At 45.4% G+C, this 71,210-nt stretch overlaps 1 protein-coding gene, 1 non-coding gene and 3 pseudogenes across 4 annotated transcripts; 1 reads left to right on the plus strand and 4 right to left on the minus strand.

The window, feature by feature from the left end:
• Positions 1–3,193: 3,193 nt before the first annotated feature.
• PSAT1 (phosphoserine aminotransferase 1) lies at positions 3,194–23,185 on the plus strand. Of its 3 annotated transcripts, XR_008558348.1 has the most exons (10): positions 3,195–3,354; positions 6,644–6,704; positions 7,475–7,544; positions 9,553–9,758; positions 10,561–10,733; positions 13,121–13,290; positions 19,330–19,458; positions 21,329–21,466; positions 22,080–22,268; positions 22,894–23,185. XR_008558348.1 is itself a non-coding variant. In XM_008142058.3 (9 exons), exons 1-9 carry the CDS (start codon positions 3,295–3,297, stop codon positions 22,183–22,185), a joined length of 1,113 nt encoding a protein of 370 aa, XP_008140280.1. In that variant the 5' UTR covers positions 3,195–3,294; the 3' UTR covers positions 22,186–23,185. The 3 variants fall into 3 exon arrangements, 2 of the variants coding, with proteins under 2 accessions (XP_054583486.1, XP_008140280.1); XM_008142058.3 differs by having other exon boundaries at positions 22,080–23,185; XM_054727511.1 differs by lacking the exon at positions 21,329–21,466 and having other exon boundaries at positions 3,194–3,354; positions 22,080–23,185.
• A 10,971-nt stretch (positions 23,186–34,156) lies between these two features.
• LOC114231756 (U11 spliceosomal RNA) lies at positions 34,157–34,289 on the minus strand. The gene has a single exon (XR_003617752.2). It is a non-coding gene; the product is annotated as a U11 spliceosomal RNA (small nuclear RNA).
• A 12,208-nt stretch (positions 34,290–46,497) lies between these two features.
• Positions 46,498–47,119, minus strand: LOC103286648 (protein C19orf12 homolog; annotated as a pseudogene).
• Positions 47,120–47,282: 163 nt separating this feature from the next.
• LOC129147094 (upstream stimulatory factor 2-like) lies at positions 47,283–48,252 on the minus strand (annotated as a pseudogene).
• A 6,156-nt stretch (positions 48,253–54,408) lies between these two features.
• Positions 54,409–55,690, minus strand: LOC103286647 (tubulin beta chain-like; annotated as a pseudogene).
• Positions 55,691–71,210: the final 15,520 nt, after the last annotated feature.

Below are 71,210 nucleotides of genomic sequence, written 5' to 3' on the forward strand. Positions count from 1 at the left end.
ACTATGGAAGAAATTGAAGCAGTCATCAAAAAGCTTCCGGCAAACAAAAGCCCGGGGCCAGATGGCTTCACAGGAGAGTTTTATCAAACTTTCAAGGAAGAACTAAAACCTATCCTCCTCAGACTATTCCAAAAAATTCAAGAGGAAGGAACACTTCCAGGCTCCTTCTATGAAGCCAGCATCACCCTAATACCAAAACCAGATAAAGACAACTCAATGAAAGAGAATTACAGGCCAATATCCCTCATGAACATTGATGCCAAAATCCTCAACAAAATTCTAGCAAATCGGCTCCAGCAGTACATCAGAAAGATCATACACCATGACCAAGTAGGATTTATTCCAGGAATGCAAGGATGGTACAATATCCGCAAATCAATAAACGTGATACATCACATAAACAAATTGAGAGATAAAAATCACATAGTCATATCAATAGATGCAGAAAAAGCATTTGACAAAATCCAACACCCTTTCTTGATAAAAACTCTCAACAAGGTGGGAATAGAAGGCTCGTACCTCAACATAATAAAAGCTATTTATGATAAACCCACAGCAAACATCATACTCAATGGGCAAAAACTAAAACCATTTCCCCTAAGAACAGGAACAAGACAGGGATGCCCACTCTCACCACTCCTGTTTGACATAGTACTGGAAGTATTAGCTATCGCAATTAGGCAAGAAGAAGAAATAAGAGGCATCCAAATTGGTAAAGAAGAAGTGAAGCTGTCCTTATTTGCAGATGACATGATATTGTACATAAAAAACCCAAAAGATTCCATCAAAAAACTAATAGACTTAATAAATGAATTCGGCAATGTAGCGGGATACAAAATTAACGCCAAGAAATCTATGGCTTTTCTATACACCAATAATGAACTTACAGAAAGAGAGACTAAAAAAGCAATCCCATTTACCATCGCACCAAAAAAATTAAGATACCTAGGAATAAACTTAACTAAGGAGGTAAAAGACCTATACGCAGAAAACTACAGGACACTGAAAAAAGAGATAGAGGAAGACGTAAACAGATGGAAGAACATACCATGTTCCTGGATTGGTAGAATCAACATCATTAAAATGTCCATACTACCCAAAGCAATCTACAGATTCAATGCACTCCCCATCAAAATACCAACAGCATACTTCACAGACCTAGAAAGAACTCTCCAAAAATTCATCTGGAATAAAAAAAGACCCCGACTAGCCTCAGCAATCCTCAGAAAGAAGAATAAAGTAGGTGGGATCTCAATACCAGATTTCAAGCTGTATTACAAAGCCACTGTTCTCAAAACAGCCTGGTACTGGCACAAGAACAGACATATTGATCAATGGAACAGAATAGAGAACCCAGATATCGAACCAAACCACTATGCTCAATTAATATTTGACAAAGGAGGCATGAACATACAATGGAGTCAAGACAGTCTCTTCAATAAATGGTGTTGGGTAAACTGGACAGATACATGCAAAAAAATGAAACTAGATCACCAACTTACACCATACACAAAAATAATCTCAAAATGGATACAGGACTTAAACATAAGACGGGAAACCATAAAAATACTAGAGGACTCCACAGGCAACAAAATCTCAGACATATGCCAAAAGAACTTCTTCACTGACACTGCCCCTAGGGCAATGGAAGCTAAAGAGAAAATTAACAAATGGGACTACATCAAAATAAAAAGCTTTTTTACAGCAAAAGAAACCATCAACAAAACAACAAGAAAGCCCACCGCATGGGAAAACATATTTGCAAATGCTATCACTGATAAAGGTTTAATCTCCAACATCTACAGGCAGCTTATGCAACTTAATAAGAGGAAGATAAATGATCCAATAAAAAAATGGGCAACAGACCTAAACAGAATATTTTCAAAAGAAGACAGAAGGAAGGCCAAGAGACACATGAAAACATGTTCAAAGTCACTTATTATCCGAGAGATGCAAATCAAAACAACAATGAGGTACCATCTCACACCTGTCAGAATGGCTATCATCAACAAATCAACAAACAACAAGTGTTGGCGAGGATGCGGAGAAAAAGGAACCCTCGTGCACTGCTGGTGGGAATGCAGACTGGTGCAGCCACTGTGGAGAACAGTATGGAGTTTCCTCAAAAAACTGAAAATGGAACTCCCATTTGACCCAGTAATCCCACTCCTGGGAATATATCCGAAGAAACTAGAAACACCAATCAGAAAGGATATATGCACCACTATGTTCATAGCAGCACAATTTACAATAGCTAAGATTTGGAAACAGCCTAGGTGCCCATCAGCAGATGACTGGATCGGAAAACTGTGGTACATCTACACAATGGAATACTATGCTGCCATAAAAAAGAAGGAATTCTCATCATTTGCAGCAACCTGGATGGAATTGGAGAACATTATGCTAAGTGAAATAAGCCAGTCAATGAAAGAAAAATACCACATGATCTCACTCATTTAGGGATAGTAAAGAACATTATAAAGTGGTGAACAAAAAGATAGATACAGAGACAGTAAAGCATCAAACAGACTTTCAAAGTACAGGGGGAAAGTTTGGGAAAGGTGGGGGAGTTATGAAATCAAACGAAGGACTTGTATGCATGCATATAAGCATAAACAATGGACGCAAAACTCTGGGGGGGGAGGGCATGTGTGGGTGTGGGGTGGGGGGTAATAGTAAGATATGTACACATATAATACCTCAATAAAAATATTTAAAAAAAAAAAAAAAAAAAAAAAAAAAAAAAAAAAAAAAAAAAAAAAAAAAGAAAGTTTGGGGAATGAATGGCTGCTGGTTGCGAAACTAATGCATCAGCGCCCAGGGGCTGGTGGAGGAGAGATGGTTGGATGCGAGGAGGGGTTGAGACTTGCTCCGCATCTCCCCCTGCGGGCAAGAGAGAGAGTCTGGGATCAGGGTCGGAGGACTGGAACCAGTCGGATTCACGGCGCAGAAGCCTGAACGCACGTTCTTCCCTCCGCCCACGATCCTCCGGCGGGGGCGCTCGGGAGCCGGCAGGCTGGTGCAATCTCCTGCACGCCTTGCATAGATCAAAGAAAAGGTTGAAACAGTAAACCCAAGGGGGGAGCTACTGTTTCCGCCCGGGCTAGCGTGCGCGACCAATGGGATGCAAGTCTCATTAAGAGGACCAATCAGAGCAGGGCCTGTTACGGCGCAGGCCAATCGGGGACGCCGGCTAGGCACTGGAAGAAGGCCGAGGGTCCGCACCAGCGACAGACTCGCGCAGCCCGTGCAGCCGGTTCCCTTCTGCTGACTTGCCACGCGTGCCGCAGCACCATGGACGCCCCGAGACAAGTGGTCAATTTCGGGCCCGGACCCGCCAAGCTGCCGCGCTCGGTAAGTCCTAGCGATCGTGCACGGAAAGTGCCGTCCGGGCGTGAGCACGCGTGCGAGTGGCTGAGCATCCTGCGCGGGGAGCTGTGCATCTCCTCGTGGGGCGCTGGGATCCCCATTCCCTCTTTGAGTCCCGCGAACGCTCTGCACCAGCGGACACCCAGTTCAGGGTCTTTCGCAGGTGGGCTTCTGGAAAAATTCACTTGGGGGAAGAAGCTCGGGAGGCATGCCCGTGCAGCTGCTCCGAGGCGTGCACGATTTGCCCCGCCGGAGCGTTGCTGGCACGTCGTTGTGCACACCTGGAGACTCCTGCAGACTCTCAGGCCCGGCGTGGGCACGGCGAAAAAGAGAAACCCCTGGTTCTGCGTTAGCCTAGCGGGGCAGTGCAGCGAGCCCGGCAGTGCTGAGTGAATGCATGAATGGGCACTGTGTGAATGAATGGCGCACGGGGATCGCGTTAACCGGGAGGGGATTGCAAAACTAGAGGACCACGCACGGCTGTCCGTAAACAGTGTTTGGCTTAGCCAGCACTCGGGAACATTGCTTTTCAAAATGTAAATTTGAAAGTCTCCCAGTGCTCCCTTCTCACCCTCAGAGCTACCCTAAATCCCTTTTGTCCGCTCTTTTTTATTTATTTTTTTTTGCGTGTAGATTTTTAAAAATGGTATTGACCCCCTCCGCCCCCCAAAGCCCAAAGGCATTAGCGTATTCATGCTCTGGTAGGCCTCTGGCTGCTAGCCCAGTCCGCTTCATTTTGTTCTGCAGCAAATGATGAATGATTAAATTCCCCCCGGGCCACAGCAGACTTTTCAAATGCAAGTGGCTCTCTCTCTCTCTCCTCTCTCTCTCTCTCTCTCTCTCTCTCTCTCTCTCTCTCCCCCCTTCCTCCCTCCCTGCCCAACCCCCAGCCAGGTGCCAGGTGGCTGCCGCAATACCCGCCCCCCCCTCCGCCCCCCGCCCCGTCCCAACCCGTAGCAGCTGTGAAGCAGGCGAAGTCTCTGTTGTGACTTGAACGCGTGGACAATCTGTACCGCTACTGTTAGATTTTTATTTTTCAACCAAAATGACTGATAATATGTTGTAGCAACATGGGGTGCCGCCAAGTACTTTACAATTATCTTTTGTTGAACAGGGTAGAAATCTCCCTGGGACAGAGCCGCCTCTGTATTGTAAGAACAGAGAATCTTACAATTTTCGGTGGGAAAGGACATCTTAACTTTTCTATGGGCAGCGCTCACAGTAGCTAGAGGACAGGACTTACTTTTTTTTTTTTCTCTCTCAGCTATTATAGTCAGTTTTAGGTGAGATTCTTTGCTAGAGCTGTGGAAATGTATCCTGTAGGAGGCCTCCTCACCGTTTTCCCTTCTTCGTCTTTTGGATTCAGTATTGCTCCCTGTGAAATTTGTTATGCATTTATTATAATGGCAGTTGTCATCATTAATACAATTACTTGTTTATTATTTATTTTCTGGGGAGGATTTTTGCCTTCAGATGAGCCCTCTAACCTGGGGTGGTGGAGTGGGGGCAGATGTTGGCTTTGTATGTGACTTGATTTATTTGAATTAAAAGGATTAGAAACTTTGACTGTAATCACAATGGAAAACATTTTATAAAATGACCAAGCACATGTATGTACTATAACTAAAACAAAAGCCTTAAGAAATAGCCTAATTAGCTATGACATACACAATTTGTATTCTATTCCACTCTAGTCTGTTCAATTTCATTAAAAAAACTCGTTGTGACCCACAAAAGCATTCTGCAGTTTGAAAAAAATAAACTCCACTGGATTAAAGGTGCTGTGCTTTATGGGTGGAAGTCTTAAAACTCTTTTGCAGTGATTTTCGATATAAACTTACAGGTGTCTTCAAAGAATACTATCTATAAGAGAAATAGTTTCAAACAGAAGTTCAAAGATGATTCTATCTCAGATGGGTGTTTCTGTTTAATAGAGGGAAGGAGCCACTGACATTTATTTGATCAGCCAGTGCTAATAAAGCACCCAACAGTTTGCGAGACAATGACAAATTCTTGAACCTCCTTTTCAATGGAATCTTTTTTTGTCTGATTCATTATTGTTCAAATCTTGTTTCTTCAGACAAGTTGAAATCCAGTTCATATGGTTTTATGTCCTCCTTAGCCTGTATCTTGAAAAGAAACCATCTCTGAAGGCTGGACGCTTCTACAGAGGTCTTACCTCACCTGTTCTGCACCTGCTTTTTGAACTTTTCTTGACTTTGTGGTAGTTCTCACATATACAAAAGTAGAGAAGCCATTGGTCCATCTCTGATATTGAACAACTATGGACATTTTTCCAATCTCGTTTCAGCCACCCCCTTCTCCCCCCCACCCCCCCCCTCCTGCCCCGCTCTTACACACCACCTTTCTCCCCTCCAGCCCCAGGATTATGTTAAAGCCAATGGAGATATCAGTTATTTAATTCATAAACATATCAGCATGCATCTCTGATAAGGGCTTACTGTCTTTAAAAAAAATAAGTATTTTCCTTATCAGTTATTAGTTATTTTCATTTTACTTGCCTTTAGGAAACAAAAGACAATGGGTCTCCTCCCCAGCTAGGAGCTGCCTTTCCAGAGGAGAGGTTTAGGAGAGATTTAGTTCAGCCCTCATACTCCCCTCCTTCCCATTTCCTGGCACTGGGATGGGCCTAATCTGGGTCCTGCTTGCCCTGTTGCCCCTGTGAGACTGACGGTGGTGGTGATGCAACTGCAGTGATCCTACAACATAGTCAAGAGGCTTGCCAGGGCATACAGAGTTGTCATCAGAAAAATTGTATACTTGGTCCTTTTCTTTTAAATCCAATTTTTAAAAAATGTTTTTATTGACTTCAGAGAGGAAGGAAAAGGGGGAGTTAGATAGAAACATCAGTGATGAGAGAGAATCCCCTGCTGGGGATCGAGCTTGCAACCCGTGCATGTGCCCTTGACCGGAATCGACCCCTGGACCCTTTGGTCCACAGGCTCTATCCACTGAGTCAAACCAGCCAGGGCTCCAGTTTATTTTTTATATCTAAGTTAGTTCAAACCTTTGGGAAAACTATCATAGCATCAATCACATTTGGTAATTTCACACTCAATTTTTGTGAAAATTGTGTCTTCTGGGCTCTGTGGGAAGAAGGGAATTGGCTGTGCGTGACAGAAGCCTCCAGATCTCACAGGCCTATGGGCAGCTCCCCTTCCATGCCCCTCCCCACCTCCAGGTTTGTATGTCCAGAGGGAGAGCTGTGCACAGAATATTTAAATCACCTACTTTCTTTTATTTTTTTTTCTAGGTATTGTTAGAGATACAAAAAGAATTATTAGACTACAAAGGCGTTGGAATTAGTGTTCTTGGTAAGATTTACTTAACTTTAGTTACATGTTTGATGGAAGCAATTTTGAAAACAACATAAACAAATGCTGGTGAGATCTCCTACATCTTACCTATGCTTTTGCTAGTCATAGAGTCTGACACCTGGAGTACATTTGCATACCCATGTCCCAAATATTTATAATATTACTTCACGTTCATTTTGTTTTTCCTACACTTAAAAATGAACTTAATTAAAAGTTTAAAAGTACACAAGGTTCTTATGAAGATCTTTCCTGTTAATAATTTCATTAAGATTCTCTTCTTTATATTATTGGAGAAGACAACCTTTGAGTTCTAAAATTTACCTTATTTTTAGTTCTTTATTTTCTTTGTAGTTCCAAATGCTACACAGTATTAAGAGACCGTAGGGTTATCAGTATGCTCATTGCTATTAAATATTGTTCCTGTGGGTTTTGGGACATGTAGTTAGTATCTGTGAGGTGAGAGTATAGTGTAGAATTTTGTGCTATTGTCCCAGAGGGCAAACATTGCACACAGGTTCATGTTCATGATAAAGGTGAGAAATCACAGACTGAAACTGCCACTTGAAAATCATTCTGCTGTGATATGAGGCTACAGTGCTTGCAATATGAAAATCATTTAGGTTTTCCCCTAAATGAAGTTGAATGCAAAATAACTGAAATTCCTACTTTTTCTTTTACTTGCCAATCTTGCCCTTCTTTCTGAAGTTACTTGTGTTCATTTGGTTTTGAACTGGAACTTATTTTGTTGTTTATCTTTCCTTCCACAGAAATGAGCCACAGGTCAGCAGATTTCGCTAAGATTCTTAACAACACAGAGAATCTTGTGCGGGAATTGCTGTAAGTTTAAAGTTTTAAGACCAAACTGCATTACTTTTGTTTGATAACATATGTACCTGGGTGTCTGTTACATTATTTTCTATACTCTGCTGTTTAGTATATAAAACTAGTCTTATTAAGATGTTCCCAAAGCCACTAAATTGTTCCCCATCTTGCACTTGTGTGTGTTTATTTTATGTAGTTATTTCCAAAGATTTGAAATGGTCATATCTGGGAAAGATTTTTCCAGAAGTTCAGCTGGCCTAAAAGGGATTTAAATGACAAAGAGATATCTGGTCGTCTTATCAGCATTACTAACTTGTAGGTCACTGAGTCTGGAAGTCTGGTCCTCATACTGCCTATCAGAATTACCCGGTGGGGGGAGGGGGGGCGGGTATTAAAAATTTAAATGCTGGGCCCCATCCAAGACTGCTGTCAAAATCTCTGTAGAAACTTCATTTTAACAGGCTCTTTGGGTCAACTCCAGAAACTGCCATGCTAGTGAAACCTCCTAGGTTATCTGTACTGCTTTTCTTTTTTTGTTTTGGTAATCCTCACCTGAGGATATTCTTTCCATTGCTTTCAGAGAGAGTGGAAGGGAGCGGGGAGTGGGAGATAAAAAAACACACATGGATGTGAGAGAGACACATCGACCGAATGGTTGCCTTCTGAAAGCGCCCGACTAGGAGGGGGTAGGGAGTGAACCTGCAATCCAGGTACATGCCCTTGACCAGGAATCAAACCTGAGACCCTTCTTTCCACGGGCTGACACTCTAACCACTGAGCAACCAGCCAGGGCTGTGCTGCTTTTCTTATCCAGAGGAAACTTTTATTCTTAAACACATTTCTGTTTAAAGGAGAGGTTTTATAATATTAACACATGCACATAAAAGAATATGGTAACCTTGGAAACGCACATTTTTTCCCCCTGCTCACAAAACTAGTGCATGTTCAAGATAGAAACTTTAGAAAAAATAAACTCACAAATTAAACTGGACTTGTCTATAACCCCACTAGTCAGGAATAATCATTGTTAATGTTTTAGGGTCCATTCTTGCATTCTTTCATTAACAAAATTGGAATTGTACTGACTGTTTCATTACTTTCTTTCTAAATTGCCTTGATAAATGCTTCAGAAGGATTTCCAGTGTCCACTTGGTTCATAGCATGGACCAGCACATCAATATTTTTTAGGACTTTTGGTTGCAAAGGACAGAAACCCAACTCCTGGCTTAACAACAACAAAAAAAGGAATATACTGGTTCTCTCCCTCTCTCCCTTTCTCCCTCTCCCACGCCCTTTCCCCCCTCACGTTCCCCCAAGCAGGTTACCTTTGCTTTCTTTCTCCTAAGCTTCAAGGGCCCTCCTTTTGCCTCTGTAACTTGTTTCCTGAGCCCACGCAGCCCCGCTGGCTCACTCTTTCTACCTCTGTGACATTCTAAATAAACTCCTGCTTGCATTTGAAAAACAAGCAAACAAAAAAGAATGCATTATCTCAGTGATTTAGGAGGTCGGTTGATATCAGGAAGCTCTTTTTCTCCATCTCCTGGCCTTGCTATTTATGTGCTAGCTTCATCAGATGGCCACCATTGACTGCAGGGTTAGTTCCTACACATTCATTCTTCCTCTCAGTAGGAATAGCTCTTCTTTCCCAAAAGTTTGATCAAAGCTCTCAGAACCAAAACCCATTGGCCAGCTTGGGTCACATGCTCATCCCCTGGAGCTGGGGTTGTTTACCCTTTAACCATGGGGACTGAGAATGGCAGTGGGATGATATCCCAAAGGAGCAGCAGGGTGTTAACTAGTTTCTGTCTGAGCAGTGACCGTAGGCTGCCACCACAGGGCCAACCAATAGTTGTCCAAGGAGTGAACAGATAGTGGCTGGATTGGGGAGGGCAAAGTGGTGGTGGGGCTTTGCCATATTTCTTGTGGTATAACCACCCAAGGACCAGTGTTGATAGAGCATCACGCATGGCTCCATCTTTAACCCTGTGAGTCTCTACTTACTGTCTCCTGTGCTTTTGCCCAGAGCTGTTCCAGACAACTACAAGGTGATTTTTGTGCAAGGAGGTGGGTCTGGCCAGTTCAGTGCTGTCCCCTTAAACCTGATTGGACTGAAAGCAGGAAGGTGTGCCGACTACGTGGTGACAGGAGCTTGGTCAGCTAAAGCTGCGGAAGAAGCCAAAAAGTTCGGGACTGTGAACATCGTCCACCCTAAACTTGGGAGTTATACAAGTAAGTGCTGGGAGCTGAGGTGGACTGTAATGTCGACTGGCGGGTGGTCCCTCCTTAGGACAATCTGCAGTTGGGTGGGGTTTTGTTGTTGTTGTTGTTCCTTGTCAGTAGTTAGTATTTAGATAGTGGGGTGGCTGTACTAGGTGAGGCTACTAAGTGCTCCTGCAGAAAGAGCATCCCTAAGCTTATTTGGCCAAGAAGCCCAGGGTCTGGTTTGGCTTAGATATGGTTGGATCAAGGGCCCGGTATGGCCAGGTCCTGGTATCTCACTGTGTCCTCCGTGGTGGCCCCACATTCAGGAAAGCTGTCCCCTTGAGCTCAGATGATGGCTGCAGCCTCTGCTGACCTTACGTTCTCCCAAGTTTCAGTGCCTGTGCTCAGGCATTCCAGTAACAGCCTCGTGTCTCCTGGGTCCCATTCCAAATCAGTCGTGTGACAGCATCTGGGTCCCATGCTACTTTTGAGGCTTCCGGTGGAACTGGTTCCACTGGAATCATATGGACTGAGAATGGGGGAGGCTGGAGCCCCACGGGGGAACTGTTGGACCACCAAATAGGATGACAAGCAAAAACCCCAAATACTCACTCCGCCATAACTGGAGATTTAACCGTCAGCAGGGTGAGACTGATCATCCTTTTAGGATGGGGGTGGTGATTATAATAATGCGAGATGGATCGGGTGCTTTCACTCGGGAATACTATGGAATCAGTCTCATTGCTATGGGAGGGCTGTTACTCCTGTTGGGCTCCATCTACATAAGGAAAGGGCAGTTCAAGTGTCTCCAACTTGTCTTCTGTGATAGAAATCGCAGACCCAAGCACCTGGACCCTCAGCCCGGAAGCCTCTTATGTGTATTACTGCGCCAACGAGACTGTGCATGGCGTGGAGTTTGACTTTGTCCCCGACGTCAAGGGAGCAGTGCTGGTTTGCGACATGTCCTCAAACTTCTTATCCAGGCCAGTGGACGTTTCCAAGGTAGAGTGTCAAAGAGGGGACCCCAGCGTCTTGGTTTCTTTAAGGGCGTTTTAATATATACTAGAACGGGGAGAGGGTGGGGAGCCGTGGCCTGCAGAGACCCTGGAGCCAGGGTAGCTCAGTGAGCAGGCCAGTATCACTTGTTCATTATAGACTGTCAGATGTTTAAGTCCTGACATTCCCAGCCCCGTGTGAATGAAGGCCTCACAGGGTCACACTCAAGTCCATGGGGAATTTGTCTGCCTTTGAGAGTGGCTCTTAGAAACCTTTTCGGTCAACACATTGGGAGTGGCTTGCTGTCTTCAAGGAAAGATGCAGATTATCCCAGCTCAGGGTGCCTGTGAAGGAGCCCCGCCCCGCCTTGTACCCACCTCAACTCCAAGAGCATCAGGACACAAAGACTTTCGGTGCCACACAAAGGTGGGCAGTGGGAGTAGTGTACCCAGGTGCCTATAACAAGGTGGTATAATATCTGTGAAGAATGGAAAACACACTGACTAAAAAAAAATCTGCCTTTAAAAAAAAAATTGTGGTAAAATATGCTTAACATAAAATTTGTCATTTTAACCGTTTTAAGTGCAGTTCAGTGGCAGTAAGTATATTCACACTGTTGTGTAATCATCACCACCATCCATCTTCAGAGCTTGTCCTCTTCCTGTACTGAAACTCAGTGCCCATTAAACATTAACTCCCCAGTACTTGCTCCTCTAGCCCCTGGTAACCACCATTTGTACTTTCTGTCTATGAATATGACCACTCTAGTTAACCTCACATAAGCGGAGTTACGCAATATTTGGCCTTTTGTATCTGGCTTATTTCACTTAGCAGAATGCCCTTGAGGTTCATCCTTGTGGTAGCACTTGTCAACTTCATTCCTTTTTAAGGCTGCATAATATTCCATTGTATGGCTATACCACATTTTGGTTATAGCCTGGTATGTATTACCAGTCACTGTGCACTGACAATTCTAAACTATCTACACCAGTGATGGCGAACCTATGACACGCGTGTCAGCACTGACACGTGTAGCCATTTCTGATGACATGCAGCCGCTGAGGTGGCCACATGCCGAGGATGAAACATTTGCTGCTCCTGAGGATGAAACATTTGCGAAATAATGTTTTTTCCTCAAAGTGACACACTACCTGAGTGATGCTCAGTTTTTTGGCAAAGTTTGACACACCAAGCTCAAAAGGTTGCCCATCACTGATCTACACTAATAAAAGAGAAAGATGCAAATTGACCGTACCTTCATGACGCCCACCAGACAATCAGAAGTGAGTATGCAAATTAACCCAACAAAGATCAGGGGCTGAACAGGACGCGGATGTCATTGCCCCAGCTGCTCAGGGCCTCGTGGGAAGGCGGGGCAGAGCAGAAAGGCGGTGCTGGCAGTCAGGGAAAGGAAGGCCCATTCTATTTATTTTTTTAAAATATATTTTATTGATTTTTTACAGATAGAAAGGGAGAGGGATAGCTATGAGAGAGAAACATCGATCAGCTGCCTCCTGCACACTCCCCACTGGGTATGTGCCCGCAACCAAGGTACATGCCCTTGACCGGAACCGAACCTGGGACCCTTGAGTCCGCAGGCCAATGCTCCATCCACTGAGCCAAACCGGTTAGGGCAGGAAGGCCCATTCTTACACGAATCTTCGTGCATTGGGCTTCTAGTGTCAAGTATAAAATACTCCACCTGCTGGGCCAGTCTGCTCCCTCTTCCCACCTGGGACACCACCACGGGGACACATGGGAGAGGGTTCTGTATCTTATTCTATAGAATAAAGAGCTAATATGCTAATTAAACCGAACAGCAGAATGACCATCTGGACAACCTTCCGGGAGGGCCCGAGGCAGCCGTGTGGCTGCAAGGGCCGAGCCCCTTGATCGAATTTCGTGCATCGGGCCTCTAGTATGACAAAATTTCCTGAAGAAACTTTAAAGATTTGTTTTCTAAAATTTCTTCTCTCTCAGGCAGCTTCTCTCATTTATCAGCATTCTTCTGATTGTCCCTTTATACAAATATAAATGGGTAAAAATTCTGGTGTTTTTGGTTACCAAGGACAGTTAGCCTCCCTGTTTTAAAGACTAGCGTGGGTGTAGATAGAAAGGATGCAGGGTGAAGATGAGTATGTGTAAGGTCTTTATCGTGAGGGCCTTGGGCTAGCCCCTTACTGGGGGAGAAGGACCAGGCAGGACATACTGTAGGCCTCAGAACTCGAAAGTGTCTGAGGTGGAGATGCCTTTAGAGAAGAGAATACACTGAATAGGAATACAACAGTCACCTCCTCATAGAAATCATGCTTTGCAAAGAGGTTGGGAAGTTTAAATACATTTCAGAAAAATGACCACGTGCGTCTACAGTGGTGTGTGTTTCTCGTTTTCAGTTTGGGGTGATTTTTGCTGGTGCGCAGAAGAACGTTGGCTCTGCGGGGGTCACGGTGGTGATCATCCGCGATGACCTGCTGGGGTTCGCCCTCAGAGAGTGCCCCTCGGTCCTGGAGTACAAAGTGCAGGCCGGAAACAACTCCTTGTACAACACTCCTCCCTGCTTCAGGTAACCCCGCTGTGCTACTTGGGGACCGATTGAGGGGTCTCTGTCCCATCAAAGCAGAGATGACTTTGAAGTAGAATGTTTACATGAACCAGTGACCTGATAGCCTAGACATCTTATCAGGAGTCTCTGTCCGGCTTATGCATCCCTCTGTGCACTGTTTAGTCAGTCTTCCTTCTAGCCCCTTTTTTTTTTTTTTTTTGGAGTGGGACGGGTGTTTTTGTTTGATTTTGTTAGCCTTGGTGGTTCACCTTTAACCCCAAAGCTCTGTGCAGGTGAAGTGCTGTGACTGCCTCTCAAACAACCAGTGCAAGTTGGGAGGAGGACTTTTAAATGTGGGGCCTCCCCTTTTTGCTTTTCTCTCCCTGCTGTGCCTGCACGAAGGAAGCTTGGAGCTTGGCAGCAGACACACTGGCTTGGCACAAACACCTTCCTGGTTTTTCACCCAACCTGCAGGGGTCCTGTTAGCTGCATTGCACGCCTCTCAGGCCAGCCCACAATCTTTCAACTCCCAGCTTCAGGGGGTTTGGGAAAACCTTTGGGACACCTGGGATTTAACAGTTTCCTGAGAGATCTTACTACGAACCATCTGTGTGACCTTAGGCAAGTCGCTTAACCTCTCTGTGCAGCGGGTCCCTTCAGAAGTAATAACTGTGAGGATTAAAGGAGTTGATATATGTATATTGAATGCACTTAGTGGGGGCCCGGCACTGGGTGTGCTATAGATGTTAGCTGCTCCCTTATTACTGTTTCCATTGCTGTTAGTTCCCAGAGCCTGAGCAGGGGAGGGAAGGGCCACAGTTGGATTTATTTTTCTGGGGCAGCGATGATGGAAAATAGTAATATGTTATGTGTAGGACTCTTTAATCTCCCAAGTAGCTTAGGCAGATCCTCTTATTATTATTACTAGTGTTCCCATTGCAGGAAGAATCCTGCAATAGGGTTTCCTGCTGCACTCTACCCCACCCCGCCTGCTCTCCTCCCTTATCCCCCACCCCGCCTTCTCCGCCAGCCCACCTGCTTTTCTCCCTTCTCCCCCAGCCCCGCCTGGGCTCCTCCCTTCCCCCCCGCCCCGACTCAGCTCCTCCCTTCTGTTCCCCCCTGGCTGGCTTGCTTCTCTGAAGCTTTGCTCCCTTCTGCAGCTCTTCGCTTCTTTCTACGCTGTCTTGATATGCAAATTAACCACCATCTTGGTTGGGGTAATTTGCATACGCATCCTGATTGGCTGTTGGGCATGGCTTGGCTGTTGGGCGTGGCTTGGGCGTAGGGAAGGTGTGGTCAATTTGCATATTTGTCTAGTATTAGGTAGGATTCTCATTTTGCAAGTGAAGAAGCTGAGGCCGTATGTCTAGGAAGTGGTATAGCTGGGATTTGAGCCCAGGCAGCCTGGCTCCAGAGCCTGAACCTCAGTGTGCTCTTCGCCAGCAGAATCATCAGGGTGGGTTTGTTTGTGTTGGAAGGATACCATCTGTGAGGGGCGGGAGTTTTCTTAAAAGAGTGTGTATAAAAGGGGGACTTCGTTAGAGGTCTCCCCACTAGATGCTGCCTGTAGGAAATTTCCCCCACATAATCTGCCCTAGGAAAGAAAGGAGTTGTTTTCAAAGTCAGGATTCTGATGGAGTCCCTGCCAGTTTTCCACCCGCTCACGTGGGGCAGAGCAGCTCCTCTTGTTGTGTCCCCTGTGGTCCTTAGGGAAGGGGGTTTTCTGGTGCTAGCTCTCCTGGTGGCCTGGGGACCACTCTGTTTCCCCCTGGTTGAAAGTGTTTCTAAAATACCTATTGGGGATGGGGAGGTGTTCGGTGGGGGATGCTGAATCTATCGCTCACCTCTGGGGTTCTAGGCCGAGGAAAAAGAGTGCTCCCTGGCCAACCTGGAAGTGAGAACTGGGCGTGCTGAGTGGGAGGCACAACTGGGGACCCTCAAGGGCAGGGCTCCCAGAGAAGGGGCTTAGGTGCCAGGTTCCACGATGGCAGGAGGTAGCTCTTACCTGTTAGAAGGTGGGGCCAGAGCCTGGCTCTCAGTCAGGTGAGCCTTCAGGGCCACCACTGGCTGTGTGGGAGGTGGAGGGAGACGGGGAGAGCACCCCCCTGAAATTGGCCTGAAAGCAGCCAAGTTCTGATCAGAGCACAGCCTGGAGGAGCAGGGGAGCTGTCGCTCAGCTGGCATCTTCTCCACGAGTTATCGTGTGAAATAAATTTTTAAAATGTGATGAATACTTTAATATGCTGTTTGTTAATATTAGGGGGGAATCAGCAGGAATAGTGAGAAAGTGGGCCAGTCTGCCTGATGGGAGGTGAAAGTGTCTGGAATCAGACCTGGAGATACAGAGGAAGTCTTAGAGCAGGAGCTTTGTCATAGGGTCCCCTCCAGCCGTGGCCCCAGGCCTTGACCTCTGATGGGGTGGGGAGGACAGGAAGGTGGAGAACAGGAAGGTGGCCGCAGGAACTACCTCCCAGAACTTTCCTGCCTGGGGAGACTGCTGAGCCAGAGACAAGGGCAGAGAAGGGGCTACATTTTCCCCCAGACAGATCCGAACAGTGATAATTGAGCAGCTCGGGGCAGGAGAGTTAATGTTTGATTAGAGTCATGTAAAGGTAGAAGATGAAAGAGACTGGCTTAAATGTATTCTGCCCGAAGACAACTCTTGGAGGTTGCTTTGCTTTTCCTTATCCCAAAAGAAGAGGAAGAGAACAAAGTAAAAGTCTGTATAATTGAGTAATTACTCTCAGTCTCTAACTTGGGAAATGTAGAGTTCATTTGCAATGCTTAAACATTCAATGTTAGAAAATCATCACTCACCCCATGAGAACAAACTCCTTAGACAGACACATGAAGATTTGTGCAAAACTTCCTCCCCTGTCTTTGAATGTAAGGTGATAAGACACTCAGAACACTTCAGAACCTTCTGTCACATAGAAGTCCTTGAAAAGGTCCGAGTTTGAAAAGAAGCCTTATTTTTTTCTTATAAAATCAGAGCCAAATGACCACAGCCCCTGGGAAGTTTGTTTGAACTGTGCTGGGTAACTGGCCTTCAGATACTTGCCAGTAGCCCTGGGCGATGAATTGGGGTGGAATAAAGAACACTTGGTCATTCTGTTTAACCCTTTAGTAGAACACATGAAGCCCAGTTAGTGAATAAGCATAAAGATGCCTACACTTTTCTTTTTCTAACTCTGTAAAAATTTTTCCTTACTGTGACTAACTGAACCCATAAGTACACATTGGTTTTACTTGTACTGGAAGGTAGAATAGCTAATAAGAAACAAACTGAACCCCTTCCGGCCACCACCTCAGAATGGGCTTAGCCTTGTCCACCATCAACTCCAGAAGCTCATCCGCAGAGTTCGAATCTTTAGAACAGCTAGGGAGAGTTTTCTGGGGACTTTCTGGTGTGCTTTTCTAAGCCCTGGTGCACAGAATAGTTAGTATTGCTTTAAACAATTTTATAAGAGTAACACGTGCTATTAGCAGAGGTTTCTGAATAATCAGAACCTGCCAGGGTAACGACTGGTAATTGCTTGCCGTGTATCCTAACAGATCCTTAACTGTCCAGCCCACGTCCTCATGCAAACCTTATGGGCATATGCACATATACAGAGCTGTATATATAATTATACGAATGGAACTTTCCTATGCACACTGTTCTGATAATTCTTTTTTCCCCCACCCAACAAAATACTATGAACATTGCCATATCCGCTCACCTGCCTGCCTTTTTTTCTTTGAATTGCTGTGTGGTATGTCATAGAACAGATGTCCTGTGATTTACTGAGTCATTTAACAGGCAGTCTTAGGTGGTAAACCGAGGCTCTGTGTTTGCAGGTGGCATTTTAGATGTATAAGTATAAATCAGGTGAAAGTGTTGCACTGACAGTGGGGAGACTGGAGACCCAAGTTGCAAAGCTGTGTAAGCATTCGAGGGCCCTGTATTTTGAAGATTTGGATTGCATGGGGCTAGAAGCATAACTTAATGCTTCTAGAAGCCACAGTAGAGTCACAGGGACCAGACATCCTTCCACTGCAGGGATGTGGTCCCTAGGACAGCCCTCTGCCTCTTGGTGAGGCTCAGACACCTAGGCTAAGGGTGCTGTCTCCGGACTATGTGTACAATGGGTGGGCTTTCTGCTGACTCTCTCTGCTCAGATTGCATTAGGACTAGCCAGAGAGCGAGGGCAGTGAGTCTGAGCAGGTCAGCCACCTGGAAGGTAGTGTGTTGGTGCCGAGGTCTTGCTGGGCCTTGCTGCAGTGTTGGATGTGATTATCCAAATAGCAGCGTGGGGACCCTGGGAGAACAGAGCTGCAGGTGACAGTGAACTGTGCCCTCCGAAAAGTACTGTTGGTGAACGGGCCTGAGGGTGGCTTTGCTTGGATCTTGTGGCGGGGTGTGTTTTTGTGCTTGGTGGAGAGAGCAGTTTTTGGGGATGTCACATCAGTCCCTACCTGTCCAGCCCAAGCCCTTATGCAAACTTCACAACACTTGGGACACAGACAAGATGAAAGGGGGCCATGTGTAGACCAAGGACAAGATCACCCCAATTCTAGGCCCCAGAAAGCCATTCAGAAAGAGGTTTCATTAGACTCCTCACCAGATGTCACATCAGTCCCTACCCGTCCAGCCCACGTCCTCATGCAAACCTTATAACACTGGATGTCAGCAGGTGGAGGTAGGCAAGTGACGGACAGGCAGCCTTAGTAGAGGACACACTTCCCTACCTCCACTTGCTGACATTCAGTTCCCACCTCAAGCATCCTCAGACCCTCTGGCCCCAGCCCACCCAGTTAACCCTTCACTTGCTGAACTACCAGAGTTCTCTGTACAGCTTTTACCATTTGCTCTTTTATTTTATACTAGAGGACCAGTGCACGAATTCCTGCACAGGTGGGGTTCCTCAGCCTGGCCGGCAGTCGGGGCCTATTGGGGCCATCTTGCCCAGTCCCTATGGGGGCCAATGGGAGCCAGCAGCTGCGGGGAGGGACCCTGGGAAGTTGGCTGACGGTGGGAGGTTGGCTGTGGGAGCGCACTCCTGAGTTGAGCGTCTGCCCTCTGGTGGTCAGGGTGCGTCATAGCTATCGTCCGGTTGTAACAGTCACTTAGGCTTTTATATATATAGGTTTCTTTGTGCAAAAGGTGTTCAGCTTTTTCACCCCAGAGCCGACCCAGGGCCCTCCACCAGGCAGGAGGCAGTGCGGCTTAGTGCTAAGCGCATGGGCTGTGAGTCACAGTCCTGACTCTAGACCAGTGATGGGCAACCTTTTGAGCTTGGTGTGTCAAACTTCGCCAAAAAACTGAGCATAACTCGGGTAGTGTGTCACTTTGAGGAAAAAACATTATTTCGCAAATGTTTCATCCTCAGGAGCAGCAAATGTCTCATCCTTGGCATGCGGCCGCCTGAGTGGCCGCGTGTCATCGGAAATGGCTACGCGTGTCAGTGCTGACACGCGTGTCATAGGTTTGCCATCACTGCTCCAGACCCAGTGCTGCCACTTACTAACAGATTCCCCAGGATTAGTCATCTCGGGACCAGGGAGACCAACCAAGTTCTGGTGGACACATGCGACATTTTAACTGCCCTGCTCTTCCCAACTCCACCTTCCCAGCCAACAGGCAGATCCAGCAGGGTCCCTTGCTCCCCTGGTCTCATAGTTGGGCAGGGCACCTAATGGACCAATCCAAGCCTTTCCCGGGATCCTCTGAATTGGGAGTGAGGAGAAAGAGGCAGGCGTGTGTTGGTGAAACTGAGATACGAGGTCAAGAGCCCAGGGAACATTAGAAGGATGCTCCTCTGAAAATAGGAAGCCACCATTCCAGCAGAGAGAAGCAAGGGTCAGAAATAGCAGATGGGGTGGGATTTGTGTCCCTGGTGCCAGGAGGACCCAAGGAACCTCCATCCTTCATGGGGCTTGGAGCCACCTCTTTCTGTGCCAAGTGACCAGTGACATCTTAAAGACCCTTTTGGTGCAACTTAACAGTTTGCTGGAATGTCTTCCCACTTTTGCAGACCAGAACTGAATGCATGTTTTTTGTTTTAATCTTTATTTTAGCATCTATGTCATGGGCTTGGTCCTGGAGTGGATTAAGAACAACGGCGGTGCAGCAGCCATGGAGAAGCTCAGCTCCATCAAATCGCGGATGATTTATGATATCATTGATAATTCTGAAGGATTTTATGTGTAAGTCGATGGATTTTGTCTCACATTTTGTCTCTTTGTGACTTTAGAAATGTGTATATCCCAAGGAGTTTTGGCAAATGGGTACATTCATCTTTCTCTGGAAGTGCTAGTGATTTGGGTGAGGGAACCCTAAATACAGTCTTCATTCTTCCACCTGTTAGGTCTTTTTTTCCCCCTTAAATTAGCTATGCTTTTTATAATTGTTCCCTCATGGTGGGAGCCTGAGGCAGCAGAATATCAAAAGAGGGTATCCACTGAATTTTTAATTTAAATGTCAACTGTGACACCTACCACTTCCTGAGAAAGGTGTGTGTGTTGGGGGGGAGAGAGCTGAGGGGGGCGGGAATTCAAGGCTCAAAGCCTGTTACCAGATACCTAGTTTCCCTCCTTGAGTCTCTTCTGCATTTAGGTGTCCACATGACTCCTATTAACTAATAGGGATTGTGGATGTGCCCTCAGGGGAGAGTGTGACTTTAATGGGGGCTTTCTCACACGACTTTTATTTGCTAATTTTCATGAATCCCACTCTGAGAAGTGAAAGACTAAGAGAGGAAGTATTTGAAAATGGAGAAAGAGGGTTATTACATATTTTATTTTTCCTTTATTCCAGAGGAGTATGTCAGTTCCTCTGACATTTGCCACTTTGGGTTGTCAATGGGAAATAATTTTGGCTGCTTATTTTCCAAATCAGAAACTGAAGTCCTAGATAAAAAATTCACTCATCAGTTTTGAGAGTCTGTACAAGCCCTGTCTGTGCAAGGTGCTGGGAATGAAAAGATGAATTGATTGAATTTAACTGTTCTAAATTGTTTCCGTTTTCTATTTTTGCATCACAAAACACCCCAAGATAGTGGCTTAAAATGACAACCATTTTCTTTCCTCGTGATTCCTTGGGTCAGCAGGTGGGGCCGGGCTCAGCTGGGGAGTTGTTCTGCTGCCCCCACCTGGGACCCCTTATTCAACCGAAGTCCTCTGGTGATTCATCTGGAGCCAGGGATCAAAACTGGCCTCAGTCACCTGTCTGGGAGTTGGTGCTGGCTGTTGGCTGGGCCTCTTCTTTCCAGCAGGCTAGCTCTGCTTACGTACATGGAAGCAATGTTTTAAGAGGGCAGGGCAGGTGTAGCAGCTGCATGCCCCATGAGGCCTGCAAGTTGTACAGCATCGCTTCTGTTGCAGTCTCTTGGTCAAAACAAGTCACAGGCCAGCCCAGATTTGAAAGGAATGAAGAACTAGATGCCACCTTTGCTCGGCGGGCGGCAGCGAATCTGTGGCTGTTTAAAAATATGCCACAAAAATGTTCTGCAAATATACTTAATCCCCACATCATCCTTATGTGAGGTTCCATTACTCTTTCCACTGTTCAACGAGGAAAGTGAGGTACAACAGAGAGGTTAGTAACTTGCTCTAGGTCACACAGCTTGAGACAATGCAGTGTGACAAGTGCTTTGAGAAAACCATATATTTTGAAGTCTTTCAAACACTGTGAGGGCCAACTTTTCTTTCTCTGCAGCCTTGTAGAGAAAGCCACACATTGCTGTGTGGCTGCCATGTGTTGGGAGCTTCATACATGTTGTAACACTCAACTGTCACAACTAGTCTGAAATGGAGGTGTTATTATTCCCAATATTCAGATGAGGCAATGGAGGCTCATGGAAGTTAGGCACCAGTCATACAGGAGAATGCTAAGTCACTGGTCCTTATGCTAGAGGCGTCTCCCTAAGTAGATTACAAATGTCCTGGGGCACAGCTTTTTCCTTAAATCCCCTGTTTGCATCTAGAAAATGTTTAAACGTGTTTTTTTTTCCGTTCATTTGTTAATGGCAGTTGCACATTTTAGAAAAGTTGCTGGACTAATAAACGTGTTTCTCAGGTGTCCAGTAGAGCCCCAGAATAGAAGCAAGATGAATATTCCATTCCGCATTGGCAACGCCAAAGGAGACGATGCTTTAGAGAAAAGATTTCTCGATAAGTCCCTTGAGCTCAATATGATCTCCTTGAAAGGGCACAGGTGAGTACACATCCAGTCCAGAAGCCCGGCAGAGAATGGGTTTAGTTTTTCAAATGCAGAATAAAAAATACCTGCCCAGCTTGGAGTAGCAGTTACTGTAACTTGGGAAAACCAGTTGTCACAGGGATAACCCTTTTTCCTGTTGCTTCTAGAGCTCTTTGCACGATTCCCATGCTGAGAGCATGGTGGAGGCACATATTCCAAGGACTTCTGTTAAAATTCCCCTTGAAAACCCCTTTATTGGATCTCATAGCACGGGGGTTGCCGCCCCATCTCTGATGAGGCTGGAACAGCCCCGTTTGGTGTAAGAGCAGATCACTGGTGCTCCCGCTGAATGTCAGATGGAGCAGTCAGTCTTGCAGGCTCTAGGAAAAATGCACGTCCTCACCACATGGGAGGCAGGACGCGTACCTTGCAGTGGTCCTGCTCCCTGTTCCCGTTGAGCTAGGTTATGTGTGAGTCGATAGACCTTCGCTGCATCGGGGAGAATTTTCCAATGACTAGATGTCCGAAGCTCCCGCCACCTGTGGGGGTGACTGGAAAGAGGGTTTGTCTCGATGCTAAATTAGATGCTCTTGATGCTAAATGGTGGCGGTGTCTTTGGTTCTTCTAGGTCTGTGGGAGGCATCCGGGCCTCTCTGTACAATGCCGTCACGATCGAGGATGCTCAGGAGCTGGCAGCCTTCATGAAGAAATTTTTGGAGATGCACCAGCTGTGAACACATCCTAACCAATCTATATTCTACCCTTGAACAATGTCCCACATTTAAAGTAACTTAACGGCTTCAAAAACTTAACCATGGTATTTTTCTCAAAGCAACATGCTTATTATAGATTCTTCCCCATCCCCCACCCCCAAAAAACAAAACAGCACGGTATCCACAGTTCTTCAAAGCTGGTGGGATGTAACAGACACCTTAATTTTGACTTGAACTGGAAGCATTTAAAAAAAAAATCTTTCTTTAGCTTTTCTAACAATTCCACTTTCATGTTGTCTTTGCTGCTACGTTTTCTAGCTAGATCTCAGTGTTCAGACTTACACAAAGTGCAGTTAATGTTCCTGGAGACACACGAACACGTAGCATTGAGGGTGGGTGGGGTCTGCTAGGTGCTGAATCTTGATCCTTCCCCAGATGGCAGCAGTAGGGGCTCCTGGGTGCCACAGAGGTTAATTTGGGTCAACCTTGACCACGTGGTGAGTGTTTAGGAGTTCTAGGCTAAAGGGCCAATTGAAGATCTTAATACTGTATTCTCATAAAGAGATAAAAGTGACATACCATACGTTTATATAGCAAAGTCTGTTTTTAATACCAAATAGTTTATATCTCTATGCATTTATAATTCTGATAATGCGGTTCTTAGTGATCTATGTAGAGTCTTTGGGAATTTGTTAGCGTCCTTGACATTGTGCATTGTGTTTTCAACAGTTGTGTCTTCTCCCTCCCCTCCTACCTTTGGAAGCTGCCTCACAAGATTTAGAAGCTCCCCGATTCACTTTTATTTAGGTGGAAGAGAAGGTTGGTTGGTTATTTTTCAGTTATGCCGTGAAACTAAAAAATCTTAAACGCCCTCAGCGTTGGTTCACTTGACTATTGTCGTTAATTGTGTTTGACCAGAGTGATGCTGTGAGTTCTGGAAGATCCTTGCCCCTGTTGTTTATCCATTGTCAGTATTTGATGTTGAGTACGTGAAGGACATTAAAGTCCTAAAACACCTAAACCTTTGTCAGTGAATTTCTTTACCTGCTTTTAAGATGGTTCTTTTTTAAAACTTTATGATGGGAAAACTTGAGTTTAAAAATAGCATCTGACAGGGTATTTAATTTAGTTCAACCAAAGGTGTAAGACTTGAGTTCAGTGCATCCATTTTTTAAAAATATCTATTTCTTAAATGGATTTTAGAGTGAGAGGAAGGGAGAGGAGAAAGAAACATCAACTGGCTGCCTCCTGCACACCCCCTACTGGGGATTGAGCCTGCAACCTGTGACCTTTTGGTGTGTGGGACGACATTCAACCAATTGAGCCACACCGGCCAGGGCTTTTTTTTTTTTTTTATGATTCAGCACACTATGTTAGCTTTCCATTGGCTTTTGCAATGGACATTATCAGCAAAACCACCTTCCAACATAGCTCATGGTGTAAAGTCCCATGAACTCTGTTCTGCTCAGGCCACAAACATGCTAGTAGGATGGTGTTGAGCTATCTGTGTGCTTCGTTGTACTGTGTAATGAGGACTGGACTGATCTCTCATCCCTCTAGTCAGGGCTAAGCCTCCCAGTCTTGGTTTTCTCATCTATAAAAGGAGGGTTGAAATAATTCCCCCCACTTATCTCAGGGATGTTTAAAAATTTACAAGGGTCCAATGCAGGATGAGAATAATAACCACAATAAATGTTTAGCAAAAGCCAGCCAGCCCATGGGATCCAACTAAGTGTTCCCATAGAATAGAGTCAACCTCTTCCTCAACCTTCCATCTGATGGGTGCAAGCCCTTGTGGTCTGTACCAGCCCCGAGTTCCTTAAAACTCCACTTGTTTCCATTCCCATTGCCATGGCCAGCTCTGCTGTTGGTTCTCAGCAGAATGTTTCACCAGCCAGTTGGACAATTAATTCCCGTCGTCCTCCTCCTTGATATCAATTCCAGGCTTCTTAGCCCGGCAATCGCAGCTTCTTTTGTTTACGGTTCTTAGAATGTGGCATGAATTTGCCCATGTGACACATTAGCCTGGAGGTCCTGCCCCCACTCATCAAGACCAATCTTCAAGACACCTGTCCACCTCCCGACTGCGTCTCCTCCCTCAGAACGATGCTCTTTTCCCTTTTATCTCACTGCAGCACCTTCATTCTGTTCTTTACTGGACTGGGTGTCTGCTTATCTGCTTTCTCCACCAGAGCGGCAAGGAAGGAGCCATGTTTCTCTTTTGCCATCTGGCATCCTGCCTTGCCCTGAGGAGGTGCTCAACGACTGTTTAGTGAGTGAAAAGTCTTACACCCGGTCATGTTGGTCTTCCTGAGTTTTGCAAACAGCCTGGAGTAAAAGGCAGAGTTCTAAATCTCATGTATGGATTTTTTTAATTTTCAAAAGCTTAAATGTACAATTTAATTTTCCACTGAAATGATTAGATATGACTGGTTGAATGAGTAAATTTCAAGTCGTGGAGGGCTTCCAGACTCATAAATCTGTGAAAGCCTTTGGAAAATGGTCGGCAACTGCATCCCTCCAAATACAAAGGGTAGTCCCTGTTTGGATACAGATGGCTGGAAGGCACTCATTGAGTGAAAACCTTGACCTTTGTACGTCTCAAGTGAATGAACTGATGCCAGCCAGTCTGCTGACACGTGGAGAGAGGTAGAAGGGGAGGTAAGGGGGCTCCTGGTTCAGCAAGGCTGCGATGGGAGCCAGAACCAGCTAGTCTTCCCCTAAGATTACAAATGGTAGATAAACTTGTGCCTTGGGGAACTGTGTAAGGGTGATGGCCTTGTGTTCCTTTCAGATCCTCCAATTTGTACTTCTTCCCCTAAACTGGATTTGAAGTGTGATTTTCCTCTCAAAGTTCTTGACAACTCATAATCATACTAATGTCATCCAAGTGAGAAAAAGAATTGTTCCCATGTTCCTTAGGTTTATTTCCAGGTACTGCTTCGCCTCTAACATGGAGGTTCTGTTCTTTGCACAAGAAATGAAATTGTGTTATGTGCCTTAGTCTTCATTCTCCCACGAGTCTATCTCAATATCTAATGCCCTCTCATCACAACTTAGCTGAAGCTGGAAGGTTTGCCAAGCCCTTAGGTGAACTACCGTATGTGATGTAACAAATAATTATTTCCTTCCTTTAGAGCTGAAGGAGCCACTAAGGCCCATAAAATGGACAAGACCCATTGCTAGATGTCCAATTCTGCCCAAGGCATTAGCAGGTCTGGCCTTGTATCACTCCATGATTAATGTTGGTTGTATCATGTTCTTTGGAAGGAAAATAAATGAAGAATTTTCTCACATTTGATCGGAATGAACATAATTAAAAATGAAATGCAACTGGGTCTGCAAAGAAATCAGTCACTTTAATTGGAAAGAAGATTCCTTGCCTCTATCGGTAATTGTGCTCTGGGTAATTTAAAATCAGAATCCATGACAATTTGTGATAAATTGGCTCCTTTTGGGCTAAAAAAGGTAAGAGGTTTTAATTACCTCTGGATTATTCCAGAATAGATGGCAAAGCTTGATCAGAGAGATATTGAGAGAGAGAGAAGCTAGTAGTGAGTAAAGAGTTATTGAATTTCTTTTTAAGTAAAATAGTTCATTTGATGTGACAAAAACAAGAGCTTGTGGTATTTGAAGTTCCAAGGATGTAAATTGGATTTTCTAAGAAAATAGGGAACTTGCATATAAGAAAAACTTTACGTACACAAAAGTCCTATAGTTAGGTTATAGAAGTTAGCCTTAGTTATTAGTGCATGAGAACATGGACAACGTTGGGCCTCCCTTGGGGGAAAGGATAGATTTTGTACTTTGAGTGTTAAACATATAAGTAATAGGCACTAAGTTTAAGAAAGTCTGAAGGTCATTGCTGGTGTTTTAGCCTTTGTTTCTATAGCTTGCCTAGGAAAACCTGAGGAACAGGCTGGATTTTAGGTTGATGCCCTCGGTTATAAACTTTGAATTGTGTGTGTTTATTTTCTACTAAGAGACCCAGTGCATGAATTCGTGCACCAGTGGGGTCCCTCAGCCTGGCCTGTGGGATCAGGCCGAAACCGGCTCTCCAACATCCCTCAAGGGGTCCCAGATTGCAAGAGGGCACAGGCCAGGCCGAGGGATCCCACCGGTGCATGATTGGGGCTGGGGAGGGACTTGGAGGTTAGCCAGCTGGGGAGGGACCACGGGAGGGTTCCAGGGTGCGTCTGGGTCCTGATCGGCCGGACCCCAGCAGCAAGCTAACCTACCGGTTGGAGAGTCTGCCCCCTGGTGGTCAGTGTATGTCATAGTGAGTGGTTGAGTGGCCTTAGCATATCATTAGCACATTACGTTTTGATTGGTTGAACGGCCGACCGGTTGACAGGAACAGCATATTAGGCTTTTATTATATAAGATATCTGTATAGGTGTAGATATAGGTATAGCTAGATACAATTTCAATTTCAAACAGAAAAGTTGCAGGATTAGTATAAAGAACTCACATATGTTTTATCTAGATTCATCAATTATTAACATTTAGCTTCATTTTCTTTGGTATTCACTTTCTTTCTATTATACCTTTTTTCCCCCCGAACCACTTAAGGATAAGTTGGAGACATTGTGCCCCTTCTAAACAGTGATGGTTTCCTAAGAGCAATGGCATTCCCTGACATAACCACAGCCTAGTGAGCTAAGTCAGAACTTTAACATCGATGCTGTTGACTCATCTACAGTCCATATTCACATTTTGCCACTGTTCCAGGAATAGCTTTTATAGCTTTTCTTTCCTTTTTATTTTTTAGCCCAGGAACCAGCCCACAATCATGCATTGCATTTAGTTCTCATGTCTCTTTTAGTCTAAATCTGAAACAGTTCTTCAACTTCTTTGTTCTTCAGGTCCTTGGCAGTTTGTGAAGAATATGGACCGGCTGGTGTATAGAATGATCCCCAATTTTGGGTTTGTCCTGTTTTACTTGTGATTGTTTCAGGTCATGCATTTTTTGCAAGGGTGCCATTGTGTCCTCAGTGCATCCTAACAGGTGTCTCATTGGTGTCTTGACTAAGGTGGTATCCCTGAGGTTTCTCCATTGTCAAGTTATTATTTGTCCCTTTGTCGTTAATAAAAAAAAAATTATGGAGAGATATTTTGAGACTCGATCCTGTTCTTCATCAAACTTTTCCCTAAAAAGGATAATACAGGTAGATTTATGTGATGTAGAAGGTGAAGTGATTTGCATATTTTCCACCAATGCAAAAAAAAAAACGCACACACAAAAAAACCCACCCTAAAATATAAGCAAAAGTATGCAAAAAAGTATATTGGGAAGTCAAAAGCTGGAGGATATATAGTCCAGGAGCCCTGAGAGTCACAAGCATGTTTTGAGAATGTGAATAGTGTGGCCCAGTGTGCTTTTGGTGAACCAGGAAAGAGGGGAAGGCATCTCTTGGTCAGGATTTAAGGACCAACTTGTAGAATTTTCAAGTCGAATGTGTTGTCTGTTTTCTCTCTCAATATTTTTAGAAGCACAACCCTTTGGCAATGCAGACCTCTAATGGGTAGATCATGAACCACACAGCCTGATTATACTTTGAAAGATGTCATATAACAACCTAAAGTTAAATTTGTTCCTGATTATTTTAGCCTGACAAAATAGCCCCTAAGAGAAATATAACATCTTGGCTTCCATCAAGCCAGATAAAAAGCCAAAGGCATCTTAAATGCCTGAGAAATGAAACTTGAGTTTGAAATATGAGAAATGTAAGAAGTTACAGGTCATTCTTGGGGGTGGTGTTTGGCGGGGAGGGATAGTTATCTTATCCAGCAAAGTGAAAGGTACCTTCCTGCTCCTGCCCCCACTTTAAAACCATAGTTTCTTTAGGTTGAAGGCAGAATCTTCAGGAGTTCTTGGGAAATGACAGCTGAGCAGGTTAGTAACCTCAGATAGCAAGCATCCTACCTAATAATAGACAAATATGCAAATTGACCACACCTTTGCTACGCCCAAGCCACACCCACCAGCCAAGCCATGCCCACCAGCCAATCAGGACGAGTATGCAAATTACCCCAACAAATATGGCGGCTAATTTGTATATCAAGACAGCGTAGAAAGAAGCCAAGAGCTGCAGAAGGGAGCAAAGCTGCGGAGAAGCAAGCAAGCCGGGGGGAGGAGAAGGGAGGAGCGAAGGCGGGGCGGGGGAGAAGGAAGGAGAGCAGGCGGGGTGGGGGAGAAGGGAGGAGCGGAGGCGGGGCTGGGGGAGAAGGGAGGAGCGGAGGTGGGACTGGAGAAGGGAAAAGCAGGCGGGCTGGCAGAGAAGGCGGGGCGGGGGAGAAGGGAGGAGAGCAGGCAGGTTGGTGGAGAAGGCAGGGCGGGGGAGAAGGGAGGAGCGGAGGCGGGGCCAGGGGAGAAGGAAGAAGAGCGGGCAGGCTGGAGGAGAATGGAGAAAAGCAGGGGGGCTGGCGGAGAAGACGGGGCGGGGGACAAGGGAGGAGAGCAGGCAGGGCAGGGTAGAGTGCAGCAGGAAACCCTATTGCAGGATTTTTCCTGCAACGGGAACACTAGTTCTATTATAAAATACATTGGGGAAAATACTTTCAATTCTCTTCCCCTCCACACCCCCCACCTCCCCCCCAACCCCGACTTTCAAATTTCTGATGCATTTAAAGCTAGGGTAGTCTTACACATTTTCTAAAGAAATGTATTGGGTTTTTGTTTTTTTTAATTGATTTCAGAGAGGAAGGGAGAGGGAGAGAGAGAGAGAGAAACATCAATGATGAGAGATCATTGATAGGCTGCCTCCTGCACACCCCACTCTGGGAATCAAGCCCACAACTCAGGCATGCACCCTGACCAGGAATCAAACAGTGACCTGATTGATGCTCAACCACTGAGCCACGCTGGCTGGGCTAAAGAAATATGTTCAAATTAAGGCTCTAGCTGACTGTCTCCCAGTCCCTTCCCCCAGTAAGCAATGCCCAATTCTTCCAGCAGCACATTGTTCAAGGCTATTCAGTGTTTTCCATGGGCAAGGTTCTTGTGGATCCAGGGGCAAGCAAAAATAACCAAGGTATTAATATCAATTAGGATTTTGTTGGTTATAATAGAAAACATGATCCAAAGTGGTTAAAGGAAAATAAAAGGAATTTATTGAATGATATAACGGAAAAGTCTGAAGGCAGGGCCAGGCCAGGTCTGGTTTGCAGAGACCCATGATATCTCACCTTTGGGTCTCCCTCATGTCATGCTTCGTGATAACCACTGTGGCGACATTGTCTATGTCTGTGTCTCTTACTTCTCAGCCACAGTGCCCAGGCTTGCCTTGCCTGAGTTGCCCTAGGTCAGGCTCTCATTCCTGAACCAATTAGTAGGGTCTGGAGGAAGCATGTACTTCCTCCAGATGGCTGGAATTCATCAGGGCCCATCCTTGGAGCTGAATTGGCGGCCAACTCCACCTAAACCATATGGAAGCCTGGTCCGTTTGCCAAATAAATTCTGCTTTCTGTTGCCTTCATTGGAACTCAGCCTAGGTGGAGAGGCAGACAATAAACAAACGGATACAAGATGTGAAGTAGAGGAACGGAGCTGTGAGACTGGGGGATACAGTCCAGGAAGTCGGAAGTGACATTTGAGTTGAGATCCCAATGGTAGAGCAGGAGTTAATCAAGAAAAGAGATTAGAGAGAGATGAGCAATTTGTGCATTTTTTTTTTGGGGGGGGGCGCTTCATTTTATTTTCTCTTTGGAGGGTTGGTAGTGTAATACTCTACTGAGCACCCACGTGGTACCCTGTAGAGGCCGCAGTTCCTAAGGGTGACTGCAGGAAAGCACCAGCTGGCTGCAGGTGGCCACAACCTCCGGATCAGATGAGCACCTTGGCCCACCAGTGCCTGGGGCACCCTCTTGCTGGAGTCTGAGGCCAGCAGGGCTGGGGCTTGGACAGTGACTATTAACCAACCAGTATGGAAGTAGAGAAACATGTAAGTAACTGGTGTGGCTGCAGGAGTGTGTTCCTGCTGGATTTCAGCCCCGAGTGTACCTCATTCTGGGCCGCTTCTCACTGTATACCAACCATCAAGCCTTCCTTATGTGATATTCGGTAAACATATAGGTGACTGTGTCTCTGGCTGGGTAGCTCAGTTGGTTAGAGCGTTGTCCCCATATGCCAAGGCTGCAGGTTTGACCCCCGGTCAGGGCACACAAAAAGCTACCGTTGAATGCATAAATACATGGAACAACAAATCAATGTTTCTCTCTCTCATCCCCCTTCTTCTCTTTAAAAATCAATCAATTGCCCTAACCAGTTTGGCTGAGTAGATAGAGCATTGGCCTTCGGACTCAAGGGTCCCAGGTTTGATTCCGGTCAAGGGCATGTACCTTGGTTGCAGGCACATCCCCAGTGAGCGGTGTGCAGGAGGCTGCTGATTGATGTATCTCTCTCATCAATGTTTCTAACTCTCTCTCCCTCTCCCTTCCTCTCTATAAAAAAATCAATAAAATATATTTTAAAAAATAAAATAAAAATAAAAATCAATCAATCAAAAATACTTTGAATAGGTAGATGACTATATTGATAGCATGGGGAAGTAATCTACATTGATGCTTGATCGATATTGATATTTCACCCCAGAGCAAATTAGCAAATCCCTCCCTGGGTTCTGCAGAGCATCTTTGGCACTGATTTCAACTAAAGGCTCTGGAAGTTGAATCAACAACTGCCTGAGGTTTGTGAGGTGAAGGGTCTCTGCCTCGAGTCACATGTTCATTCCATTGTAGATTTGGAAGCTCACATGGAAAAACTAAAGCCAGTGTTGTGTTTTGTTTGAACTATCCAGTACTTATGGACACATTAACAATCATGAGATTAAGTACTAACATCTTCCACCTTGCCCGAATCTTTAGTATTTGTTACCTACCTGGCCCTTGGGTAATGGGTCTGCAAATAGCAAAATTTAAGGTAAAGAGAAGAAGACATTTGGTCATCCCTGGCACCACCCTCTGGCCTTTTCCACTGTTTTAACTCCTGGAGCAGGAGCGCCAACTTTACAGCTGTGGGAAGGACTCTGAAAACGGAGCCAGAGCAGCCCCCAGACCAGTTGATGTTAGTCTGTTAGCTTTGTGCAGGCTGAAAGCATTAACTAATCATTTCCAGCCTTAGCGGGTTTGGCTCAGTGGATAGAGTGTCAGCCTGCGGACTGAAAGAGTCATGGGTTCGATTCCGGTCAAGGGCACATGCCCGGGTGGCAGGCTCAATCCCTCGTAGTGGGTGTGCAGGAGGCAGCCGATCAATAATTCTCTCTCATCATTGATGTTTCTTTTTTTTTTTAGCAAGAGAAAATAACCAAATTTAATACACACTTATATGGGAACCCTGCATATAGGAGAGAGTCAGAGACCCCACATGCAGGAGAGCCTCAGAGATAGGAAGGGGCTGAGGTACATAAGACATCCGGTGCTAGGGATGAGGCAATGCACCTTGGGGGCTTCAAAGGGTCATTGCAGAGTAATAAGAACAGACATTCAGTGCAGGGGGCCTCGAGGTGCAGCTCCAAACCGTCAGGGCGTCGTTTCTGCTGGCCGAGGCAAGTCCCATGTGAACCCAGTTTCAAGGAGAAAGGGACTCTACCTCCTGGTAGGAGAAGCTACGAAGTCACAGTGCAAGAGGTGAGGGAGGCTACAAGGCGACTATCTGGAGCCACATTTGTGATTCTTTGGGAAGAAAGACGATTGCCACCTTCTTCAAGGAGGTGCTTACAAACCGTTTTTCAAACATCCTAGGTAGCCTATAAATCTCCATGTCTGGTCTGGTGGTCCCCCAAAATTCCCAATCGATTTTGGTGAAGGGACAAGTTGTGGCAAGTGTTATCTCTAAATGGGTGGTTTTATTACTGACATCACACTGCCCTCATACATTATTTATAAGGTTTCCCTGTACGTATGTGCAATTATATTTCTGTGTACATTTTGAGAAATAAATCGTACAGGTCTCTTTTCTTCCACACTCCCTAGAGAGGTTATAGAGGCAGTAAAAGTGTCCAAATTTGTGAGAAATTGGAATAATCAAGAGTTACCTGTATGGAATGCTATTAACGATAGCAATTCACGCTGGAGTGCCTTTCATCTGAGACACTCAGGCTCTGTTAACAGATTAAAAGTTGTAAAAGACACCGATCTAGAGAATTTTCATTATCTTGTGCTTTGAAAACTCAGATTTTCATTGGTTTGAATGGGCCTGAACATACATTTTTTATTACTAGGGGCATAGAAGCCTCTAGCAGTCTTCTTAATAAAGCAAGACGAGTTGTAAGGGATCATCGGATGGAGGGTAAATGTACCATACTCCATTTTAAGAAAAATACAATATAAAAGTCTTACCATGGAAGAAAATCTTGATATGATCTTTTAAGAAAACCTCAAGAAATATAAAGACATGACACTATATTAAATTTAAAGCCAGTGTCTTATAGGCAAAGAAAAGCAAAGGCGGTCTGATTAAGGCTGCTGCGTTGTTCTGCTGTTTTTTTTGTGTTTTTTTAACCCCTCACCCATTTCCGGGGCCTTTTTAGATCATAAGCTTTTAGGGCCCAGAGAACAATCCCATCTTGATGTAGCACTGAGCAAATGCACCGAGAGGTTCTCTATGAACAGGCACTAAATTCTAAGTCCAGAAGGGGCCTGGAGAAGCCCTCTCTTTACTCCCTGGGAGGACTCTTTTAACCAGATTTTTTTTTTTCTTTAAATTTAACCAGATTTTTTTTTTCTTTAAATTTAACCAGATTTTTTTTTTTTCTTTAAATCTCAAAATGGAGAGACTCCACAATCAGAATTCATTTCTTGCCTTGGGCTCTGCTGTGGGTGTCTGTAGAGCAGACCCTCGCCCACCCTCCTGACCCACGGTTTGAGTTGCTGTGGTCTGTCCTGTGTCCAGGGGCCTTCTTGAGGGGGCTCTGGGCTCGAATGCGCCTTGATCAGGTTTTACAGAAGCTTGGGTGCTTGCCCCCTCCGACCCTCCGTCTCCTTGGCAGGTTCTAGGGAGGATTAAATGAGCTTGTGTGATATCCAGGTGGCTGAGGCCGAGCAGGTATAGACTGAGTCTTTGCTTCCTTTTAACTAGTTACAGAGAAGAGCATGACCCAAAGGATGGGACACCAGAACCCCAGCGTGGTGTTTCTCAGACGTTAATGTGCCTACGCCTCCCCTGCAGATCTTGTGAAAAGGCAGGTTCTGATTCATAGTTCTGGGGTGGGGCCTGGATTCCGTATTTTGAACAAGCTCTCAGGTGACAGTACAGTGCTGCTGGGTTGTGGGCCACACTTGGAATAGCAAGGCTCCACCTTCTGCCTTTCTCCGGGCCTCCTGGAAAAGCAAGACATCTGCCCCGGTGGGGAGAAAACATCTGCAATGTAAATACTCTAACCTACTTCCCTCTGGGACAAGAGGCCTGTCCCACCAGGTCAAGGTGAGCAGGAGAGACCTGTAGGCTGTGAGTCCAGTTCCAGGCTCCTGGAATTGGAGATAGACATCTGGTTTTAAAAAACTGACTCTCCCACCCTCTAGATGTGTGATCTGGGAAAAATTATTGGACCTCTCTGTGACTGTTTCTCCATCAGCAGCGTGGGAATAACCAGGGTACCTCCCATTGCTTGAGATAATAGATGCATGCCCACAACAGCACTGGAGCTTAGCTCTTGTTTTTATTAGGAGACAGGTATAGTTAGAAGACAAGTGTCGGTTTCTAAAACAAAAGCTCCAACAAAAATGTGAGCTTCCTTCCCTCCTGCAGCCTAGACGCACAGGGAAGAAATGGGTAAATAACTCCCCAGCTAGGGGCCTCATGCCTCCAGCAAACAGGGTGAAGGACTGCTCCCTCCGAAGGTGTGTCCATCTGTCACCTGTCATGCCAGTCCTTCCCTTTGATCCCTCCCCTTTCTCTGTGGGCGGATTCACCTTCTATTGGAAGAAGAGGGATGGAACACACACTAAAACAAACCTCTGCTTACTTGGAAACATCACAATTTTTTATTTCTTAGTGGGCATCAGGACCAATGGTCACCAGCTGCTCAGACACAGAAAATCACGCTTCGGAAATCTCTTGATGTCGATTCTGCACACAGAGCAATCAAGCTGCCCTACGTGTGCCACTCACGACAGAAGCCCTTTTACACAACTCCAGGTTCTTAAATGGAAGGAACTCCCGGCCAGGAGACAGGGGCCATTCAGGATGGACTTTAATTGGCTATTAGTGCGCTTACCGGGCGGTGGAAATCGCTTGGCCTTTAGCTCCAGGCCGTGCTGGGCACCCACTGCAGGCATTAATAGCTCATTCACGCGCGCCCTGTCACTGCTTTATTTTCTAATTAATACTGCCTGCTTAGGGATAGGGGAACAGACTATAAAATTGTTTTATCGCTTTAGCAATGAGGGAGGAAAAAAATAGTATTAGCCCCTCATGCCTGCCACATTCATGATTGGACCAGAAAAATCAGAAAAATCAGCATGGGTCTTATTTTCTTAATCTTCACCTCAGGGGGGAGAGAGGTGAGTTTCAAGCCTCACACCCAGCTGAGATCTGAAGCTTGAACATGGATGGTGTAGTCAGCCCTCGGGTTCCTTATAGTATCTCAGAGTGAGACAGGCTATCGAGCCAGGACAAGTGGAATAGAGAAACTGAGGCAGATAGTTAAATGACCAAGCAGTTTATAGATATCTGGTAAATCGCAAAATCCTATTTTCCCTAACCAGGGACACTTAGGAGTAAATGGCTTACACTTCTCCCCAACCAGAGGGTAAATAGCTTAAATCACCCTACTCAGAGATAGATAGCAGAAATCCAATTAGTGCCATTTGACAACCACACCCTAGGACAGATGAGGTTAAAGGAATAAATCTCATTTTGGTGCATCAGTATAAAGCTGATGAATATTCTATTGATTATCTTTCTCTAAGACCTCCTCTAAACTCCCAGCCTTTGAAAACCCTCAAAACAGTTCTGGCCGGGTAGCTCAGTTGGTTGGAACATTGTCCCATATACCAAAAGGTTGTCGGTTTGATCCCCAGTCAGGGTGCATACATCACATCGATGTTTCTTTCTCTCTCTTTCTCTCTCCCTTCCTCTCTCTCTAGAATCAATGAATAATTAAACAAACTAATAAATACACAAATAAATAAGCCAGGTGGATCTGGAGGGCATTATACTAGTGAAATAAGTCAGAAAAAGACTAGCATTGTATGATCTCACTTATATGTGGAATCTAAAAAAAAAAAAAAACTTGAATAGAAACAGAACAGATTAGTGGTTACCAGAGGCAGGAGTAGAGTGGGGAATGGGTGAAGGGGGTCAAAAGGTACAAATTCCCAGTTATGAGATACATAAGTCCTGGGGATATAATGTAGAGTGTGGTGACTCTAGTTAACAGTGCTGTACTGTATATTCTTGAAAGTTTTGTGAAGAGAGTAGATCTTCAAAGTTCTCATCACAAGGAAATATATTGTCACTATGTGAAGGATAGATGTTAACTAAATTTATTGTGGCAAGCATTTAACAATATACACATACATAAAATTATTTTTTTTACATATTGAACTAATACAATGTTGTGTGTCAACTATATCTCAATAAAACTGGGGAGGGGGCGGGGAGAAAGCCAACCTCGCAGGTATAAAGCCTCCTTCCTCCCCCCTCACATTCAAGGTGAGACCATAAGCCAAGACCCTATACCTGTGTTAGTTACATTTCTATTAACTGTGTCAATAAATGGTAGCTAATTCCCTCCCCACACCTTCCTTTGTTAGCCATCTGTGGATATGGTAGAACCACACTATTGGAGGGATCATATATCTCAGATTCTTCTAGAAAATCATGGTTTCAAAATTCGATCCTTTTTTCCACCTAAGAACACTTGTATTTTTCATAAAACAGGTTTCAAAATTTAGTTTAGAAACATTATGGCCACGGTGCCTGCTATGCCAAGATGGTAAGTTGGAGGAGTGGCGAGGCAGTGGCGGGTGACAGGTGAGCAAAGCCAGCAGCCAAAAGGAGGAAAGAAAGAAAGAAAAAAAGACCCAGAAAATCCATGACTCGAGAACAAATCCCCAAATAATAATAGTATGTAGTAGCAGCAAGTACTAGCCTCTAGTTTACTGCCAAATCTATTCCTCAAATAGCATGCTAGTAGGAATATTGAACACAAAACATCCTAGCTGTAAAATAAAAATACTAATATCTGTTTGTGTTCCAAGGTTATTTCAAGGAGTAATGCTAATATCAATAAAGACTTTTTTTAAAAAAATGAACCAACGTAACTCGGAAAGTATTCCTTTATCTTAACTGAATCCTGGAAATTGTCTCTGAATCCTGGAGGTACTACAATGACCGTCTTCCTACCTGTCAAATATTCCCGTACAGTGTGTGCAGACGGTTATGGCTGAGCCCTCAGCCCGTTTAGGAACTACTGCACAAGAGGATCTAATCGATACACATTACGGCATCCTCAAGAGTCTTTGGCAAAGGCCTATAGATTAGTTTGCTAACGGCATTTGTTAATTGGACAGCAGGCCGGGTGGCAAGAAAAATGCGCTTGTCAGTTGGGAAAAGCCCCTCTAAAAATCAACAGATACAAGCAAAGCAATCTCAGGGCAAAGGTTGATTAGAACGTGGCTTGTATTTTGGACAATAAACTCTATTTATGATAGTCTCCCGGCCATTAAGTATCTCTGCCATGAGAGAAAACTGGGGCTATTAACTTCCTCAGACAGAACCAGGGGGGAGAGTGATCATTCCTTTTATAAGCAGAAGGGAAGGTTCTGCTCAATAAAGATCAATTAAACATCTCTGTTAAAAGGCTGCTTGAAGCTGGTGCCAATAGAAATGGCACTGTGTTAAGTCAAGCTCCTCGTTCCCTCCAGCCCTCCCCACCTCTGTATCTTGCACTGGGAAATATTGTAAGGGGACACTGGGGATTGTCAGCTGTATAAGGTGACAGAAGCTCTCACAGCCGTGGCTGAATGGTCTTTGATGTTGGGTGACTTTTCATGCATTTAGCTGGGGCATTCCCAGAGGATAGCAGGCAAATTAAATGCTCCTATGAATTCAGCTAAGCATCAGTCATCTGAGAGAGAGAGAGAGAGAGAGAGAGAGAGAGAGAGAGAGAGAGAGAGAGGAAAGAATCTACTAGTAGGTGCCCCAAAAGATTACTTGGTGGTCAGCGCTCCTAATTCCCAGGAAGCAGGAAGAGTTTGGGGGGCCGTGGTGGCCCATTGTATAAAGAAAGCCCTCCACAGTCTCTGCCAACATCTTACACGTACCAAATACTGTGCGCTTCTGTTCTCTGGTTTAGACTGTGCCCTCTCGTGTAAAATCCAGCTTTCCTTGGTCTAAATCAACTGCCTTGCTTTCTAAGCTCCTCTCTGGTTTTCGTACGCTTCAATGATAATACCTGCCTGACAGTTAATTTTCCAAACTTCTGTCCCTCATCCGAGATGTAAATTCCTTGTTTATTTTTTTTATCCTTTATCATCTATCCACCCCCAATATCCAGTTTGATGTTTTGCACACGACAGGCATGTTGAAATAAGCTGCACTCTGGTCTCGGATAAACCTCATTGCAGTAGGCATTCTTGATAAGCATATTCCTGTGCACACTGGCCTGAGTCAGGGGAGAACCCAGACAGGAGGAATGCCGATAGCTCTAAGGCAAGCATGTCAAACTCACGGCCAGCGGGCTGCAGGCCTCATTGATTTGGCCCGTGTTAGCCTTTGAGTTTGACATGCTCTAAGGGGACACGCTCATCTATATTTAAACCCAGAAACTGTTGGACTTAGAAATCCTCAGCAGTCATTCAGAAATCAAACCCCTGGGCCTCTCTGTATTAGGCTTTTTTTTAAATTGCTGTGTAACAAATTAGCACAAACAGAGAGGTTTGCCATACATAACTTTATTATCTCAGTTTCTGAGGTTGGAAGTCCAGGCACAATGTGGCTAGACTCTCTGCTGTCCTGGGGTTCTACCAGCTGATGTCAAGGTATCAGCCACAGCGGGCGCTCCTCTGGGGCTCATCGTCTTCTAAACTCAGTTGCTGGAAGAACTTGCTTCTTTATGGTTGGAGGACTGAGGACCCTTTTCTTGCTGGGAGCGCCCAGCGACTAGAGGACACCCACTTTTCTTGCCACATGGCCCCCTCCATCGCCAAAGCCAGCGATGGAGAGTCTCCCGATTGATTCCTCCTCTCATTTTGCTTTCGATTCCTGTCTCTGACTTCCACACTCAGGTTTAAAGAGCTCAATTGATTTGATCAGGCCTGTCAGGAGGGTTTCCCTCTCTTAAGGGCGACTGATTTGGGACTTAAATTACATCTGCAAAATCCCTGCAGAGTAGGACTTAAATTAATGTGTGATTGGATAATGGGAACAAGGTGTGTATTCGCCCGAGGATGGAAATCTTGGAGGCCGCCTTAGAATTCCGCCCGGCGCATTCACCAACAAGCTGAGGTGAAAACTTCGCTCATCTGCCTGTGCTTGACCTCCTCATGTCCTCCCTGCGTCATGAGTAGCGCAGACCGGGAAGGTCCCAAACCTGCATCTGAAAGTGCTGCTCCCTGAAGAGGGAGGGAAGACACAACCTTCACTTTATTCCTTGATGAGGGCGCTGCTTCATGGTACTGGGAAGATTTTCATCAGACCAATTTCATGACTGAGTCATGGCCTTAATAAGGTGACAAGTAGCAGCATTAGTGTCTCTTTTTTTTCATGGGATTATGAATGGTCTAAGAGAGGAGCCAGCAAACGATAGCCAGCCACCTCTTCTCTGTAAGTAAAGTGTTGGACCACAGCCAGGCCCATTCATTTCTGAATTGCCGCTGGCTGCTTTTTCCCCCCAAATATATTTTTATTGATTTCAGAGAGGAAGGGAGAGGGAAAGAGAGATAGAAACATCAATGATGAGAGAGAATCATTGATTGGCTGCCTCCTGCACGCCCCACGCTGGGGATCGAGCCCGTAACCGGGGCATGTGCCCTTGACCGGAATCAAACCCAGGACCCTTCAGTCTGCAAGCCGGCGCTCTACCCACTGAACCAAACCAGCCAGGGCACCGCTAGCTGGTTTTGTGCTGAGAAGTTGTGACAGAGACCTTTTGGCCCACGAAACCAGAAATACTCTCTGGCCCTTTCCTTTGCTGACCCCTGGTCTAAGATCATTCCCATAGTTCTCTGATGATAGGAATCACCTGGATCACTTGTTAACAAGCCAATTTCTGGGCCCACTGAGTCAGAGCCTCCAGGGTAGGGGATGGGGAGGCCCAGTGAACAAGCTCCCCAGGTGATTCTCATTCCCGGGAACTACTGCTCACCTGTATGCCTTCCTACCAATTAGGGGAGAGCGTTTTAAAAGAGGCGGTGGGTGGTGCCTTCAAGAGCACAGACTTTGAGGTTCCACCCTCTAGGACGCTTCCTGCTCTGCTTCTCACCAAACCTTGCCATTTCAGGTAAGTTACTTTTAACCTGCAGTTTCCCCACGTGAGACGTGAGGATTATGCTAACTCATTGTCAGGGCATGTATGTTTGTTGAGTGCCTCACGCAATGCTCCATAGCAGTCACCCTTATTAAGAGGAGCGGCACTGTGTAAACACCAGATGACCCCACTGGGGAAACAGCTCATAAGTAAGCCTGGCCCAGCGGGGCTTTTTGACAATAGTCCACAGAGCATAGACTTCCTCAGAAAGGAAAACTCCCTTAAAGAAATCTCCCACTATGTTTGGGGCAGTAAGGCCTTTTAGAAACTCAAAATTTCCTGCACATCACTGAATAAAAGTTCATAACTGATTATTTCAGGATATTACGGAGTTTGCAAAGGAACATTTAATTGTATGATTGAGAACTCTGGTACTCTGTTTTTTTCTTTCTTCCTATTTCTTGCCTGATGAGATTGTGCAAATGCAGCCATCTCTACAGCTGTTAACAGAAAGTTTTAAAATAAATTGCTATGCCTTTGCCGTCACGTACATCCTTGTAAGATACAGGACTCCAACAATACTTCAGCTTACAGGGAGTTTTATATTTTACTGAAAGGGGGGAAGGAATCAATATTGAATCTTTTAGTCTAGTGACCAAAGAATCACCCCATTGATTATGCTCACCTACTCAGGTGAGTGAGTGCAATTTATCCTGATTTTATCTTATCCGATTTAAAGTTTACTTTATCTGGGAAATATTAATTCTAATGTTTTATGCATAATAATGCTATAATACCGTACCCTTTAAAAATATATATTTTTATTTCAGAGAGGGAGAGGGAGAGAGACAGAAACATCAATGATGAGAGAGAATCATTGACTGGCTGCCTCCTGCATGTCCCCCATTGGGGAATTGAACCCTCCACCTGGGCATATGTGACCTCAGGATTCATAGGTCAACGCTCAATCACTGAGCCACTGTCCAGGTCTGGACCCTTTTAAAAGTTGGTTTGACTCAGTGAATAGAGCATTGGCCTGCTGACTGAAGGGTCCTGGGTTTGATTCTGGTCAAGGGAACATACCCTGGTTGTAGGCTCCTCCCAGGCCCGGCCCTGCTCTGGCTCATGAGGGGGGCAACCAATCGATGTGTTTCTCTCACATCAAAATTTCTCTCTTTTCCTCTTTCTTCCACTCTCCCTAAAAATCAATGGAAAAATAAGTTCCTTGGGTGAGGATTAACAACAACAAAAAAAGCCATTTTACATAACTTATGTGAACATCCTTAGAGGTGTGTTTTCCTCCAACATTTTTTCAAATAGAATTAGTTCATTGTATGTTATTCTTCTTTTCAACAGAAGAGGGAGGCAAAGACTTAGCTAAACAGAATTCCTAAGAGCCAGGGAGTGGGGGAAATGGATCCATATCCATTTTCTTAGAGGAACAGGTAAACAAGAGCAGGATGAATTTTGCCAGCTATGATTTAGGTTTTGTGAACAAAAAGACAAGCAATACCCAACTGGCAAAAGAGTGTGTTTTGCCAATTTCTTAACATTTTAACTTCAGTTTTAAAAGAAAGTACCAGTTGAGATCTGACAAAAATAAAACCACAGAGGGGAGGGCAGGATATATTGTTCATTTTTTTAAAGGTGTTGTTGGGATCTCGCAATACTCTAAAACACAGCTGGATAATCGGGGTAGTTCAAGATCTGTCTGAACCAACTCCCAAAGCAAACTTCCAGGTCGTGAGGCCACCAGGCTGACTCCAGGCCAGTGACTCCTGGTGCTTTTGCTCCTTTCTGCTTATCTCGGGGAAAAAGCCACCACGCATGGGTTCCTGCTAGGATTGTCCCACCCTGAGAGATTCCTGGGCTGATACCTCCTGAGCAGATGCCTCTCCTCCCCCAAACTCCCAGAGTTTCTGTGGCTCACACCTGCTGCCAGTCAGCAGCCAGAGACCTTCCTGTAGGGCCTCATGAAAGGCTGATGCTAATGGGGCAGCCATATAGACTAGAGGTTGCCTTGATCTTTCTGCGAGTTTCTGCCTACTGTGGTTTTGAAACCGGACAACCAATGAGTCCAGGCTGCCTGTCACTGCTTGAGTCAATTAAGCAGAGACAGGGTTGGATCGTTATATGAGCGTTTATTCCAATACTGCCGCCGGCCGTATGAGAGAGCAGCAGGTCATCCACAAAAATCTGCTCTGCCTCTTCCCCTAAGCCAGCTGCTTATATTGGGTAGAACAGGTGTCCTCAAACTACGGCCCACGGGCCACATGCGGGTGTTTTTTTTACTTCAAAATAAGATATGTGCAGTGTGCATAGGAATTTGTTCATAGTTTTTTTAAAACTATAGTCCGGCCCTCCAATGGTCTGAGGGACAGTGAACTGGCCCCCTGTTTAAAAAGTTTGAGGACCCCTGGGGTAGAAGGACAAAGATTACATGGGAAAGTAGGAATTACAGGCATGGGAAAATAGGCACAGTATAATAATCATTACAGGTTACAAATCATGCAGGCTGGGGGGAGGGGTGTCGCAGAAGGTAGGGGACCAGATTACAGGCAATAGGGACTGGGAGTTGTAAGGAGCAGGTGCCTCTAGGACCAGATTGTTGAGCCTCGAGGTTGTAAATCCTATCTAATAAAGAGACAATATGCTAATTGACCATCACTCCATCACAAAGATGGCCCCACAGCTGAGGCCAAGTTCTCACAAGGAGCCTTAACAGCAGGGACCTGAGGCTACACCCTCCGCCGCCCCCACCTGGCAGGGCTTGATGGGGGACCTCAGGCCACGCCCCCTGCCCCAGCACTGGGCCAGGGGACCTGAGGCTGTGCCCCCCTGCCTGGCTGGGCTTGACAGGGGACCTCAGGCCATGCCCCCCACCCAGCGGGGCTTGACAGGGGACTTCAAGGTGCACCCCCAGTGCTGGGTCGGGGGAACTCAGACTGCGCTCCCGCCCAGCAGGGCTTGACAGGGGACCTGAGGCTGCGCCCCTTGATGGTGGGGCTTGATGGGGGACCTGAGGCTGTGCCCCCCTCCCGGTGCTGGGCTGGGGGACCTGAGGCTGCACCTCCACCTAGCGGGATTTGACGGGGGACCTCAGGCCATGCCCCCCACCCAGCGGGGCTTGACAGGGGATCTCAGGCCATGCCCCCTGCCTGGTGGGGCTTGACAGAGGACCTCAAGGCACGCCCCCCGCCCTGGTCTGGGCTGGGGGACCTCAGGCTACCCCCTCCCATCCTGGCGCCAGGCTAGGGGACCTGAGGCTATGCCCCCTGCCCGGCAGGGCTTGACAAGGGTGGGACTGGCTGGGTCTGGATCTAGCCCAATGCGGCGGGGGGGGGGGGGGGGGGGCGGGGAGCCAGGTCTGGGTCTTACGCGATTTTGAGGTGCATGTGAGTGGGCAGGGACTTGACTCTGGGTCCCGTGGTGAGCCCCAGACTTTGACAGGAGGAAGGTTTTCATATACATTTTACTAATTTTCTTTCATCTCTTGACACTTCTATTATAGAGAAAGGGCAAATAGCAATATTAAATTAATGCCTCTAATTATTCCCCCTTTTAATGGTACACCAATTTCATGCACCGAGTCACTAGTCTTTCCATAATAATAGGCGGTTCTCAGGATAGGAGGATGGACTGCATTCCCATGTTAGCTCCCATGTCCCAGGGTGTACAATTCCCAGCCAGGTAAGAATGTGCTTTCTTTAATCAGAACAAAACAATCATGGTTAACAGAGCATGATTAATATTTATTATTTTATTTCTTATAACTAGTAGCTAGTCCCCAATATTGTATTTTGAACCTACTTCACCCAGCTTTCCCTCCCATGGTCCAAGTCTTCAGCCACTGCTCCAGGATCTCCATTGCCTCTCTTTCTAAAAACTTTAGGTACCTCTTTTTTCCCCCACTTCCTGGGAGGCTGACTTTCTCCATCCACTACTTCTGCCTTCATCTTGTCTCCTGAAGACAATTTGGCCAGTTGAGGACTCTACCACGCATCTCTTACTATCTCCCAAATCAGTTCCATACAGGGTCTGAGTGGTAAAAAACCACCTCCATTTAGGAATGGTATTTGGGGTTTTGTCAATACTTCCATAGGGTTAGTATTCCTCCGAGGTATAGTATCCATATGCACATTTCTCGTTTGCCACCACCTCCCATTTTGAAATGGGGGTACACTATACCTAATGTCCTCTGATTGGTTTGTTTCACTTAATACTTAAAATAATCACAGAGACTTTCTGCAGCAATACTTTTAAGCTGATCTCACTGTTTTTTTAACAGCTTCCTATATTCTACCACGAGTGTGCCATAGTTAACAACCCTTTCTGTACCAGATGTTTATGTTGTTCTTCCTTTTTTACTCTTGCAAATAGTCTGCATTGAAAATCCTCCTACACATTTGCTTCCTTGCACACGTAGAAGTTTAAATTGCTCGGGCCACAGAGGATGTGCATTGTGACAGCAGATTATGGGAGGGATGATTGTGAATACAGAATGGGATCTGCCCCAGGTGTTTTTCTTCCTGACCAACACTTCGTTGGTTTTACATAAGAAAACAGGTTTCATTTATGGTTTAGGGCAATAAGTAAAAAGTGGAAGAGCTGTTTTTCTAAAAAGCCCTCAGTAAAATATTGTGTGGGGCACAAATATGACCGTTTAGGGAATGGTAGCTGAAAAGAGGAACAAGGCATTTCCTCCATACAAACAACCATCCTGCAGCTTTGGCTTGGCTGGGGTCCCAGGCATGGGGTGCGTGAAGGAGCAGGAGAGAAAGCTGTGCAGGCAGAGCGCCACCCTGTGGCCGGCTGGAGAGATCGGACTAGTTCTCAGACACAGGTACAAATAAAACCCTTGGTAGCTAGAAATGCATGAAGGGTATATGTTATGGAGGCTAAAGTCCTGCATGAACAGCGGGGACATTGGAGCCAGTGACATTTGGGTTATTGTTAAAGTGACTCCATGTGTAGCTACAGACAGGTTGCCTGGGGCAACTCAGGTTACTGTTGCTTTTGAGTGAATTTGCACTTTATGTCTCACATAATCTACATATATTAGAAGAAAATATTGGCAATAGAGCAGGAGCAAGTCATTCTCTAGGCAGTGCTTATCTGACTTCAGGGACCTCTGCCATAACTCTGTGGTCCATAAGTTGGGGACCACTGAGATGCGATATTGAAAATGTGAGTGCGGGTGAAATCATAAGCTCAGTGTCAAAGGGGAGCAGTGTTCTTTACAGGAATCCTGGGGTGAGTTCTCACCATACCTAAGGAACATCCTGTCACTCCTACTCAAGACCCTAAAATGACTCCCCATTGTAACAAATTTACTTCCCTTTTCCCATAATAAGGGCCCACTGTATTACAGAGCCCTGTTTCCCTCAGTTCTGGCCAGGGCAGGTGCTGTCATTGCTATCAGCAAACGGTAGGCCTGTTTCTGCTTCTACATCTTGGCTTCTGTGTTTTTACCTTTTTGCAATACCACCTCGCCCTTTCAGTGATCTAAATCCTAACTTCTTTCAACACTCTATTCAACACTCGCTACTCGAAGTCCTTTTAGCCAACTTGGGCCGGGAGTGACCTTCCCTTTTGTAAAATCCCGAAGCTTTTACACTTGGTTATCATACATTTGGTGTGGTCTCACTTCACCTGCTCAGGTAGACTGAATTCTAACATCAGTGATGCTTAATGTCTTCACAGATCCTTGATGGGAGACGCTAGTGTAATAACGTTTTAGGAATTTGCAGCAGGATGGAAAAAATTAAAGGCAAGTATTTTGTTTTGTTTTTTTTTCACACTTGGATCTTCATATATTGGATCTGTCTCAAGTAGATTTAAAAACGCACACATGCAATGTCGGATACATGTCAGGCACATCCCTATGCGACAGAGTGGAGAAAACACCTAGTTTTTCTGGAGCTGTGAGCTGTGACAAATGGGCAGCCCATGCTCTATGGACAGGACTCTCAGGACTCACCACCTGGCTTCGAAGATGCCTGTTTCCCCAGTTGTGCTGACCAAGTTGTCCTCTCCCTTCTCACCAATGCCCTGAAGACCCATGTTCAAGGCCTAAACTCGGGTATAGGGCATAGTCTTCCACTTGGAATGGAGATCTAGTCCTGTGAAAAGTATGCCCACCAGTGTGGAAAATCAGTTGCTCATCAAAGCAAAGCTAATCTGTCTAGATCTGGGATCAAAACCCCAGAGCACCAGGATCACATCTCCCCACATTCTGGAACTTGGTGCCCTGCCTGGGAAACACTTGCTGGATGACTGATGTTCACTCTTTTCCCCACGTTGGGGCCACATGGGGCCAGTTTATTGCAGTTAAAGACCTCTCTCTCTTTTTTTTTGTGTCCATTTTTTCCATAAAGAAAATGAAAACGCCCAAACACCCAAAGGGGAGCAGGAATCCAGAAACAAGAGGTGGGTGGGACATGGCCTCCCTTCTTAGGTGCAGTCTCAAGGATGGCCCCCCAAAGGCTCCCTCCTGCCCCTAAGCATCGTGTCAGTACCTCTAGAGACCAAGGAGGCCATGGGATAGGGCAGGGCCTCTGTCCTCTTCCCTTTTGCCTCTAGGCCAGACCACTAGAAGTGCTGGGACTTAGTGGGAGCCGGGAAAAGGGACACCGACAGATGGGGAAGGGAAAATAGCATTTTCACGTGGAGAGGAGAGTGGTGGGTGCTTATCCACAGAAATGCATTTCTTCTCCCCATTCTTTTTGTTTGTTTTTTTGTTTTTAATTCTATTGATTTTTTTACAGAGAGGAAGGGAGAGGGATAGAGAGTTAGAAACATTGATCAGGTGCCTCCTGCACACTCCCCACTGGGGATGTGCCCCCCAACCAAGGTACATGCCCTTGACCGGAATCGAACCCAGGACCCTTGAGTGCGCAGGCCGACGCTCTATTCACTGAACCTAACCGTTTTGTAAGAGGGTCTCCAGCTTCTTGGTGACGAAGCCCATTGTCAGCTCCAGCAGCTTCTCCTGCACGGCTTTGCTGGCCATGACCTGCTTAGTCAGTTCCTTGATGTCCTCCCCTTCAGGTCCCTGAGGATGTCTGAGACCTGGCTGCGTAGCTTCTCCTTCTCGGTGGGTGTCAGCTCCTTGAGCATCTGAGGGACAGACTTAAACTCCCCCCCCACGACATCCAGGCCCCAAGGAGTCCCCCGACGGCGCCCCCAACGGCCAGTCCCCGCGGGCCGGCGACCACAGCTCCAATAAACATCATGACCCAGGTGACCGCGATGCTCTGCGTCGTGTGCACCACGGCCACCTTCATCTCATTCCGAGTCCAGACGTCGTTCAGCAGCTCCATAGCATCCTCCACGGTCAGGGACATAGCGGGTCTGGCCGGTCTGGGTCGTAGAAGGAAGTCGTCCGCATACACCCTCTCCCGTCTGGGGCGGCGGCCGATTTTGGACCGAGTTCTGGGTGCCCTGTCAAAGGCCGGTGCTTCCTGTTGCTCCAGGTGGACCTCCCTCAATGGCACTTCCTCTTCCTCCTGGGGGACCCGTGTCATCACGCTCTGCAGCTCCATCTGTTAGAAATGCTCCCAACGATGTGGCGAAAGGAGACACACACTCGGAACTGGACCAGCAAGGCAGACCGAGCCACAAGAGGGTGCTCCCCAGCTGGGATCCTGGGCCGGAGCCCCGTTCTTTACCACACGCAGCTGGGGGAGGGGCATCTGTCCCTCTCTGCTAAGGGCTGGGGAAGTGGGCCGCAGAGGCCAGAGGAGGGCCCCGCCACAGACAGGATGGGTGGGCGTCACTGCCGGTTGCTCTCACCTCCAGGCTGTGCTGCTGCAGCTGGGTGCGAAGCACGACGTGTTCTCACTTTTCAGCTCCTCAATCTGTGGCCTCAGGAGCTCACTGTCCATCTGCAGCCGCTCGGCCTCCTGGGAGTCTCCTGCATGCACTGGTCCATCTGGTGTAGTTCCCCGGGTGCAGTCGCAGGCCTTCGACGGGATCCCTCCTGTACTCGCTCCTGCCTTGCTGTCGTCTGCGTTACAATCTGGAATGGTTTTTGAAAGTTGGATGATCCAGTTGTTGATCTTGTCCCTCGGCTCCGTTTCATTGTGTTGAGCTCTCCTCTCATCTGGGGTGTTCTAGTTCCATCGATTTTTGGGGAGCAGGGCTGTGTCCAGGTTGCAATCGTCCTTTGCCTTCCTGTCTGAAGCGCGTCCTGGGGCGTCATCACTACACAGAACTGGCCACTGGCCTGCAAGCTTTGGTCTGTGGTCTGTACCATCACAGCCGTGGTCTCTCCCACACTGGACGCTGGGAAATAGGCAGATCGTGCCTCCCCATGGGCAGCCTTAGCTTCTGGGCAGCCCCATCCACACCCACCTGGGTCCAAGCCTGCTGCCCGCCTCCCCCCCCCCCCACCCCCCAGCAAAGGCAGCTGCAGACACGACGCTGACAGCGCCTGCTGTGTCACCCTGGCCATCCAACTGCCCATCAGTCACCTCTGAGACGAGTTATGACACCTGTCCTCCAATATTCTCTGTCCTGAACCGGTACTGGATGTGTGGTTGCCCAATGCTGGACATGGCGATAGCCACCACCCTCCCGCAGCTCAATGCCCTCATCTGCCTCTGGTCCTTGTAAAAACAGCAGACGGAGCGGTGGCCGAGGCAGCGGGATCCAGACCCAGATCCAGCATGTCCATGGGGGAGTAGAGTGGGGGGCGCAGGCCCTGCGGGAGTGGTGGGGAGGAGAGGGTTGAGGAGGGGGCCTGGTATTCATACTTCTATTGGATTCAGCTCTGCTTTCTCTTGTGCCGCTGTGTGTTGACTTTTTCTATGTGAACAATGTTTTCCTGACCTCTGGGTTAAGAGCAGTTCTTTCATGCACACAGGCCAATGGACAAACTGCTCACTGGTAGAAAAGTTCAAGGGATCTAATATCTTGGGAGGATTTATATCAATTACTTAACTGCCTGAATACCAACTTCCTTTATATTAGCTTTCTAATAAGATGAGCTGGATCTCACATTTATCCTAGGAAGACAGACTTATCCAAATCATCTATATTTTAACAGGCGGTACCACATTTCAGGCCTCAGAAACACATTTTAAATAATTCTTGCCATACCATATATTTTAAGTATCATTAAAAAGCCATGTTCTGACTTTTAGAATATGTGTGCAATATATTTTATGAAACCTATAACAAGTCTATGAAAAATTGATTATTTTTTCCACAGGGATATGTTCAAATGATTTTCATTCTGCTCACCAAATGAAAAATCCAGCCTGGGTGATGACCTTTATCTTATTTACTTCCTCTCATGAGTATAATCACCACGTTCCCAAACAAAGAGGAATGGGTTATTCTGTTTGAGTAGCCAAATAATTTCATGTGGTGGGCTGAGGGGTCGGTACACATCTAAGCTAAGCGTGGATTTCCCTTTCAAATGCCTTCTTTTCCTGTTCTGTGCCTCCTTTCAGTCAGCTCCATGTGAAACAGGTCAGAATAAAATGTGGGGGCTGGTGAATGTACAGGTGATGGCAGTAATAGGTCCTTTTAGGACCCAAGGAAGATGCAAAGAGAGCTTCGTGGTCAAAGATAACTGTTCTGTTCTTTAGTTAGGATATTTAAAATATATATATATATTTTATTGATTTTTTACAGAGAGGAAGGGAGAGTTAGAAACATCGATGAGAGAGAAATATCAATCAGCTGCCTCCTACAACCCCCCTCCCCCACTGGTGGGGCTGTGCCCGAAATCAAGGTACATGCCCCCGGCCGGAATCGAACCTGGGACCCTTGAGTCTGCAGGCCGATACTCTATCCACTGAGTCAAACCGGCTAGGGCAGTTAGGATATTTTTTTCCAAATGAAAAAACATGTGCCAATGTCCCCACTTGTTTCATCTTGGAGTTCTCTTGACCCTCATTGCTACAAGCTGGTCATGGCAGAGGCTACCTTCTGCCTCCCTGTTCCTTGGGCTCAGAACCAAGGTCGGGGTATAAGGATGGGCTATTGTCTTTGCTCTCCTGTGTCCCAGTCTCTCTGAACTCCTCCCCATCCATTCTTCCACCTGGGAGTATTGGGTACTCGCTGAACCCTCAGAACAGACAGAGGGTGGGGGAGCTGGGCGTGATAGTGGAGTAGAGGTAGCATCTCATCCATGGAAACAGGCTTCTGAGCTGGGCTGGTTGTACACACAGCCTTTGTTTCATAAATAAGGATGAACAAGGCAACACACAGAAAGGCTCAAAAGACTATTATGATGAACTCTTGAGTACAGGGGAATGGGAGAGTCCAGGGAGATATGATTTGCCAAGAAAAAGCAGCAGGAAATGGGACACCATGACATGAAAGTGTGCCAGTGGCTGATTTGATGAGAAAAAGATTGGCGTCCCATGTGGCTGGAGTGGAGGGTGGGCAAGTGGGTGGAGTGGGGTTGGGTGGAAGAACATGGTGATACTTTGTAAACTTGGACATTTAGACTGGGGCCATGTCATGGAAGATATCAAGTACCATGGTGGTGAGCATGAATTGACTGGTTGCATGTTGAGGGGCTACAGGGATTTTTAAGATTGAGACTTTTGAGAGTATGACTTGAGCTGAGTTCTGTGGAATCGTCTTAAGGAGAGTTTAGAAGTTGTCATGTGGTTTTAAACCGGTGCTTTGATGACATCCCCTTGGGGGCTGCTCTGGTGGGAGGATCTGGGAAAAGAAGCCAGGAGACTGGAATCATACACCCCTGCTCCCACTGAATCAGAGTCCATTTTACTTTGCTGCCATGTAAGAGGTTTTTTTAATTAAAAATATATTTTTATTGATTTCAGAGAGGGAGAGGGAGAGAGAGACAGAAACATCAATGATGAAAGAGAATCATTGAAAGATTGTCTCTTACATGCCCCCTACTGGGGATCCAGCCACAACCTGGGCATGTGCCCTGACCGGGAATCGAACAGTGACCTCCAGGCTCATAGGTCGACACTCAACCATTGAGTCACACTGGCTGGGCCAAGTAAGATTTTTTACCATTTTTTTAATAATGTGGTAAAAACCATGTAACATAAAAGTTACCATCTTAACTACTTAAATGTTTAGTAGTATTAAGTGTATTCATTTTTCACTTTTTCACCTTGTAAAATTGAAACTCTATACCCTTTAAACAGCAAATTTCCTTTCCCCCTCCCCTCAGCTCTTGCTAACCACCATTCTACTTTGTTTCTATGAATTTGGCTAGCCAAGAAGATCCAACCCCCAATCCCCATCCCTCCATACCCCTACCCCGAGCCCCGTCCCCCAAACAGTCATGCAGCTGAGAAGGTTTGAGGGCTACTGACCCATCATTCCTCTTGATCTCATAGCCCTACTTAATGAGTAACTTGAGGTCCTGGAGGTCTAGGAAGAGTCCAAAGTGTCCGCACAGTGGAGATGTTATGAACACAGATACTTAAGCAAGATTACCAGGTTCAAATTCTGGTTCTGATTCTAGGTGTGTGTGTGTGTGTGACCTTGGGCAATTGGGAAGCTGATTTAACTTGGTGCCTTAGTAGTCTCATCTGTTAAAGGGACATGGCAGTAATAGTAATAGCTTTTTGCTATAAGGATTAAGTAGAGTAATCGAATAGAGCACTTGGAATAGGGCATGGCACTTATATAAGTGTTTGCTATTATTATTAATGTTAAGTGACTTCCTAGCATGCATAGCTCCTCCTAGGGAGAGCTGTTACTTTGGGCCTACCGCCAGCTCCCTTGGTGCGTGTCTCTTGAGTTTCCACTTAAGGCTGAATAGATAGCTCTGACTCACATGCTTCCCTCCTGCACATCCCTATTTCTCATCTAGGGCATGCCATTGATCTTGGCGGATCCTCCATCAATATCTTAATCCCCAAGGGGAAAGTGAAGCAGGACATGTCACACAGCACAAGAAGGATGGTTATCCTATGACATCAATTCAACAAATATTTACTGAACGCTTTTGACGTGGAGACACTTGGCTAGGTGCTAGGGACACAGAATGAACAAACCAGGCAAACATTCTTGCTCCCATAGAGCTTGAGTTCTCATGGGGCAAGGCTTTGCAATGCAGCCCTTCTAATAAATGAAATGTTTTTCTTGGACTCATCTAGCCCAGGAAGATGAAAAGTTTGCATAAAAATGCTCAAGTTTGAAAACAAATAAACTAGATTTATTGCTAGGGGTGCCTTTGAAAAATGATTTGTAAAAATAGATAGTAAAAATGGTTCAGAAATACTTGGTTGAGATAATTTTTCAGATATAAAGTTTCCTAATCAATTTATCTCAAGTTCTTATTCAAGGGTTGTATTTATAGTATAGCACATCATATTTAGAACCTGGTGAGGACATCATAAGGCTCATTTTGCTCACGTTTCCAGCAGATATTAGAAGGAATGTGGGATTCCACCTGCCTATGCCCTTCCTGGGCTGATCCTTTCCTCCTTAATCTGAACAGATGACATTCAGACACAGAGGAAGCCGAAGCAGGCACAGTGGGGTTGGGACTAGTCTTGTTGGGGGAAAAATAGAAATTGCCATCAATGTAGGGGGCACTTCCTGCGCCTGTCACAGGCTGTGGACAGTCCAGCGAGGAGGAAACGATTTGCAATGCAGGCACTCCTGCTGCTCGCTACTCCCCTGGGCCATGTGCTTCACAGCTATTGCTAAAAAGTCCAGACCATCTTTCCTGGGATCCTACAAATGTTTCATTTCCAGGCACAGCACTTCCAGGCTGCCACTGCCAGTCAGTCAAGGTTGGCAGGTGATATGCATCCCATGTATCATCAGGAGCTGTTGGGACTGAAGACATGATGGCCTTAAAGCCATCGTTCAAAACCACTGGCAGCCATGGCCAATTGTTTGTTGCCCAAGCAACCTGCCATTATCTCACTTCTTTTCTGTTAAGAGCCCCCAATTTCATTCAGGCTGGGCAGAGATCTCTTGATCTTAGGGAATGGAGCAATAGCAGCCAATATGCATCCCTGAGTTTAAAAACACACACCAAAAATCAGAGAAATTAGTTGAAGCCCTGATAGTGGCAGCCTATCATCCAAACTGGGCTGTCTGCTCCCAGATTTTCTATTATGTGACTATTTGATGTCTTAATTACATCAGCCTATGTTAGTCTGGTTGTCTGTGACTGGAAACTGATACAGCAGTTTCAGTCTTTGTCTTTGAGGTCAGATTCCACCTAACAAACGTTAATTTAACAAAGTCATAACAAGAGGTCATTAATGGAGTTAATAGGGAAGTTCTGGTGGAGGGGTGGGAGCAGAAGTCAGAGTGGAGCAGAGAGGAAGAGGGACAGTGAGCACAGACAAGTCTTGGAAGGAATTTTGCTCTCAGAGGGAACAGAGAACAGGGACATAGCTGAAGAGGAATGGGCGTCCAAGAAGGGAGAATATTCTGTCAAAGCAAAAATTATACTGGACAAAGCTAAACAGGCGAAGAAGCTTTTATTCAAGGCTATTGCAATAGGGTAGAGAAGCCAGAACTCATTTGAGCTCTACTCTGCTGAAGCAGGGGGTGGTAGGATCTTTAAGGGCTGGGGTGTGAAGGAGAGAGATGGGTCATCCATGCCTGCTATTTGGCTTTACCCAAAGTAATATTCAACTTCTCATATCATTATGATAAGAGGTGATTTTACAACTTGGAGCAAGGTGCCCACCGCGGTCATGCTCCCACAGAGACTGGGTGGTATGGATAAGTTCTCCTTTGATTGCATTTCAATAGATGGTTCCCAAGTCTTTGAGAAACATGGTCCTGGTCATAAAACTGACAAAACGTGTGTTGTTTTTTTATTTTATTTTTTATTAATGTTTTTTAGAAAGGAAGGGAGAGGGGGAGAGAGAGAGAAACATCATGTGAGAATGCAACATTGATTGTCTGCTCCTGCATGCCCCCTATCAGGGATAGAGCTTGCAACCTAGGCATGTGCCCTGACTGGGAATCCAACTGGCAATCCTTTGGTGCATAGGAGGATGCCCAACGAACTGAGCCACACCGGCTGGGGCACTGACAAGAACGTTTTAAAAAGATTTATGTACACTTCAAGGGGCAGGGAAAGGCTTTACAATTACAAATTTTCTAAAGAAGATGCTCCAAGAAAAGAAAGTAAGAGACCTAGAGTTGGGAAAAATCTTGTCTAATGTTAAGTCAAGCTGAGGGGGAATATTAAGGCCATCTTGGTCAATTTCACTTTAAAAAATATATTTTTACTTATTTTTTTTAAGAGAGAGAGGAAAGGAAAAGGGGGAGAGAGAAACATCAATCAGTTACCTCCTGCATGTGCCTGAATGGTGGTCAGACCTACAACCTGAGTAAGTGCCCTGATGGGGAATTGAACTGGCAACCTTTTCAGTGCAGGGGGCAGCTCAGCATCTTGGTCTATTTCTTTTTTTTTTTTTTTTTTTTTTTTTTTTTAAATATATTTTATTGATTTTTTATAGAGAGGAAGAGAGAGGGATAGAGAGTTAGAAACATCGATGAGAGAGAAACATCGATCAGCTGCCTCATGCACACCCCCCACTGGGGATGTGCCCGCAACCAAGGTACATGCCCTTGACCGGAATCGAACCTGGGACCCTTGAGTCTGTAGGCCGACGCTCTATCCACTGAGCCAAACCGGTTTTGGCTTGGTCTATTTCTAAAACAAGGATACATCACCCTGGCCGGGCAGGTCAATTGGTTGGGGCATCCTCCCCATTAGCCAAGGTTGTGGGTTTGATCCCCAGTCAGGGCACATATAAGAATCAACCAGTGAATGCATAAATAAGTGAAACAACAAATTGATGTCCTCCCCTCTCTAAAGATCAATTAAAAAAACCCATAGATAATAATGTTTCTATATAAAATTTCTGATGCCTACAGGATGATCAAGACTCTCTCCACTCTCCATACTCCAGAGTTCATCTGTCCTTGCCACGCTCACAGTTTTGAGAGCCAGAGCCTCCACCTGCTCTGCAGGCGGCACCAGATCGTTCATGTTGCTCTCAGCCTTGGTGAGCTCCATCTTGTCCATGTCCTCGCCTGTGTACTAGAGCAGGAAGGCCTTACCCTGGAACTGCTCTGAGATGTGCCTGAACAGGTCCTGGATGGCCGTGCTGTTAATGAAAGTGGTTGACATCTTCAGGCCTCCAGGCGGGATATCGCACCACGGGCCATCTTCACATTGTTGGGGATCCACTCCACAAAGTCACGGCTGTTCTTGTTCTGCACGTTGAGCATCTGCTTGTCCACCTCCTTCATGGTCATGTGGCCCCAGGAAATAGCAGCCACTGTCAGGTAGCGGCCATGGTGGGCCTTGATACTGCTGGCTGCTCCAGCTGGTCAGGGGGGTGAAGCCAGGCATGAAGAAGTGGAGGCGTGGGAAGGGCACCATGTTTGCTGCCAGCTTGTGCAGGTCCGAGTTCGGGTGGCCTAGGAAGCGCAGGCAGGTGGTGGCTCTTCTCATGGTGGCCAACACCAGGTGGTTGAGGTCTCCATACGTGGGGGTGGTCAATTTCAAGGTGCGAAAGCACATATCATACAAGGCCTCGTTGTCAATGGAGTAGGTTTCATCTGTGTTTTCTACCAGTTGGTAGATGGAGAGGATGGTGTTGTAGGGCTTGACCACTGTGTCGGACACCTTAGGCGAGGGCATCACGCTGCAGGTGTTCACGATGAGGTCTGGGTACTCCTGCTGGACCTTGCTGATAAGCGGTGTGCCCATACATAACTGAGTGCCATCCCCAGTGAATGGGTCAGCTGGAAGCCCTGCAGACAGTCATAGCTTTCTGACTTCTTCCTCACCACGTCCAGGACTGAGTCCACCAGTTCAGCTCCCTCTATGTAGTGGCCCTTTGCCCAGATGTTCCCAGCCTCACTCTGACCAAACATGATGTTGTCTGGCCTGAAGATCTGGCCCAATGGTTCAGACCTGACCGAGGCCATCGTGCGAGGCTCTAGATCCACCAGGATAGCCTGAGGTACTACTTGCTACTAGCAACTGCATTGTACTACACATTGATTCTCTCCAGCTGCAAGTCACTGTCTCCATGGTGATTGCCAGTGGGGCCAATCCCATGCTCATCACTAATTACCTCCCAAAACTTGGCTCCAGTCTGGTTGCCTCACTGGCCCCCTTGAATGTTCCTGAGAATTGGGCTGCCCAGGCCTTTTAGCCATGCCCAATTTTGTCATCATTATGTAGATACTAGAGGCCCAGTGCACGAAATTTGTGCACTGGGGGAAGGGGGGTCCCTCAGCCCAGCCTGCCCCCTCTCACAGTCTGGGAGCCCTCAGGGGATGTCCTACTGATGGCTTAGGGGAGCAGGGAGTGGGCCTAAGCTGCAGTCTGGCCTCCCTCTGCGGGAGGTGACCAGCAGGCTGATCGGGATGGCATGGGCAGCGAGTGGCCGGCCCTGCCCCCAATTGCTCCACGGCCACTGGTGGCCTCCCTCTGCGGGAGGCAACCCCAGCAGGCCTATCTGGGGATGGTGCTGGGTGGCCCCCCGAATTGCCCTGCCACTGCTGCCGCCTGTGGCCTACCTCTGCGGGAGGTGACCAGGTGGGTGATCAGGGGATGGCGCCAGCCCCCATTGCCCTGCTGCCGCTGGTTGCTGCTGCCCCCCACACCCCCTCGCTGTCCCCTCCCTCTGCCCGCTGGCATGTGCCTTGGCTGGCCTGGCGACACCTGCTCACCAGCCCCACCCCCACTGACCGGTTGTTCTGCTGTTCGGTCGATTTGCATATTACACTTTTATTATATAGGATTGCTTTACTTGGAGGGAGATTTATCCACCAAATGAGCTCTAGGAGTGTTTTTCAAGGTGTGGTCCTTCGTTTTAATAGAGTGTTATGCATTGTGTTATTTGAGAGGATCTCTTTTGAAGTGTGACACTTCCGTAAAGAGACATTGGCTTATTAAAATTATGCCTCTGGCATGACCACATTCAATATCTGATTTTTATTGTTAAAAATTGAGCAACCAATATCTCTCTATATAGGCTCATAATGTTTCCACATCTTAAAAGTCCCCATACTCACAGAGCATTGAATTACTTCAATAAGTATTTTTAAGGGATCATGCAGGAAAGCTAATTTAGGTGACAGGAATGTATAGTAGATAGATAATATCCTAGATTAGGAGAAAAGATGGCACACTAGCCTTACATGGTGGTGGCTGAAGGCAGAAAAACAAATGTTGCAGCAAAGAAAGAGCACTAAGTCTGTCTTCTGTCCTAATTGTTTGGCTATTGCTGAACTAAAATTCCCATTTACTACCAATAAAATAAATTTTCACACTTGTTCTATGAAAAAAGTTTTTTCAGGAATTTGTTCTGTATGGCTGAATCTCTTCTGTTCCTTACACTGTTCCTTTTCCTTGATACCTTCTCCCAATTATTAGAATCACCCATTCAACGAAGTTGCCCAAACTGGAAAACCTGGCCTATTACCATTTGCTTTGTTTGCTTTCATCCCTGTATAATCAGCCAAATAGTTCCATCAGGTTTCCTCATAAATAAGTTTCTGGTCTACTGCCTCTGTCTAGTCCTAGTTCCCAACATCAGTCTCTCTTTTTCTTGGGCCCCAAAACAGTGCAGCTGTCTAAATTGATCCTTCCCACAGGCACCAGAATGGTTCACTTAACATGAAAGCAAGACCAAGATGCTCCCATGCTTGACATTCTTCACTTTTTCTCCTTCTGTGGAATAAAATCTAAGCTCCCTGCTATGGTGTATAAGACCCTCAGTGATCTGTCCTCTGTCTACTTCTCAGGCTGCTGCGGATCCAGGCCTGACTGCCATATTACCTCTTTATATATATAGATGGGTAAAATCTTTCCATCATGGTCAATATTTTTTTTTAAACAAATGTAGCAATTTCTCATTGAAACTTCCCTCCTAAGGGACCATAATAGATTTCATGGTTCTCCAATGAAGAGGGAAGGTGCTAACTAACCATGTAGCTCAAAGTACAGCGTTATAGCAACTACTTCCCTTCAAGGAATAAAGAGCTGGTATTATAGCCTTAAAATTCCCTTTTACTACCAATAAAATAAATTTTCACACTTTTTCTATGAATAAAGTTTCTTTAGGAATTTGTTCTGTATGGCTGAATCTCTTCTGTTTCACCCATGAGATTAGAGGACAGCTAGATGAGAGAAGGGTTGAATAGGGCTGAAAAGGGTTTATGATGAGGAATTAATAATGTAAATTGTTATAAACATAATAGTCAATATTTTTTGAGAACTTACTATGTTCTAAGCATTGCTCTGAGCACCTCTCATTTATTAACTCTAACCCCCACCATAGCCCTACAGATAAGTGCTGAGACAGGAAGGTGAGGCATGAAGAAGTTAAGTAATGCTTAAGGTCATACTTGGCTGAGTCTGATTCAATCAAACTCAGGTAGTCTAGTTCCAAGTCCAAGTGCTGGGTTTTCTGTGTTGTGGACTGACTGTTCCCTCTGCTTTAATGCAGGATTGTCCATCTGCCTCAATTAGAAAAGCAACATGTGTCATTAGTGTCCTTTAGCAAAGATTTAGAACACTTAGATCCTTAAAGAGCAAGGCACAGAGCTATATATTGTGGGGGGATTTGATGAAAATTCTCATTGTAAGACAGTGTGTTGTAAGCTCCAGAATTCTTCATTTATGATGAAGAATAAATGTCACACTGTCATGGATGGTCTACCCTGGATTTGTGTGGCCAAGGGATGTGGGTCTAGCTGGGCATTGATGATTCCTTCTTTCCTGCATTTAGCAAATATTTGTGTAAAGTTTATGATGGACCCAGCATGGTGCCAGCATTGTGGGGGGTTAGAAATGTATAACTACTTTGCTAAGGTTTTGATATATTTGGTAAAGAAAGATTTTTATTAAACACCAGCTAGGTAGCAAGTACTGTGCTAGGCATTTTACATTGGTTCTTATTGGATTCTTCTGACATCCTTGGGAGGAAGGTACTACCCTGCCAGAAGCCAATTCCAGCATTTCATAATTGCAAGAGTTTCATCAAAAGGTTGATGAAAAGTGGGGACTCAACAAGGGCTGAGTCACATATGTTATCGCCTGTTGGGAATGGCTAAAGGCACTTCCCCAAACCTGAAAAGGATGCATTAAATTGATTGTTTACTGCCAGGCAGCTAACAGCATCTTAATCTACATGTTATTGCCTCCTGTTGGCCAAACACCTGAACAGCCTGAGGTAATTCCCCAATCTGACAATGCTTCTTTATGAAACCCTACCCTTTGAAGTGTATTATCTTCACCTTGCCTTAGGAAAATTTATGTTAATAAAAAGCAAGGGGTCCTGAGACAAGGAGAACTTGGTTTCTTTAGCCAGGCTCCTCTGCCCCCCCCCCCATATGCCTTTCCAAATTATGTTTCATCTCTGGACTCTTTATTAATTTACGCACAGCCCCATCTCCAGATTCCAGAACCCTTCTAGATGCCGGATCAAGACCCACTGGTGCTAAATGGTGCCCAAAGTCTGGCATTACTATCCCCATGTGATGGATGAAAAACTGAATCTTAGAGGGATTGAGGCACCTGTTTAAGGTCATGCAGCCAATAAAGGGCAAGCCCAGGAATCAAGCCCTGGAGTAAATTAAAGGAAAAAAATGATGATTTTAATGAGATCTGTTTATTATGATTGGATCTCACTGAATCCAAAGAAATGAAGAGCCAGTTAACTCTGGAGAGCAGGTTTTTTTGTTTGTTTGTGTTGTTTTTTTTTTAAACAGCTTTCCATGTAATATTAATTCCAGAAAATGTTTCTTGGGGTGGGGTGCTGGTGGTGCTGGGGGAACAGAATAACTTTTTTTCTTAACACAAAAGGTCAGCATATGAAACAGTTGAAAGTGATGCTCTTGCTGTGTGTGGTGTGGTGGTGGGGAGGGTGGTGATCATGAATCTTTCCCACATTGGGCCTCCTCTCTACCCAGGACTGTGGAACCATGGGATTCTTGAGAAACCAGTTGGAAGCCAATGTTTTTGTATAAAGTAATATGTCAACTCAAGTCTATAGATGGCAACTGTTAGCAAGTCATATACATAGATTCCTACAAAGCCAGTTGTGTTGTCCTCGTGTCCTAAGAGTAAAACTAAAAATAACAAAATAATTTGACGACGGTAAAAAATGCTTAACTATGTACTTGAATTTCAAAAAAATACATAAGCTGTAAACTGAGTGTTAAATCATGAAGAAGCGATAGGAAAATTCTTGGGAAGATGAGGGGATGGATGTCTCCCTGTCTATCTCATCTACCACTTGCTGGGGGGCGGGGAGAGGCTGGTAGAAGACAGCTTACTCTCTGCCCGCCTCTTTCTTGGATGATTGGTGCTGGTGGGAGCCAAGCAGCCCACAGCAGAGTGTGCCAGCAAACCGCCTGGCTGGGTCAGTCAGTCTGCATCTTCAAGAGCAATTTGGAGGTTGTTTGTTTGCTTCTTCCCACTCTCAAGCTCCAGCCTCCCCTCAAAGACAGAGAATTTGTTAAACACACACACACACACACACACACACACACACACACACACACACACACACACACAGAGGAAATCCCCCCCCAAGGAACAACAAAAAACACCCATTGTAAACAGCAGGTTTGTCTTCTGGCAGGTTTTGTTTGCAAATGATAACAATTACAGGTGATTTTTCATTTCAATTGGAGGAGCAGGTATTAAAAAGAGAGAGAGAGGGAGAGGAGAGATGGAGAGCAGGCTCATCTCCCCAGTGCCTTATTCACTCCCTGGTCTACAACCTAACACGAGTGTGGAGGGCTAGGCAGTCTCCTCATTCCATTAAGTGAGATCTAATTGTGGCTGTTCGGTCTGTTGGCAGATGCAGTTTCTACATAACAACAGCCCAGAGACAGGGCTGCGTGATTAATGCCTCCAGTTGTCATATGCCCCATTATCTGTGCATTTGCATAACTTAATGGTTTAGGACAGGGGAGAGAGGATGCTTAATTTAATGTTTAGCAGGCCCTTGATAGCTGAATAATTTAAGAACTGTCAAGGGGGTCAGTCCTACAGCAATTCAGCAAGACAGCTATGATTTCTGCATATCGTTAAAATTCTTACTTAGGATAACTTTTTTTTTTTTTTTAAGGAAAAAGAAAAGAACAACAATGCCTGAGAGGAAGCACTGATTTTTTTTTCTTCTGTTAACCATTTTCTCCCTGAGGCAAATGGAAATTTTGCTTTTTGACAGCAGTTAAATGTTTGAAGATAGCGGGGGTGGGGTGGGGGGAAGGTTACACTCACTCTCTTCCTTCATTTCTCTCCTCCCTTGACCTCAGGAGCTTCTTCTTTCCCATTCTGATTTGTCTCCTCTGGTTCTCTTTGTCCCCTCAATCACCTCATCCTTTGTGCCCTTTTTTTTATGAGCCATTTGCAATCCCTCCCCTTACCCCCCAGCCTGTAGCTGAAAGGCAGTTAGGGGAAGGGAGAGTGAGGAGGGAGGCAGGAGGGGAGGAGCATAATTTGCTTAAAATCAACTAACAGCCCAACCTGCTTTCAATAGGAAACACTGTCAGTTTCATTAGTTACTAATGAATATTATTAAACTAATCTGTCATTTGTTTTCTAATTATGTGTCACCAGGCATCACAGTGGCAGTGGAGGTGACTGCTGGTGAACAATTTCCCCCCTTGAGTCCTTTTTTCTTTTTAAAGAGTAACAGCCAGGAATGATTAGCAATAATTTGAACCTGGGTAATTTTCCCCTCTTTTCCTTAGTCTTTTAATTTTTCTCCCTCTCATTTATAATACTGCCAGGATCTTCATTGCCACCCAGCCTCTATAACCCACTCCGAGGGTGAGACCCCAGCCCATGCCAAACGTGTGACACACCCCCTTCATGATGCAACTCATGGGCATGTCAACTGTTGTCTATTCTGGAGAGTCTCAAGCAGATCTAGCCTAGATCTCTTTCCTGAGCACCGGGCTACTACACATCTTGACCTGGATGTTCCACAGGCAACTCACAATTCACATAGCCAAAGTAGGACACATTTCTCAGCCTGCTCCATTTTCCCATTGTTTTGAACTTGCAACCTGCAATTCTATCACTCTTCCTTTTCCTTGCTTTCCATGTTCACTTAATCACTAATTTACACCGATTCCCTTTAATTATCTCTCAACTTACTGTCGGGACTCTCATGCCAATCCTTATTATTTGGTGACGAAGATGGCAAATAGATAACTGGGTTCCATTCATTGCATTTCCTCTACCCTTATTCTGTTATCCATATATTCACCAAAGAAATGCTTCCAAAATGCAAATTTGAATAAATCACTGTCCTAACTCAAAAATCCCTCAATGGCTCCCTATTGTTTAGACATTAAAGTTCACATTTTTAGTCTGGCATAGTAAACAGTCTCCCAGCTTCATCCCTCCCTCCACACCCCTCCTCACACCCTTGCTCTAGCCTCATTGCTGTGTTATGCCTTCAAGCTTTGCCATATGATTTTTTTCCTGTCTGAAATCTTTTTCTCTCTTTTAAATATATACTCTAATTCTCCACGAGTGTGTGTGTGTGTGTGTGTGTGTGTGTGTGTGTGTGTGTGTGTTTTAAAGATACTTTAGATCTTGCTCCATGGGAAACATTTGGCAATGTCTGGAGAAATTCTTGGTTGTCACAAGTTGGTGGTGCTGCTGGCCAGGTATGGTGTTAAACATGATACACAGGACATCCACCCACAATAAAGAATCATCTGGCCTCAAACGTCAGTAGCGCTGAGGCTGAGAAACTGGTTTAGATCAGCTTCTGTTGTGCTACTATTCCTTTGTACATATCGCTTATACCTTTCACATGGCATTTCATTTATGTGAACCATAGGTTTCTCCTTTTAGATTGCATAAGCTAGAGGGCAAGATTTTATATGCTGATATAACAGAACATCTTAAGGATTAGTTATTTAAAAAATGGCTTTTGTTGATGTTATTCCTGAATTTCCTTTGCCTACTCTACTGGCTGTTCACTATTATCAGTCATTTACACTTTAGAGTGAATGAAGCTTGAGTTATGAAGGTTTAGATGAATCCTCATAAAATGTTACTTGCTGGAGATTAGGATGTGAATCCTAGTTAACGTGGAGTTTGAATTCTAATACAAAGAGAAAAAATGGTCTCTTACCAATGTAAGATTTTATAACTTTTCTAATTGTGAAGGGATTCAAAGCCTTCTTTTGTTGAATGAATTGATAGGTTTTGATCTAATGGCTCTAATTTTCTATTCTCTGAAGTTAAAAGCAAGACCTGATTTTTTTCTAACTGAGGAAGTACATTTCTTGGATACAACAACTGTAAATATCAACCTGGTTGCTTTGACAATCTTCCTTGCTGTATTAGCATGAAACAATTATACAGGAACCAGAATAACTTCATTTGCTCCATCACATAATCACACACCAAGCAGGCATCTCTTCTGAGAAGCTATTTAAAACTTTCTGATGCCTTCCTGTCATAATTAGGATAAAATTCACACTACACTAGCTTTCCCTACTCTCTGTCCCTGTTTTACTCTCCCCAACCCCACATATACACTCTCCCACATGCTCACTAGGCTTTAGCCATACTGGCTTCTTTTCTGTTCTTCAAATACTAAAAGCTTGTACCTGATGTTGGAGTTTTATACTTGCTGCCCAGAACACTCTCCTTAGATCTTCTCACCGTTAACACTTTTTTTTTTAATCATCCAATTCTCAGATTTAATACCACTTCTTCAGAAGTGATTTTATTAATGATCCTATAAAAAGTTGCTCCTCACCCCAGGTTATTCTCTACTCCATAATTCTCTTTAATATTTAATAGTTCATATTGCTAATCATCATCTGAAATTATGTAACTTATTTACTTATTGATTATCTGTCTTTCAACACTAAACAGGGAGTTTAATAAGTTTTTCTTCTTCACAGTTTTGTCTCCTGAATTTAAGATATTCTGTGGGACCTGGGTGCCTAACATACTTGTTGAAAGACTTAATTAACTGTGCTCACTGTTTCTACTCAATTCAGCAAGTGTTTATTGTATATGCATTCTGTGGGTGGTACTGTGATGAGGAAGAAAGAGATAAGACATCATTCCCTCTCAGCTAGTGGGCTGTGACCATAACCATCATCCTCATCTCAAAAACAAGCAGTGAAGCCCTAGCCAGTTTGGCACAGTGGATAGAGCATTGGACTGTGGACTGAAGGGCCTGGGGTTTGATTCCGGTCAAGGGTACATGCCCGGGTTGCGGGCTCAATCCCTAGTTGGGGGCATGCAGGAGGCAGATGATCAATGATTCTCTCTCATCATTGATATTTCTATCTCTCTCCCCCTTCCTCTCTGAAATCAATAAAAATATATTTAAACAAACAAAAAACAACAACCAGCTGATACTGGGCATTCACAATAAGCCAAGGACTTTGCTAAGTGTCTATAGACTTCATTTTATTGAATCCTCTCAATGACATAGGTGTGAATAACCCCACTTTACAGGTGACAGAATGGGAATCTAGAAGGGTAGCAACTATCCTAAATCACAAAGGTCGTATATGACAAAGCTCACCATTGAAGTTAACTCTGCTTGAGTTTAAAGCTGTACTTGTAACCTCTTTACATGTGTTTTCAAATACCTTATTTTGCTTTTCAGGATGATAGTTATATAAAAGAGGTAGGATATGATTCTTTAAATCACCTCCTCAATTTTAAAGAGAGGTGGATACGGGAAAGAGAACTTTATTTTCTATTGTAAGGCAAGAGGTTTGTTAGCTAAACAATAAAGTCTCCTCCAAACACTGGCCCATTGCCTTTGACTTTATTGCTAACTCAGGGCTCTCTCCTATCCCTGATCTTTTAGGATAGAATAGTGAGGAAGAGAGAGGTGAGTGGGGTACACATAGGAGGTAAAGATAGTCTGATAAAATTTAGAGTCCAGTCTAAAACGTGCCGCTTCCCCAAAATGCCTGAAAAGATTCTCTCCTCTTTGTCTCACCTTTTGCTTTTCCACCAATTAGAAATTTATTTTTTATTATTAACTGCACAATGAAGTGAAGACTAGCTCCAGAATGGCTATCAGTCCTTCATACCTCTTTGTATCTCTTTGATGTCTGTTGATTTGAGGAAGTAGAAGATCTGATAAAAGTTTTGAAGACCTACTTTGGGACGGCAGGTATTTTAGGCTGTTATTGGGACTATAGGAAGGTGCTAGCTATTTGGGGTTCAGAAGTGGGGGGGACATTAGGTGGGATAAGAGCATAGGGATACCCAAGATAAATGGTTTTCTAGCCTCAAAGGACGAGGGGTGACTGAATCCTGTGGGAGCATATGCTATTTGTACATGTGACAAGTGATAATAACCTCTATCTCTGTGTGCTGGTATTAAAACCTCTGTTTTCATCTTCCTTTTGACCCACTTTAATTGCACAACTAGATAAATGATTAATTGGCCATCAAGGGAGAATCTTAGACTCTTCTAGAGAAATGAGAATAGCAGTCATTTCCAAAATTTCTACCTAGTTATTTTACATCCTTGGGGTTTGCCTGATTAGCCTTGTGAAGTCATTCATCCCTGGCCATAGTTACTCCTCCTGGTGAGAAAAGAAGTAGAGGAAACAGGAGAACTCACATGTAAGCATTAAACGTATGGAGTGACTATTCTCTATAATATTCTTGCCTTAACTCTATGCCCACAGTTCTAGAATGAGCTTTGAGTAGGGGTGGGAATGAGGATAAATCAGCTTTCATTTTAGGTGAGGAGGAGGAAAAGGAACTCCTAGCTTTCGCCAAATTTTTGTAGGAAGCAGATCTGCTTCACCCTACTGGAAACTATCAACTTTAGACAAACAAACTCTAGGAAGCCTCTCTGTAATGGCAGAATAAATCTACCCTTATATTTCTCTTGAAATAACAAGGAGATGAAATACAAAGAAAAAACCTTGCGCTCACTAACATAAATCAGCCCCGTTGTTGTGATCAGCACATATGGTATGGTAACATTGCCCACTGCTCTGAGACCCGCTAATGGAAGACCATATGTGCTTCTGCAAGATCAAAACACAGCGGGCCTGGTTTAAGACTCCGTGGCGGCCCTAACTCCGAACTTACTTGCATTTATTGGTTTGTGTTTCTGCTTTAGCACCATTCTTACCACCATCGTCTCTCACCTTCCCTCACTTTTTCTTTCCTATCTTTCAGGAGTTGAGAGGGCTGGATAATTTAAAAACTTGTTTGGACTTCATAGAGTTCTTTCAGTGAGCAGTGGCCATGAGAGAGACACTGGTGCCAGAATTGGGAGATACTATTGATGATACCTCTAGGACTGACCAATCTTTTCTGCTGGATAATTTGCCTCTTCCCCTCCCCCAGCTTGGAGATATAACTGCCATAAAAATTATATATATATTTAAGGTGCATAATTGGATACACATATACATTGTGAAATGAGTACTACAATCAAGCCAATTAACATAGCTGTCACCTCACATAGTTACCTTTTTGTGTGTGGTGAGAACACTTAAGATCTACCCTTTTAGCAAATTTTCAAGTATATAATACAGTGTTATCAACTGTAGTCACCATGCTGTATGTTAGGATCCCAGAAAAAGAGTTGCATTTTGGAATATATTAATTACAGGGAACTAAATAGACAGATTTAAGCAAGGGTGAAACGAGGTGTGATTTAGTTTCCTCTTTCTCACTTTTATTTAAATGTAGACTTCGGAAGAAGTAAGAAGGCCTTGTATTTATTTTCATACATACATTTAAAGTAGATGAATGAATGAATGAATGAAGCGGGTCACATAGCTTCTTGTATTATTGTGGGTATGAGCACAAATGAAAACCAAAGAGGTTATTAATAGGACCAGATGCGTAGCACATCTCTTTTCTTGGGAGCTCAAAGAACCTTGTCTGCATAAATGCATTTATCTTGGAATGTCCCTTTGAGAGTGGAGTCTGGTTAACATATTACCCTCTGATTTGTTATGGCCTATGCTTAGCTTCTTTCCCTTTCACAGGAGATCCTAGATAGGTCTGAACAAGCCCATGATGAATGCCAGACAAAGATTTTAATGGGAGAGAAACAAAAGGCCACACACACTTGTTACTGAGATAAAACTAGCTTATTATCCTTTGAGTAAAAAAATAACACCCTATTTGTCATATTAATGAAGACCTAATTCAGTTATGTTATTTTCTGAGTCCTTGCCTGTAGCATCCCCACTAAACCAGGATATCTGCCAGGACCCTTCTATGCAGACCATGTGGCGCCTCATTGTTGGGCTGAGTGACAAAGGTTTTATTATGAAATGCTTTATATTCTCTTGTATATATTTTTCCTTGCTAATTAATCCTATGCCATTTCAGTGCTATGAAATCCTATTGTTTCAAAGTCAACACTCACCCTTTAATCCAAATTGGGCTAAAAGTGATACCCTCCCTGAAAACTGTGTGCTATGTTTAGAAAAAATTTCAGTGGAGACTTCCGGACTCCAAAAGGGGATGTGGCTACTCTGTCTGTAGCAAGCTGACAAGGTGGAAAGAATGGCAACTGTTTAGGTACATTCGGTATCAAGAGATGGCATTGTTTAGGGCAATGATTCCTAAACCCAGGTGATCATCCAAATGAACAGGGGGAAGGTTAACATCACCAGGCTCCCACATATGAGGAATCTGATTCAAGAGGTCTGGGGTAGGGTCCAGGCATCTATCTAAAAAGCTTTCTTAGCCCTAGCTGGTTTGGTTCAGTGGATGGAGCGTCAGCCTGTGGACTGAAGGGTCCCAGGTTCGATTCCAGTCAAGGGCACATGCCCAGGTTGCAGGCTCAATACCCAGTGTGGGGCGTGCAGGAGGCAGTCAATCAATGATTCTCTCTCATCATTGATGTTTCCATCTCTCTCTCCCTTCCTCTCTGAAATCAATAAAAATATATTTAAAAATAAATAAATAAAATAAAAAACCATAAAAAAAGCTTTCTTAGGTAATTCTGATGATGAAACATTAGCTATAAAACCCTTGTCTTGAGTTTCAGTTCAGGTTCTGCCATATGTTCATTCAATCAACCAACCAACCATCTAATCAACTGCTGTTACATGCCGGGCACTGAATGCTGGGAAACAGAGGTTAACAAGACAGACATCCTGGCCAAACCATTTAACAACTTCCAGCTTCCTTTCTTCCTCTTTGAATAGGGGTTAGATGAGATTTCGGGTCCTGCCCAGCTCTAACGGTCCACGATATTTAAGAAACAGAGCCCCTGACCTCCTAATGTGCCTTTCAACTTCTTTTCGGTTCTTATGGCCAAGCTGACATTCTCGCATTCCAGTTTTCTACCTACCTTGCCTTACAATTCTGCCTCAAAGCAACAGTCTTCAGTGCTTGATGTCAGCCTGAGTGAAATGTTAAAAGATTTCCTCTCCATTTCCAGAGGCGATGGGGCTGAGAAGTTAACCAAGGCTTCATCAGGGATACTCGTGTTTCTATTCATCATGGCAGCACTACCGACAGTTTAAAAAGGACAGCTCCCCATTTGTTACATGGAAAGTTCTTGTGCTTTTCCTCTTCTACTTCCATTAGAGGCTCAATGGGGCTAGATGTACAGCTCCAAAGACAGGAGAATATGAGGCAAATCTGGACCTCCCAAAGCAAAGGGGCTGAACCGCGGGGCGCGGGCCCATTGGGAAGATGCTCCAAATTTTTTATTTATTTTTAATTTCTTTATCGATTAAGGTATCACATATTTGTCCTCATCACCCCATTCCCATCCCACACCCCTCCCCACACATGCCCCCACCCCCCTGTTGTCCTTAACTGCCGGTTAGGCTCATATGCCTGCACACAAGTCCTTTGGTTGATCTCTCCCCTTTACCCCCACCCTTCCCTACCCTCCCGCTGAGGCCCGACAGTCTGATCCATGCCTCCTTGTTTCTGGGTCTGTTCTTGTTCATCCGTCTATGTTGTTCATTATTTCCCCTAGATGAGTGAGATCATGTGCTATTAGAAATACACTTATAAGATGCTCCAAATTTGGTCCCGAAGGTTCCTCCAGAGGCAGTTCTCAGCTGCCTGCTAGGTCTGGGAGGCCTCGGTGCAGACGGGTGACGGGGACAGTCAAGCGGAGACAGGACAGGTCCTGGCAGCCTAGGCTGGGCCCTGGCCTGGTGTTCAGCTCCCTCGGGGCTGTGCCGGGCAGCTGGTGCGCTGGGTTCTGCTGGTAGGGGTGGCACTTCGGGGCTGCTCGGTGGCTCTTGACCTTTTAGCGACAGGACTTCCTGGGCGGGCGGGACTTCCTGGGCGAGGCTCTGGTCGGTTTCTCCGTGGAGGATACCTTCCCCTCAGACCCGTGCGGGCCCCTTGCTCAGGCCGGGCAGTCTGAGCGTGGCGGGTCCGAGAGGTCCAGGCCGCTGACGGTGGTCACAGGAGGTTGGGGTGGTCGCACTGCGCACACTCTGTCTTTGCCGTCACCAGCCGGTCCAGCTCCTCGGCCTCCTCCAGCGCCTCTCTGACGCAGCATCTCCAAGTGTTCCTTCTGCTCCTAGAAACGCTGCTCGAGCTCCTCCGTGGCTGCCTCATTCCGCTGTGGAATTCTGCCAGGTACTCCGCCCGCTTCTCCGGGTCAAGGCTGAGCTCGAGCCGGGCCGCCTGCGTTGCCATCTTGCTCGTTCTTGCGCGCACAAGGCCGAGAGGCCTGGGTGGCTGTGCTGGCCTGGGCGCCTGGGGATGTGCGGGCACATTTGCTCAGCATCTCACCAGCTGGGATTGGGGTGGGGTGGTCAGAGGCCCGGGATGATTGTAGGGCAGAATACAACCCCAAACAACAACAACATGCCACTTCAACGTTAATAAGTTTTCAGAAATGGCTCTGTGTGAATTTGGAACTCTCTAGATGGAGAGAGTATGGCAATTTAACCTACAGAAGTTTCTTTCTTTTTAAAAATATATATTTTTTATTGTTGATAGTGTTACAGATATCTCCCATTTCCTTCTTTGTCCTTCCTCCTCCCATCCCCTTCCCCGCTCCCCTTCCCCCTCTCCCCCCCCATTCAGGTCTTTACTACCCTATTACCCGTGTTCATGGGCTATGCAGGTAAGTATATAGGTTCTTTGGTTTATCTCTTCTCCTCCTCCCAGCCCCACATAGAGATATGCCTGTCTGTTCCATGCCAGAGGTTTCTTTAGAAGTCTTTCTATCATCCAGGAACGCTACTATTTGATTGATGACAGTAGAGCTGATGCCACTTCTTATGATCAAGGAGCTCCCTGAATCACCAGGGTCCAAATATTTCACTGCTCATCAAAGCCATCCGTAAAGGTTGCTGTATCTGCTGACCAGTAGAATCTTGCTGTTCTTGCCTGGGGAAGGAGGAAGGGAGGTGAGGAACCCATTCTCTGAGTTTTCAGGCTTGGCTCACTGAGATGGTTCCAGAAGCCAGGATTTAATGCAAGTCAACGAGGCAGATGGTGGAAGGTCTGCTTTAAAGGGCATGGCTGTTACTCGGCCCCAGGGATAGTGGCTTTTTGGGATTGTGAACCTAGTGTTGCCAGATCTTATGAATTTTTCCAAAAGCAGCTGGAGACTCAGATTTTTACGATTGCATGCAATTCAAATTATATATGCACATACTCTCCAGCCACTTTTGACAGCACATTGTTGGCTGGTCCTGTAAGTGGCCCTCTTTCCCTGTTTGTACGTGCAAGAATCTTATGAGCCTTTTGATGACTGGAAGTGAGCAGAGGGAACACAACTCCCCAAAACGTTCACTCTGTTCTTTCATGTTCATTTTGATGGAACCCAAATGGTAGATGCGTGAGGTTGAAATGTAGAGCATGACATCGGGTCTAGCTAATCATTCCAAGGTACCAAGTAGGAACATTGGTATCTGAGTGAGATTCAGCAAAGCCACTGCTTGAATGGCCTTTCCGTTGAGTATCACGGCACATGGTGCTCCTTGGAGTTGTATGGCAGAAAACCTACACAGTCCTCTTTTGGTTTTGTAGCATCGCTTCTCCACATGGAGGTTCCTTCAGCTTGTGGTGGGCCATCCGAGTGGGCCAACGCTGAAAACTCAGAGAGTGAGTTCCTCACCTCTCCTGTTCCTTCCCCAGGGAATAACAACAAGATTCTGGTTGTCAGCTGACATATAGCAGCCTTTACTCTGATGAGCAGTCAAAATATCCCATCATGCACACAGTTCCTCTTGCTCATACCCTATGCTCTCTAACTTCAGAACTAGGTCCTACCGCCTTTCTTCTGTTCCCAGGCTTGGGCTTTCCCAAGATTGCTCCATCTTTGACCTACAAAACAGTTCTCTTTCCCTTACCTATTTTTAGTGTTGGGTAATGGTGTCAGACTTAGAATCCCAAGAGTGTTGAAGAGGAGAAAAGAACTCAGGTTGGCCTTTACATTAGTTGGTGACTTAAAAAAGACTTTTCCCCCCTCTTTTGGTTTTTATGGAGATAATGAAAATTTTTTTAGGTATCTCTATTGTAAGATTTAAGATCCTGCCACTAAGTCAACATATAAGACACATGTCCTACAACTGCATAACTTTTAGGTCTTATTTTGCTAAAAAAGCTTCTATATCCTTCTTAATCTCAAGTTGCAAAATCAACTGGGTACCATGTTTGTATCAGTCCTAGTCCTAGAAAAATCAAATGTCATGCCTTAATTGGATATT

Source organism: Eptesicus fuscus, chromosome 15, assembly GCF_027574615.1.
Source record: "Eptesicus fuscus isolate TK198812 chromosome 15, DD_ASM_mEF_20220401, whole genome shotgun sequence".
Classification (NCBI taxonomy): domain Eukaryota; kingdom Metazoa; phylum Chordata; class Mammalia; order Chiroptera; family Vespertilionidae; genus Eptesicus; species Eptesicus fuscus.

What these genes read in the sequence shown, in the direction of transcription:
- PSAT1 (XM_008142058.3), top strand. Translation starts at nt 3,295, where the DNA reads ATGGACGCCCCGAGACAAGTGGTCAATTTCGGGCCCGGACCCGCCAAG. An exon ending in AATCTTGTGCGGGAATTGCT is followed by an intron (nt 7,545 to 9,552) that starts GTAAGTTTAAAG and finishes GCTTTTGCCCAG; the next exon opens with AGCTGTTCCAGACAACTACA. An exon ending in AACACTCCTCCCTGCTTCAG is followed by an intron (nt 13,291 to 19,329) that starts GTAACCCCGCTG and finishes TCTTTATTTTAG; the next exon opens with CATCTATGTCATGGGCTTGG.